General features: G+C 38.8%; 5 protein-coding genes across 5 annotated transcripts; 4 read left to right on the top strand and 1 right to left on the bottom strand.

The window, feature by feature from the left end:
* Positions 1-5,733: 5,733 nt before the first annotated feature.
* On the bottom strand, positions 5,734-9,236 carry LOC124261228 (39S ribosomal protein L20, mitochondrial-like). Its single transcript, XM_046695552.1, has 5 exons — positions 9,039-9,236; positions 7,591-7,701; positions 7,029-7,106; positions 6,351-6,416; positions 5,734-5,929 (listed from the first exon to the last, which is right to left on the bottom strand). Exons 1-5 carry the CDS (start codon positions 9,120-9,122, stop codon positions 5,831-5,833), a joined length of 438 nt encoding a protein of 145 aa, XP_046551508.1. The 5' UTR covers positions 9,123-9,236; the 3' UTR covers positions 5,734-5,830.
* A 608-nt stretch (positions 9,237-9,844) lies between these two features.
* LOC124261223 (6-phosphogluconate dehydrogenase, decarboxylating-like) lies at positions 9,845-46,927 on the top strand. Its single transcript, XM_046695548.1, is given in 15 exon segments — positions 9,845-9,990; positions 20,426-20,501; positions 29,570-29,728; positions 29,730-29,750; positions 33,249-33,314; positions 34,181-34,299; positions 35,332-35,398; positions 36,889-37,023; positions 38,468-38,593; positions 39,989-40,052; positions 40,884-41,014; positions 41,963-42,096; positions 42,385-42,484; positions 43,239-43,361; positions 44,840-46,927. Coding segments are annotated over 15 exon segments (1,455 nt in total). The 5' UTR covers positions 9,845-9,976; the 3' UTR covers positions 44,960-46,927.
* Positions 46,928-55,617: 8,690 nt separating this feature from the next.
* LOC124261212 (putative polypeptide N-acetylgalactosaminyltransferase 9) lies at positions 55,618-56,722 on the top strand. The gene is made up of 2 exons (XM_046695536.1): positions 55,618-56,035; positions 56,199-56,722. The coding sequence occupies exons 1-2, from the start codon at positions 55,618-55,620 to the stop codon at positions 56,720-56,722; spliced, it is 942 nt and encodes a 313-aa protein (XP_046551492.1).
* Positions 56,723-60,306: 3,584 nt separating this feature from the next.
* LOC124261211 (polypeptide N-acetylgalactosaminyltransferase 1-like) lies at positions 60,307-61,032 on the top strand. The gene has a single exon (XM_046695535.1). The coding sequence runs from the start codon at positions 60,307-60,309 to the stop codon at positions 61,030-61,032; it is 726 nt and encodes a 241-aa protein (XP_046551491.1).
* A 19-nt stretch (positions 61,033-61,051) lies between these two features.
* On the top strand, positions 61,052-61,843 carry LOC124261210 (polypeptide N-acetylgalactosaminyltransferase 5-like). The gene has a single exon (XM_046695534.1). It carries the CDS (start codon positions 61,052-61,054, stop codon positions 61,841-61,843), a length of 792 nt encoding a protein of 263 aa, XP_046551490.1.
* Positions 61,844-64,231: the final 2,388 nt, after the last annotated feature.

Raw genomic sequence — 64,231 nt, 5'->3', positions numbered from 1 at the left:
CACTATGATATAACTGAAATGTGTTCCAAGCTGCAAACCCAACTCACGTTATGCCAAGGAATTTGACTGCATTACCTCCATTATACAATCTGCTTATTGTTTGCAGCAATCAATTTGTGTTCTTTGTTATGATTGGCTGTTCAGGTCACAAGAAAAATGAAAGCTGGCATTTCATTGGATACTAGTATATGATCTCTTGTTCCATGAGCTTGCAAGCTGTACTCATTGCTTAATTTTCATTCACCATTTCAGATGTAACATTCCATGGTGTGTTCAACTCTCAATTATTCAATGCTTTCACTAAAATTTCACGTACTTATATCATAGTAATATGAGGCACTTAAAACAAAATTAATTGGGGAATCTTTAAAATCATGATCAAATTATTTTCAGATATTGAGGGACTGTGAGCAAATAGTTCAAACATCAATGATGTAAATGTTTTTGATATTTGTTTTGCAAGTGTATACACCATTTATGCTGCCATTTTATGCAAAAGATATCAAAATACTGTTGGGAAAATTAGGACTTGCTCAAATGTTTGGGCCTTGTAGAGGACACTTGTAAAATTTACTTGCTGATAAGTTTTGAAGTTGTTTGGGGTGCCTTTTGTAATGGGGCCTAATACAATATATGTGATTTTAACTGACAGAAATCCATTACTTCGAATATCAAGAAATGTATGTAACAACATCACAATGTAATATATATACTTCATATGATTCATATTTCTTGGAGTTATGATGGAAGAAGTTGCTTTAGTTATAGGATGCAGAATAGGCATCAAGCTTCTTTGCATCCATGGTGAGTCGTTTTGGGCTCTTCTAAAGTTTTTGACACTATTAACACGGTAACCTAATAGTATTCATAAAGTAAATACTGTAGGCCTTGTCCCAGTTTCATGGATGCTAAATGAGTACTTGATTGGTTTGACACAACAGAACAGAGATTAAAACCTTTGATTGAGGAAATGATATGGGACAATTAGTATCTACATGTATTAATATTAGTTTTCATTAATAGAACATAACTAATTTAGACTCAGATTTTGTATGATTTTTGGACACACGGTGTTCACCTCATGTTGATTCTGGAATACATGGAAAATTAGTTGTATATTGAACATTATAAATATTCAGCTGTTAATGGCTTGTTTCACATATTTTAACTACAGTAATTCAATGTAGAAGCTTTGAACATACCAGCTGGATAAGAAATATCAGTAAGTGGTGTGTGTTTTAATGTTACAATTTATCGTGTTTGGTGGAATTTGGTATCAATGATACATGTGGGCTCAATTTGTAAAACAAATGATTTCAAATGAACAGTTTAACACTCTGTATTAGATAGAAAGGTGATTATTGATGTATATTACTACCGTGTTTCTTCTGAAGCATTTTCTGCTGAGTGGACAGATTTACAATCTTTGTTGCATGTTGGACCAGTATGTTTGTATGTGAAGCATTTTGTAAATCTGAACTGACTAATACATGTAATAAAGCCTAACTGCTTGAATCTGTAGTTTACAATCATGTTATGTTATTACCTTTGTTGTCAAATAACCTGTATTTGATGAAATGTCTCTACTGATATCAGAATACATTTGTGGGCTATTTGAATAATTACAGCTCTTTGTGGATGCTCTTGATTCTCTTCTTCCTTTTGAAGAAAAATGAATATCAAGAAATAAATCAATTTCTACCTAAATTTCAGTTGTATGCGAATGAGTGTGACTTCTCCCAAGTTGTGGTGCACAACATATTAATTGTACTGTGACATGAGAAATGGGAATCAATTTATTATTACAAATATCATATCAAAAGTACTTTTAACATTATACTTTTTCCACAGAAATTCATTGATGTGAACTTCACACTGAAAAGCAATCTTTATAAAAGGAAAATTAAAGATGTAAACATTAGGAATGTTCATATATTACTATAATAGTGTTGATATGGCATTGTGGTAATAAAATTCTTAGTTTCTCCTATTAATACAAACATTTAATATACCTGAGAAATTACTGGCCTTACTGAATCAATTTTGTTAGTTGTTAGGTCCTCTGCCTTTGCAGTTAGTAAACTATTATTATAAAAAATATAGCATCAGTGATCTCAGAATGTCGTCGTCACTCGATGCATGTCAACAGGAAATTGTTCAATCGGTTGGGTCTATCTTTGCCACCACCGTGTAGACCAGCCATGTTTTGATCAAAATCAAACACTGTCAATGACAAAGGAGAGGCAGCTCAGCAGTGGTGTACAAACATTCAACCTGCTTTTCAAGTGTGCAGATAACGGCAGAGCCAGGTCATGGGTGTCTTGACTGTACATGTGTACACTGATGTATGCTCACTGCAAGGTTATGACTTGCCTACCTGTACACTAGGATGACTGTACAGTTTCTCATTGTCCTGGGGGAACCAGGTGTGGAATAAATCATTTTCAGTATGTATGAGCTTGTTTATTTTTGGACTCTGGTTGCCCAGCTGCTGCGGTTAGCTTTGCAGTTACTTCTATTAGGATTTATCAAGACTTGCTCAGAGGCCAACCTAAGGCAGTAAAATTTCCCAAATTGGAATTTAAAAAATGTTGAAAACATGTGATTATTATGATTACAGAGACCAATGAAGATCCGGGTTAGAATTGATCTTCAGTAACCCATGCTCGACGAAAGAGGCAACTAATGGGATCAGGTGGTCAGGCTCGCTGACATGTCATAGTATCCCAATTGCATAGATCGATGCTCATGCTCATGATCACTGGATTGTCTGGTCCAGACTCAAAATATTGATAGATCACCATCATATAGCTGGAATATTGCTGAATGCGGCATAAAACTGAACTCACTCACTCACTATGATTATAGAACTGATGTGATTGTTTTGCATTTCACGGATAAAATTAAACAGTAACCAGATGAGGCTGAAGTGCTTAGATGCACCCAGATTACTATTGTTTTTCAACCCTATAATTGCCCTGTGGTCTAGCAGACAGAACATTTGCCAGGTTATTGGTCAGATATTCTGTCCCCTGATATCTCATTAATTGCCTTTTACAACAAGCATGATTTGCTGAAGACCAATTCTAAGACGGATCTTCACGGTACCTTCCTAAACGGGCTTATGATGTAGCCTAGTGGTAAAAGCATCATAACGTCACATCGAAAACTTGGGTTCAAATCCCCACATGGGTACGATGTGTGAAGCCAATTTCTGGTGTCCTCCATCATGATATTGCAGGAATATTGCTAAAATCATACTCACTCCTTCCTAAAGACTATGAAAGGAGGTTTTCTTACTCTGCCCGGAGTATTACTAAAGACAGAGATGCCAAACCCAAAGTGTTGCATATAGTACGTTCAAGTTAGTACAGCTCCACGTAAGAATCATGCAAAATCGAGAATAAGTCGAAAATCATGAATGTGGTTTAAAATTTCAGAATTTGATCACATCACTATATTAAAACATCACTGTGAATCATGAACTTTGAGAAAGATAATATGACACTAATCAAGAGTGAAGCTTTAATTTCACATACCTCCAACAGCAGATTTCCAAATTATCAGCATCACGTCTCATCTTGACGTCTCTTTTTGGCGAAAATGTATGTTTTTGTCAATATATCCAAATTTTAATGAATTTTCTTCAAATTTCGTAGAAATTCTAGTGCAATCATGTTGGTGTGGTTTGAGGCTAAAATTCATAGTGACTACGATAAGATCGTAGAGGTTGGCATCTCTGTAAAGACACATGACCACAGAATTCCACTTGTGTATGAATGGAATTCTTGGGATACATAAACGTGAAATGAAAAACAACCAAATACAATTCCCAATTCTTGAAAAAACAATTTCTATAAAATCTTAATCTTTCATATTTTGTTTTATTTCAAATTATACAAACAACATTTTGGCAGTGACTAAAACCAGAAGCAACCTAAAGTAAAGCTGCACCACACACTCTCTTGACACCTTGTACACACTTGCAGGTGTCTGCTACAACGTTCTGTCCTGACACACTATGTATAAATACACATGCAGGTGTCTTGACCAACAGGACTTCTAATCAGACTTCTAAATGGAACCTCCATACACCTGAAGAACTGATCCTCAAAACACCACGCCAGGCTAATCGAACATAACCAAAGGAAATCTTGCTCTACTGGCCCTATACAGATCATATTGTGACCACTGATAATGCAAGCTCTTACTCCAGTATTATACCTCTCCGTTTCAAAATCTGAGGACACCTTTGGAAGTTCCAATCGTCTAATTTCTCTGTTCGAGGCAAAGAGGCATAGGATATATATATTTTTATTATAGGATATTTATATAGCGCACATATCCACGCACTAGTGCATGCTCAAGGCGCTGGTATTTTTTCCATCGATCATTGGATGTCAATCTCAACGTCACATTGCATTTTCAATCTTAACTCCCTGGGGAGTATACAACTCTTGCAGCCACTAGGCACACCGAGTTATTGTGGCTTTCTCATCCTAACGAGGTTAGGCATTCTCGTAAGTACAACTGATTTCAAGGAAACCAACTAATCAGGGACTTCTAATGTCAAACAGTGAAGCCTCACCACTTCATTGTTGTGAATATAGTGTTCACACTTTGCTAGGGATCAAATCATTGATCAACAGAAAACTGATGTGGGGTGAAATTTGGTTTAAATATCTAAGCTTATTGTAAGCATGGATCCTAGGTTTCAGTATGCCACTGCATCTTGTGGATCCCATACCTGCTATTGACAGGTGTTGTATACTTGTCAATGACCCGTGCCATGATTTGCAAAATGGTTGGTTGGTGCCATGAAAACCATTTTTATGGTTATTCGTGTATCAAGTGCCTACGATTAGCTTAAAGTGGCTGTTTTCCTAAAGATGTGTTACCATATCATTATTTATCCACTTTTAAATGGATACAATTTTAAATCATAAATCTACGTTTAAGTAAAGTTACGAATTGCTGTGATCCTTAACAAATATATTACACATCTGTAACTTGTTAGTTCTGGGGTATATACATCTTAAAGGAAATGCCACCATGGAACATCTGTGTTGTGTGGGTTTCAATCAAGGTTTTATTAAGTTATTTGAAAGGTGATACTTGTCCTATGAATCCACACAACCTCCAGTTTTCTGATCTTCACACAGAGAGGTATGATTGAGTAATTTATTTAATACTAAATAAGTCTTTCACATGTCAAAGGGCATGATTCCTGTGATTGTGAACCCAGTCCACTACAGCATACATCTATCATCACATTCAATATTTTCTCTGACAAAGATCATTCACCATTCTTTACAATAACCCTTACTACGGTTGGTTAACTGCTACTTCTCAAGTTCACACAATAAACCCATCACACTCCAAACATAATTCATTCACAATATACAAGTTAAATGTGTTATAAATACTGTAAAGCATGGCGCCATCACGTACCAATTCACAAAAGCCTTGAAGATCTTTGGAATAACATGTTACACAAGTGGTATAAAGACACCTTGCACCAGGTCTGGAAGCCTTGATTTCAAATATGGCCTTCAAAACACGAGGAATGATAACTTACAGCAATTCAGTCACAGTATACAATGGTGGAAATGCTGAAAGGCATAGGCAAGCACTTGCATACATAACAGTTAAACAAAATGCTCAGTCAGGTCCTTAGACTGATGTTAATTGACCTTGATCACAATACATAATTCAAAGCTATCCTTGTATTCATTTGGCTTTGTTTGTTTGGCTGTCCATGCATTCTGTATCGGCCATACATTCAGATCAGTCAAAACCTGCTCGTCATCATGGTCATACAGCCATGTGGCTAGAGCATGCCTCTTGTAATGACACCACTTGGCGCTGATAGTGTTGCCGCACCAAGACCGATTTCACTTGACCTTTGTTTGCAAAATTCACACAAGCTCTGTGGAGAAATAGATTGAAATTGGTGAGTGATGATGTAAAAATCAGGACAAGATGTCACATACACAGCAACAACTTTGGAGTGAGTGAGTTTAGTTTTACATCGCACTCAGCAATATTCCAGCTATATGGCGGCGGTCTGTAAATAATCGAGTCTGGACCAGACAATCCAGTGATCAACAGCATGAGCATCGATCTGCACAATTGGGAACCGATGAAATCAACAACTTTGGAAATGAAATGCCAAATTACTGTTTAGAATATTTTTCAAACCAACACAATGCAACTGACTATTTGTATATTAGCTCAATAATGAAAGCTGAAAAAACACATGGACACAATAGATGTTGATCATGTATCTGCTATTAGCATGATTAACCTATTGAAAGGCATTTATCTAAAACAATCATTGACATGATTACCTGAAATGTCCTTGGCTCATAAATGGCAATATCAGCCAACACCTTTCTGTTAAGGGCAATGTTGGACTGAAACAGGATACAGACAACAAAATCTTACAGTAAATAACTGTATATTTGTTTCGTATACAGCATGTAATTAGGTCCACAGTTCAGGTAGGCCAGACCAAATAAATTTCCTTTGTGTGTTCATAGTAAGTGAAGAAAGGGGTAGACACAACAGTGTAATCTGGATTGATTTGGGGTTAATGTCTTTAGAAAATAAAGGAAACAATTTCTGAACAAGAAATATGAACATGGATGTTAAAAAACAGTTTGTCTACCACATTTCACAATGTTTCATAACCATGATACAAGCATGGCTGCTGTTGCTTTGTTTGGTATCATTACAAACAAGACATTGTGTGGCCCAGATTAAAGTTAGATAGAAGGTAAAATTTAAATTAATTCCATAATGGAACCATTAAGCAGGTCAAGTATTAAAGTACATGTCTCAGAGGGATGGGAATGGATGATTAGGCTGCTGGATATGTGAAGGGGATGCAAGTGAATGATTGTTATGTGACATGATCTATGCTTTTGGGCCTGTGATGTTCCAATCGGAATAAGGCTCACATTTGAACATAATCATTATGACAAAGTATGAACCTAATCCAACTGACATGTCTCCACGTCCCCTACCTCTGCCAGAGACGTCATAAACTGGGACAGTCCAATGCCATGCTCCCCACATGCTGCTGATATTCTTGTCTCCCACAGCTGAAATTAGAGTTACCATGGTTGAATCCCAAAATACAAATGTGACATCTGATACTGTAACAAGATTAGGTTATTGGTGGACATGAATTCAAATATTTCAAAGCAATGCGCTTTCCTGGATCTTTTAAGTAGCCTTTGACAGGTATGAGATTGCCTTCTTTTCAATGGCAGAGTTGGATAAAAAATGTTTTAGTTAAATGATAGCATGAAAACTTAATGTGGAATGAACAAGATAAATGCCCAATTGCTGCACAGGTCATACATATTTCAGGAAATTAAGTGAAACACATGAAAGTATGGTGTCACAAACACATGAATTATAATCAGGGTGATTCAGACATTGAACACATGACCTTGTGTGACAAAGGGTCGCAGTTAACTGTACCTATATAAAGTACACCTGCCTAGCATAATGAAGATTCAGACAGTAATATCAGCCGACAGAAATGATCAAAATTTCAGTGTTTCTGACAATGTGACATACCTGTTTCATGCTCTTCTTTTTCTGAGAACGTGCTCTGTTTGAATGTTGGAGTGCTCGTCTCACTGAGCGAATTGAGATACCATAACAATTCCGTTTTCGGCGCAGGAAATTCTGTAAATATGTCATGAATATTGAAACATCAAATTAAGAAAATGTAAAAACTAGTTTATAAAAAATAACCATGAATTATGTTCATGGAAGGTACTTCCTTTCACTGGGTGTTTTTTTATGTTGCCAGATAGGCCTGACCAATTTTATTTCTTGTTGTACGGATCCATCGGTCATATTTTTTCATGAATAAAAAAATAATTAATTAATTTTCCCCACTCAAAATCCTAATGTTTGTTTTGGCAAAAAATGTAAACAAGAACATTTTTTTAGATTAAATTTTGCCCCATATACACTTGATAAATTGCCAAAAGTAAAATATTTTTATTGTTTAGAAGGAATATTACTTTGACTGATGATTTTTTTTCCCCTCCTGCCTTCAGGTTTTCTGAGGACAAAAATCTGTAAAACAAGAAAAAAGAAATAAAATTGGTCTGGCCTTAGCATGACAAGCATCAAATGAGTAGGGCATCAAACACATACTGCCAGCTCCGCTGACCCAGTCATTTAATCAACACCTAAGTACTGCTGTCGAAAACACAGAGATCATTTTGGATTTTTGGATGAGGGCCCATACTATAATTTAAGTATAAATATGAGAGGACCCAATATCCCGTGGTACAACAACAATGTTATCTGGGGAGGGTATGGGAGAGAGCACTCTTCCATCGGTGGGGGATTTGTGGGTCCTCACACAGGAAAATTTGGAACTTTTTCAATGAAATGCTGACATCTGAAGCTGTGAATATATATCCAGTCCTTTTCTGGAGTTTTTGTGGCTGTACAGTAATGCTCAATGTTCTTTGTCAGGTTTCATGAATATTAGCTATCATCGTCAACACCAACACCTATGGTGCTCATTAATACAGTGGACACACTAGTGTCTTATCTTATTTCTGAAACTATTTCCTCAAAACTCTTGAAGATCACACAGAACTGAGATAGCAGGATGTTACAAACAACCCATATTCTAAGAAGAGTCCTGAAGGATGGTTTGACCAACGAGCTGATTCCACGCTAACATGCATATCTTGGCCCATTGATCGAGAGAATGGACATTACAGCTGAGCCTGGTAAACTGAGTTCTTGACTACTGACACATGGTTGAGGTCTCAGGTCACATTAGAAATAAGGTTCCTGAGATTAACTTTGAGGCTTATCACTGCATTTGACAGATGTTTATGGACATTTTGAACTTACAGTCTGGACATTTTGCTAAATGTAAATAGCAGTGACTATCGAAATCTATTCGAATGTCATGCAAATTAATCTTCTTCTGGGGTTTATGCAGAAGTATGACGCAATTTATTGATCTTTAAGTTGAAAGCACGAAATATTACCCATGACATTCTCCTCAGCATAGCCCTCTTAAAGTATCGTTGGGGTCCCCTGGACCTCGTCATACAACAGACAGTCAAATACATGATGTCAGTATGATGTCAACAATAGTTTCTCCAGGATATCCTTCTAGATTTCGCAAGCGGATCGGCTGTATCCGTGAACATGTGTTTCCAGAATTATCTCCTCCTGTCAGGTGCCCGTTTCCGGATTTCACTGTAGAATATTCAATACAACTGTTTACAATTACCAACATTTAATGGTGACTTCTGTCGAAAATTACTCGTAATTTGAGTTGTACTTCGATGAAAACATTTCATCATAATTGTTAATGAACATATTATATGTAAAAATTCTTTGTTTTTTATTTCAAGTGGATAAACAATATAAAGCACAGCCATAATTTCAAACAGTTCTTTGAACCATTTCGCGTTCATATTAGCCCAGTAAACAGGCATTCGAAATGGGGACATTGAAATTTATGCTTGGTCAGATGACTAATAAACTAATAATAACATTCAAAATATAATACAAAAAATTGAAGGTTTCTTTTCAAGGTACTCAAATCACGGTCTCTTCACATTCATACCAGCTGATCGCTTGGTCAGAACAATTCTATGTGTAAAACTAAAATATAATTGTTGGTAAGTATTCCAATATTTAACACGACATTCTTCTCCAACGATCAGACATAATTTTCATTTTTTATTTTATTCACACCAATATTGACTGAGCTGACATTTTCATTTTTGTTTTTGAAAATAACTAGTCGTTCTGCAAGACGTATATTGCAATTTTTCGACCCCCGCCAACCTTGACCTTGGAGTTCACGTCGGTCAGTCAAAAAGCCGTAAACTTTCCGGATCACACCATTCTCTGAACGTGTGGCGTGGAAGACAGTTGATAGCTATTCATTCATTAACCAAAATCATCAGACACAATGGCTCAAGCAAAGTGAGTATCCATATCATATTCGAAAAACGTTTTAGCTGCCCTCTAAGCGTCTCCCATGAGGAAGTTTAGTTCACTGTTCACGGGGCATTGGGCTGCAGCCGGCGAGTGAATTTGCAGTGTCATCCTGCTATATGCATGGGTGTTGTTTCAAACAAGTTCATGATAGCGTTCAGAATTATTTTCGTGTGTCAAATATCATTTTGCACACTGACAACTTTACAACATGTGATGACATTTTGATTTGAGTAAATCTATAACCATGAAAACAGTCATGCCTATAACACTAACAGCTGATTTAGAAACCAAGCTTGACATGAGCATGCTATACCAGAGGTGACATTTACAATGTGAATTTTATCTTTAATTAGAAATTTACATTCAAGATTCTTTCATACATTTGTCAGTTAAGGCAATTTTATTTTGGTTCAGATCTAGATGTATATTTCTTGTATTTTTCAGAAGCATTGTATGTTAGTTCCACCATTATAAAATAACATGCATTCTCTTTAGAATCAGCATCAGTAATTTTTATGTTCATAGAAAAGCAGAAGTTTATAAACATATTTTCTTGGCTGAACAGTTATACCACAAGCCTCCAAATGTTGGAAATTCTAGCCTCCTTCAGGATAACTTTGGTATTAACAAAACTGGCCAGGGCTTGTGCTAAATTCTGAATTGTGCTAAGTAAGATATTGTGTACATAATTATGACAAAGCTCATTGATGCTCTAAGGCTCCATTCTATTTTCATGCTTGTAGTGATTAGTAAACTGATGTTACTATAACATGATATAGCTGTGAGTGTGAGTGACATCTTTCAAGTAACTGAAAAATGTATGGTAAATGTAGTTGTCACTTTCAGATCCCACTTGTCTGAGAGTTCATATATTTTTTAACAATATACTGGCTAAAATGTCCCCAAGTGGGTTTGCTTAAAGCAGTAGTGCCAAAATGGGGTGTTAAAAGTGGACACAAATGGACTTTCCTAGTCAAGATTAACTTGCCAGTAGCTGCAGTTCTCATTCATAATGGGGAAGATTTCTTCCAAGCTAGCTTTGTAGTTATATCCCCTTGAGAAGGCATGTTGAAATTCTTGTTTTATAGATTGGTTAATGTTATTCTAGAGGAGGAATAGTCGAAGGGATGAGTCAGCCTTTTCAGGAATGACAAACTATTTTCGAAGTCAGACACTTGTTCTTCCTTTGGAACCACGTTTTCAAGCCTGTCTAAACTCTGACTTTAGAAACCTGAGTTCTTGATAGCAGTTGCTCATGCATGCATTATGATGGACGATGACAGGTTTTACTTTGAGTCGTATGACTCTGAGTTCTTCATGGTATTTTCCTTCAAAATGTCCTCTCCTTGTGAACATATCCTTGTACTCTTCCATTAGCCCTTGCTTTGATTTGACAATAACATTTCTTTGCATCAGTAATCAATTACTTGGTCTTTGAATGACATTTAGAAGTGTTACACATAAGAGAATTTTTATGGATGTCCACTTCTTCATCATGAGGAACACAACGTTTCGGAGTATGTCCATACTCCTTCATCAGCAACTGCTATCAAGAACTCAGGTGATGAAGGAGTAAGAATATACTCCGAAACGTGTTCCTCATAATAAAGAAGTTGACATCCATAAATATTCTCTTCCTATAGAAATACTTGCTGCTAGACACAGAAATGTGAACTTGTTATCTCATACCATGATGGCTCACAAATGTAAAGACGAAAGTAAACATGGTTATCAGAATTTTGTAATTAGTCATTTTCTTTGCATTTTTTTATTTGTTACTGACTCCTAAACAGTGCATGAAAATCAAAACCTCGAGTTCTCGCTAGCAGTGTTTTGACTATTTTTTTAAGGGTTTTCAGAAATCTCAAAACAAACAATTTCTTAACCTCTTTTACCAGTCACTTAAACACATGAATAATCTCAAATTATTAAACGATTTTCATGTCTAAAATCACATGATTCATCATACTTTCTAGGTCTGTGATGAGATGGTCTAACGACCCTGTACCTTTGCTCAATCCCCCAGAACAGATAACATTCAATAACCATGTTATTTCTTGTGTTACAACACTGCTCTTCTCTTGAGCCTATGAACTGTCGAACTTGAGAAACATTAATGTACATGTTAATATTCTACAGTGAAGCAGCATAGCAAATGTGTCAGGTAGTCATTTTAGTGATGTGTGTCATTACAGCTGAAATTTCAACATCATCCTTCAAAGGAAAGCTGGTCAGATATATTTTGAACCAATCCAGGACTGACTGTGTATTGTTTTTAGTTCATTGAGGTATGAATTAAAAATTGTTGTGCAAACTGTATGAATCCACGTATAAATGGATCTAGTATCTACATCACTTTAATCTGTGTAAATCAGAGCAAACAGAATTGCCGAAATTGACAAATATTCCAGGTAGGCATGCAGCTGTATGCTATGAATCAGGATATTGTTTAATTTATGCTGATGCCCTGACACACCCAAAAGTAAAACAACTGGAACAATTATCTCAAGGATAAAACAGATGTTCTAACATTGTTTAATTGACATAATCAGAAATGACGATCTTGATCATGATTGCCATGTTGCTCTCACACCTGAACCCTCCCTTGGGGAAGGTGGGGAAGCTCCATCCAGAGGTCTTCATTTGGATACACCAGCAGTTGGGCTCTCTCCAGGTCGAATATTGAGTTAGCCAGGTCCATGTCACTGATCCTGAATGCAAGAGCATGTGATCTTGATCATGCGACCTTGATCATGCTGATTCTCCACCCATCTCATTGGAAGATCTTAGAATGGAGGTTTTCTCAGCTACAGTCTATTTTTCTTTGGGTACTCCAGCAGATCAAAGCCCCCAACAAAGTATGTCAAGCCTTGATCACACCCTTTTGGCCATTGGTTATACATTGCCGGTCAGGACTATGGAGCTTCCATAATGGAAGAATACATGACCTTCTGGCAAAGCCTCACTCTCAAGATGCTCTTGGGCATCATACAGGTTCTTTAGTAGCCAAAAGCTATGTTGACGATGTTTGAAAGCTATTGTTCAGCCATGAAACTTCAATTTCCCAGTGAAGCTTCACAACGTCAACATGCCATCAGTACTGTCGTCCCTCCTGGAAGTAGCATCAAGATCTCAATGGGGAAAGGTGTCTTGGTCTATGTTAATCCTGATGAGTGTGATAATGGACGCAATGTAATTTATTAGCACATCCACAGGGACGCAGAAAAAGTCCAAATTATTTTTGTAAAACTTCCAATTGAGTAACAATAAGTTATCACTGAGTTTGCAACTAGCTGGGTTATGGAATCATTTGCAATTTAATTACTGTAACAATGTGATGATCATGATACACAATACAATAACAGTATTAATAATAATATTTAAGTGTCTGGGACCCCCATTTTGTAGTCCAGGACCCCTGAAAATTAAGAATATGAGTCCCAGGGACCCTCAAATACAGGGCTCGAGGTAAATCCCTGATTGGGCTATAAGCAGCATTGTCATAATGTATTTTTTGCTTTAGAATAAAAAATTGAAATGTTTCAACCAAAGCAGTTACATGGCATGTTTGTTATTTTAGTTTCTTAAAGTTAAATATAAATGATTTATGAATAATTTTGTGATTTTGTTACCCTATGTTCATGAAATATATCTTATTCACCTTGTTGTGTATGTGTCACAGCCCTAGTTTTTATGTGATATCATACATTGGATATTTAAAATGCCTTTTAACAAGCGCAATAAGCATGTATTAACTGAAACATGTATCTGTATCCACATTAAATAAAGTAATTTAAAGGTTACAAACCACAATTTTATGTTAAAGTCTTTGGTGTCATGCTGCTTTCATTCTTTGTATCCTTACTTTCTTTCTTGTCCAATACATACCAAGATGCATGTTCACAGCATTTAACCCTGTTTCAAGGACATCATGAGGCAGATCCTGTTATAGTTCTTTGTGAAATCCATGGTCTGATTCACACAGGTTCAGTTTGACAGAAAACGGTGATTTATGACCAGCTGATTACCTTGTTTTGGGGATGGCTGTTAGTGTGGGAACTGTTATGCTCTGGTTGATAGAGTGAGGGATTTATTGGAGGGGTACAGATGACCTTCTGTCTGAAGCATCCATGATTTGACAGAGGGATTTATTGGAGGGGTACAGATGACCTTCTGTCTGAAGCATCCATGATTTGATGGAGGGATTTATTGGAGGGGTACAGATGACCTTCAGTCTGAAGCATCCATGATTTGATAGAGGGATTTATTGGAGGGGTACAGATGACCTTCTGTCTGAAGCATCCATGATTTGATAGAGGGATTTATTGGAGGGGTACAGATGACCTTCTGTCTGAAGCATCCATGATTTGATGAGGGATTTATTGGAGGGGTACAGATGACCTTCAGTCTGAAGCATCCATGATTTGATAGAGGGATTTATTGGAGGGGTACAGATGACCTTCTGTCTGAAGCATCCATGATTTGATAGAGGGATTTATTGGAGGGGTACAGATGACCTTCAGTCTGAAGCATCCATGATTTGATAGAGGGGATTTATTGGAGGGTACAGATACAGATGACCTTCAGCCTGAAGCATCCATGATTTGATAGAGGGATTTATTGGAGGGGTACAGATGACCTTCAGTCTGAAGCATCCATGATTTGATAGAGGGATTTATTGGAGGGGTACAGATGACCTTCTGTCTGAAGCATCCATGATTTGATAGAGGGATTTATTGGAGGGGTACAGATGACCTTCAGTCTGAAGCATCCATGATTTGTCCAGGTTTCCATGTCCTCATGGGGGGCAATGTGTAAATGATGATTCAGCTCAGCTTAGTCCGTGACATACATATCAACTATTTAAAGCAATAACAAGAGTTATTACTGTAAATGAGACCATGTGGTCAGGCTTGGTTGACAGATGTTTTTGTATCCCTATAGTGTAGAGCAATGCTGATAATGTCGACCACTGCGTTGTCTGGTCCATACTCGATTATTTATTTTATAGACGGCCGCCATATAGTAGGAATATTGTATAACATATCAGTTATTGATACAATTGCAGGCTTGTGCCATCCATGATTTTATAGGGGATTTATTGGAGGGTAAATCCATCAGTCAGAAGCATCCACACAATTATCCACACACCTTCCAGCTCCATACAGTTGGAATATTGCTGAGTGCTGCATTAAATAACAAACAAACAATATTACTGTGTAGCATGAATTACTGTCAAATTATCTGAACATGTGCTCAGTTGCTTGGTTGATACAGATGTTTTGTATTCAATCCAAGATTTGCCTTGATTATTATGCTTGGTTTGTCTGCACCGTACCCATTCTCTTGAGTTAAAGTTTAACTGAAGAACAAAACGGCCGTGCTGTGGACTCATGAAAATAAATTGACCATATTTTGTCTGTCTTCAAGCTCAGTCTGTGAGAATATTTTTAGTCTGAAACTTGATCTAAAGTACTGATCACATTAAGAGTTCCTTCCACATTGAGAAGACTTATTCAAGTAAGTGAGTTAGGTTTTACACCACTTTTACAACATTGCAGCTACAGACTTGTGCAAAAAGTATTCAGACACTTGATGTAATTTCCATAGACTTTCACGAGAATAACACGAGTTATTACTGTAAATGCGATCATGTGGTCAGGCTTGGTTGACAGATGTTTTTGTATCCCTATAGTGTAGAGCAATGCTGATAATGTCGACCACTACGTTGTCTGGTCCATACTCGATTATTTATAGACGGCCGCCATATAGTAGGAATATTGTATAACATATCAGTTATTGATACAATCGCAGGCTTGTGCTGTGTTTTCCTTGGAAATCCATCAAGTCTAGACACAATTATCTACACACAGCCGTTATACAGTTGGAATATTGCTGAGTGCTGCATTAAATAACAAACAAACAATATTACTGTGTAGCATGAATTGGGTGTCACAATTATCTGAACAGAGCTGCAGTTGAATTTTTTTAAAGCAATGTCATGATGGTGGGTTCGAATCCAAGATTTGCCATGATTATTGTGCTTGGTTTGTCTGCACCGTACCCATTCTCTTGAGTTTAACTGAAGAACAAAACGGTCGTGCTATGGGCTCAGACAAAATATGGTCAATTTATTTTTATGTCTTCAATCTCAGTCTGTGAGAATATTTTTAGTCTGAAACTAAAGTACTGATCACATAACAAGTTCCTTCCACCTTTAGAAGACTTTTTCAAGTAAGTGAGTTAGGTTGTACACCGCTTTTAGCAACTTTGCAGCTATATCATGATGGGGACACCAGATATCACTGCAGTGTTCAACATGGGCAAAGTGGGGGTGTCATGAAACAACTTTTACCTGTATAATGGCAGTGTATTGAATCCGACATATCGCGTCACGATACATTGATTGTAAATAAGGTTATTATTTTATTATGTCTGGAGGTAAAAATAAACCATGAAGATCTGCAAGTACTCAACTTAATGATAATAAGATCTCGGCCAATCTGATAAATATTGTATTTTGAATTTTCTACCTTCACATTGTCCAATTTAACCATGGTAATGTCAATACATGTATATGTTCCTGTGACAATGAATTATATTTTACGGATTGAATATAGCACTGTGAAAATATTGTGTGTTCTTTAACTTCACTTGAATGGAACATTGAAAGTTAGAGTTCTAGAACATTGATCATGTTGATGATATTGCTACCTTATAACTGCTTTGCAAACACCCATTTGAATTTGTTCAAAGTGTTTGGAATGCCTTGGGAGTCTTGCTCCAGTATGGGTGTACAATCCCTTTCAGTAAGCATTTGGTAAGTGGTCAAATGTAACAAATGTTATATTTAGGATAACACTTTCTCAGTGAAGTAGAAATTCTCAGACTCAGAGTTAGTGGTGGTCCGACTAATTGAAATAATCAAAGATTGGTGGCAGTGACTAAACAATCAAGCAATAGAACATGTTTTCTCATGATCGAACACAAACAATATTTAGAACACTTGTTTGCATCAACAATATTTTTCACAAGGTTAGTTTTTTGTGTGTCATTACATTTACATTTCATAAGCACTATAAGCTCGTTCCAAATCACGAGGAGAGCGGAAGGTCGCGGGTTCGATCCCCGGCCGCGTCATACCAAAAGACGTTAAAATATGGTACTTGTTGGTCCCTGCCTGGCGCTCGGCATTAATGGGTACAACAAGGACTGGTCGGCTCGGAGTCAGTATAATGTGTCTGAGTGGGGTATTCATGCTTCACTGCGGCATGGTATCTCAGTGGGCTAGCACTATAAAACCAGCTTAAGTCTGGGCTAGTACAAGCAGCCGCAATTACACATACACACGCATGCACGTCGTCATATGAGCGAAATATTCTCAAGCACGACGTTAAACCCAATTTCACCTCACCTCACCAAATCATGATTGAATTCCATGACATGCATAAGTTCGCTGGACTGCCCTATGAATGCACAATTCCTTTTAGAAAGTAGTCAAATGTAACAAGATTGGGATCATACTCTCAAATGGAATTATCTAGGTCCCCTAACCTGGACCCTTTAAACATGGGTTAGGCAAGGATCCCATAATAAAGAGTCAAAGTATCGAATTCCAGTGAAACATTGTCATGATTGTTTTATCTTTTGACAGAATATTATTATGACAAGTTTTGAAGGGAATCTTTCAAATATTCTGAAAAAGACATGTCAGAATTTGAACCAGCAATCTACCCTGTTTACACATAGGAAGTAGTGGTGTTTCTTATTACATGCATCAGCATGACAAGACATATTGTCTATTCCACCTACCGTAGCATGTCCACCCCCGCACAACTATAAATGTCGACTTGTACACATAAGAATATGAAAGGTGATGGGTCTTAAAATAACACAGCGGACATTGTTATGTACACAGTAGTCATTGCCTTGTTCTGTATTGACATTTACTAGACTATTCCCGGATTTGAGTTATTTTGCAATTCATTGTTTGCAGACAAATGGTCTGAAAGTACCTTGACTTTTTTCCAAGGCTGGATACAGCAATTGGCTGATAAGAGATTGTGGGGTAATTTCCCTGAGAGCAAATAAATGTTGAAAGCACTTCTCGTGTGCTGAACACTCTGTAGTTTTATTTCACTCTACATTATTTGAATGTTTAGTTTGGTCTGTATGGGTGGAAGTGAATGTCATTATGACTTGTGTTAAAACATGCATGTCATTATGACTTAGCATTATGGGGAAGGTAACTACTCCTGAGGTGTTTGTTTTGCTAGTTTGTTGTTTAATGCTCACTCAGCAATATTTCAGCTGTATGACGTCGGTCTGTAAATAATCCAGTCTGGATCAGACAATTCAGTGATCTACATCATGAGCATCACTCTACGCAACTGGGATATGATGACATGTGTCAACCAAGTCAGCGAGCCTGACCACCAGATCTCGTTATTCGTCTCTTATGACAAGCTTGGGTTGCTGAAGACCAATTCTAATCCATATCTTACCTGGCCTCTGTGGTGTAGTGGAAAGAGCCTGAACTGAGATCAGTGGTTTGATCTCTGGATGCATCATGCAAAAGGATGTTATCCTTACTCTTTTGGGGGTGGTGGTAGGGTAGCCTAGTGGTTAAAGCGTTTGCTCAGCACATTGAAGACATGGGTTTGATTCCCCACATGGGTACAATGTGTGAAGCCCATTTATGGTGTCCCTCATCATGATATTGCTGGAATAATTCAAAAAGTGGTGATAAACTCGCTCACTATTTTTGAATTTCTATTATAATTTTAGCTTTTGAGTCTCTTTTATTTTATTTGTCTTCTTTGTCAGAATTTTTGTTTTTGTCTGTAGTTTTTAACTGGTGACTTGAGCCGAATGTAAAACACAGAAACCACCACACTCAAGTGTTTATTGTAGTGAAAAGGACAGCATGTACTCATGAGTACCAAAATGGAGACTTTATTGCAGCCATGAAGAGCTCTAATTTAATCATGTCAATTAACGCCGGCCTTGTCTGACGGTTTGATCAATACCTTGATGTCGCTACCACCATGATATGATTACAAATGAAGCAATTTCGGTTACTTGGGTATTGACACACACTGTGTCCATCATTTCTGCAACAGCCTGTTAACTCGGCAGACATTGATTTTGGAATTGTTTTACTATTTCCAACCTTGTTTTTGAAATCATCATTTACATGCTTCTAATTGAAATATGACAACGCGAAAGAGCTTCACTTTTAATGAAAGACATAGCCAACAGTTTCATTAGTCTGAGACCAATAAAAAGACTATCTGAAGGAACTGTTTCTTTCTCTATCCTAAAATCTATATTTATTTCACAAGATTTGCTGGTCATATCCAACATGGATGTGCTGGATATAAATAATAGTGTCCACTATATACTGATGATCTTTACTGGTTCTGGGTTTTTAGTGGATCTCCTAAATTGTGGTTCTTATGATGTGTTAAATTCCTTGAAGAATGTTTAATTCTTAAAATTATGTCAACTTTCAACAATTAATGTGTGACTCATCGGCCACATAAGGGAATCATATAAAATTACATATTTTCATAAATGTATGAGTAGTCTTCTTAAAACATAACAATGAAATGTTTGTAATACATATATCTGTAACAGTTAAAGGCTACTTTGATAAAAGAACAGATTTTTGGCTCAACCGAGTTTCTAGTTCAAGTAGCATCTGTTTTCTGTCTGTCCTCATCTGTGACCTATATATACACTCATCTGATTGTCTGCTGGGGGCGGTGTGGTAGCCTAGTGGTTAAAGCATCCACTTGTCACGCCAAAGACCTGGGTTCAATTCCCCACATGGGTACAATGTGTGAAGCCCATTTCTGATGTGGTATTGCTGGAATATTGCTGAAAGCGGGGTAAATCTAAACTCACTCACTCATTGTCTGGTAAGATGAGCTTATTATTTCAATTCAGTGAATCTTCAAAACAATGGTAAATTCAAATCATCAAAGACAGTGTATCATGAATGTATCAAAATGCTTGACATTGATGCCACCTTTAAAAGAGTCAGAAGTTCTGCTTGACCTACAGGTACATGTTTAACATCACACAAAGGACTTTCAATATGTGCTCACCAAAGACTCGCATAATACAATTTTTACTCCAAGTGTGTATCATTTATTGCTTATTGATCTCTGTGTTTGTAAAATGATGTTATACAACATTTGGGAAACCATGAGGAAATGGCAAAATACCCAGTAATCATTGATGTGATATCATTTCAACAAACAATGGACCTACAGTGTTTCAGTAATGTTGAATATTTGTGTTTCAGTTATCACTTTAATTACGTATGAATATTTCTGTTACAGTCATGGTAATGTTTGTGTTTCAGTAACAGTAATTATTCATGTCTCAATGATGTTGAATATGTTTGTTTCAGAGGAGACATTGCCCTGATTGGGTTGGCTGTGATGGGCCAGAATCTCATCCTGAACATGAATGACCATGGATTTACAGTAAGTATGCCTGTGTGTACAACACTGCAAGGATGCCAGAGGAGATAAGACCCAAGTGCCACCTGCTTGTCTTTCCTTACAGTTTTGAGGCAGGCAGTGTAGATGACACTGTCTAATGGTTGTATCCAAGTAGTGATTTTCTGGTAGTGCAGGCTGATTGAGGCAGTGTAGACCATGCTTCAGTAACCCATGCTTGTCTTAAGAGGCGACTAACAGGATCAGATGGTCTGGATCGCTGACTTGGTTGACACATGTCATCATATCCCAATTGTGTAGATTGATGCTCATGATGTTGATCACAGGATTGTCTGGTCCAGACTTGATTATTTACAGACTGCCACTATATATAGGTAGCTGGAATATTGCTGAGTGTAGTGTTAAACAACCAAACCAAATCTTCCCATGGTGTCTAATTCTTGTCTTGCTATATGGGTTATAAAGGCAGGGGACCTTCAGTCCTTTGTTTGAAGGTAGGGGTTCTTGGTCAGTGTTGACTATTGTCTGGATGTCTGTTTCTCAACAGCATTATTTCCCCTTATCTGACCATGGGGATTCTGCCCTTTTGGCAAGTGCAAAATCCCAAAGGGGTTCTTGAAGGCCCCAGTGTAATCTTGATTTATTTCCTCCGCCCTTCTGAAAATCTGAAGCAACTCTTGATTTTCCTCCGGCTCTGACTCTTCTATCGCACTTGGGCTCCTTGTTAATTTAAATAGAGATCTTATTTTTCTGTCCAAATTACATATTTTCAGAGCCAAGTTGCCTTTGGTGCCACAACTCCTTTTGCAAAGCTGCATCCCATGGGCATGCAGGGGTGGAAATAACTTTAAAATTGCTAGTGTACAGTGTGATATACAAATTTGCTTGCCCTACAGAAAAAAACCCTGACACGGGCACCGGGCAATGGGTTATTTCCACCCCTGGGCATGCCAAATAATTGTGATAATTTATTAAACTTTTCATACAAAATAATTGGAAATGATTGAATTTGACTTTTATAGCTATGTATTCACAATGTCCCTAATGTTCACCATGCGCCATGTCCCCAAGGTTCACCATGTCCCTAATGTTCACCATGTCCCTAATGTACACCATTAATGTCACCATGTACCTAATGTTCACCATGTCAATGTTCACCATTAATGTTCACCATGTCCCTAAGGTTCACCATGTCCCTAATGTTCACCATGTCCCTAGTGTACACCATTAATGTCACCATGTACCTAATGTTCACCATGTCCCTAAGCTTCACCATGTCCCTAAGCTTCACCATGTCCCTAAGCTTCACCATGTACCTAAGCTTCACCATGTACCTAAGGTTCACATTACAAGTATGGTCAATATGAAATACAGGGAACATGAAATGTTTTCACAGTACTCGTCAACATTTGAGTGGATTGAAAATTGCGAATGCTGCTATTCTTGCACTGGTTAGTGATCTACAGGCAGCAAGGGGGAAGTAAATTGACAGTGTGGACAAGGTTGTTGTGATAATGTATCAGGCTATATCTACATGTCCACACAATAAGTGAAGGAGGTACATCCGTGTCAAATTTCACTTCCTGGTTCACTTTAAATTCATCACCATGGCAACTTTTTCAACAGCAACACAAAATCTTTATTACATTCCGCTTATCTTTTTTCCAAAACATTGTTGTGCCATGAAGATCCGGGTTAGAATTCGTCTGCTTGTCATAAGATGTGACTAATATGATCGGGTGGTGAGGCTCATTGACTTGGTTGACACATGGCATTATGTCCCAAATGTGTAGATCAATGCTCATCCATGATGATCACTGGATTATCTGATCCGGACCTGATTGTTTACAGACCATGACCACATATCGAATATTGCTGATTGCAGAGAGTAATACAACAAGCAAAACAAACAAACTTTAATAGTTAGGATAGTTAGTTGGCTTAAGTCATGTGTAAACAGAGAGCAGTCACTCCTAGATTCCAGATCAAACATTCACGATTTCAAAGGCAAATTTAAGTCAATTCTGCATCCCATTTTACAAAACTCTTAAAAACCTTCTTCAGTTAAAAAACTTGAAAACCCCCAAATTTCTTCAAAAGATCGATGTGAACATAATTGCAGTCTTAGATATTCAAATAATATTATTGTAGGGTGCTTAAGAAAACGGTTCTAGTTCTGGTTCAGGTTCTGGTTCAAGGTTCTGGATTCTGGATTCAGGTTCTGGTTCAGGTTCTGGTTCAGGTTCTGGTTCTGGTTCTGGTTCCCTGTATCTGGTTCTGGTTCTGGTTCTGGTTCAGGTTCTGAGTTCTGGTTCTGGTTCCTGTATCTGGTTCAAAGTTCGTTCTGTATCTGGTTCAAGTTCAGGTTCTTGGTTCAGGTTCAGGTTCTGGTTCAGGTTCTGGTTCAGGTTCTGGTTCTGGTTCAGGTTCAGGTTCTGGTTCTGGTTCAGGTTCTGGTTCTGGTTCAGGTTCTGGTTCCTGTATCTGGTTCAAGTTCAGGTTCTGGTTCAGGTTCAGGTTCAGGTTCTGGTTCAGGTTCTGGTTCTGGTTCCTGGTTCTGGTTCTGGTTCAGGTTCTGGTTCTGGTTCTGGTTCTGGTTCTGGTTCCTGTATCTGGTTCAGGTTCAGGTTCTGGTTCAGGTTCTGGTTCTGGTTCAGGTTCTGGTTCTGGTTCAGGTTCTGGTTCTGGTTCTGGTTCTGGGTTCAGGTTCAGGTTCTGGTTCTGGTTCCTGTATCTGGTTCAAGTTCAGGTTCAGGTTCTGGTTCTGGTTCTGGTTCTGGTTCTGGTTCTGGTTCTGGTTCAGGTTCAGGTTCTGGTTCTGGTTCTGGTTCTGGTTCTGGTTCAGGTTCAGGTTCAGGTTCTGGTCAGTTCTGGTTCAAGTTCAGGTTCAGGTTCTGGTTCTGGTTCAGGTTCAGGTTCTGGTTCAGGTTCAGGTTCAGGTTCCCTGTATCTGGTTCAGAGTTCAGGTTCTGGTTCAGGTTCAGGTTCAGGTTCTGGTTCAGGTTCAGGTTCTGGTTCTGGTTCTGGTTCAGGTTCAGGTTCAGGTTCTGGTTCAGGTTCAGGTTCTGGTTCAGGTTCAGGTTCTGGTTCAGGTTCAGGTTCTGGTTCTGGTTCCTGTATCTGGTGCTGGTTCCTGTATCTGGTGCTGGATCCTGTATCTGGTTCTGGTTCCTGTATCTGGTTCTGGTTCAAGTTCCTGGTTCTGGTTCAAGTTCCTGGTTCTGGTTCCTGTATCTGGTTCTGGTTCCTGTATCTGGTTCAGGTTCTGGCTCAAGTTCCTGGTTCTGGTTCCTGTATCTGGTTCAAGTTCCTGTATCTGGTTCAGGTTCTGGTTCAAGTTCCTGGTTCTGGTTCCTGTATCTGGTTCAAGTTCCTGTATCTGGTTCAGGTTCTGGTTCAAGTTCCTGGTTCTGGTTCCTGTATCTGGTTCTGGTTCCTGTATCTGGTTCTTGTTCCTGTATCTGGTTCAGGTTCTGGTTCAAGTTCCTGGTTCTGGTTCAAGTTCCTGGTTCTGGTTCCTGTATCTGGTTCTGGTTCCTGTATCTGGTTCAGGTTCTGGTTCAAGTTCCTGGTTCTGGTTCCTGTATCTGGTTCAAAGTTCCTGTATCTGGTTCAGGTTCTGGTTCAAGTTCCTGGTTCTGGTTCCTGTATCTGGTTCAAGTTCCTGTATCTGGTTCAGGTTCTGGTTCAAGTTCCTGGTTCTGGTTCCTGTATCTGGTTCAGGTTCTGGTTCAAGGTTCCTGGTTCTGGTTCCTGTATCTGGTTCTGGTTCCTGTATCTGGTTCAGGTTCTGGTTCAAGTTCCTGGTTCTGGTTCCTGTATCTGGTTCTGGTTCCTGTATCTGGTTCAGGTTCTGGTTCAAGTTCCTGGTTCTGGTTCAAGTTCCTGGTTCTGGTTCCTGTATCTGGTTCAGGTTCTGGTTCTGATCTCCCATCACACGGGCTCCTTTTTCTTCAAATGGGATTATAATTTCTAAGTTAATTATAATTTGTATGTATAGATTGTAAGCATTATTCCAATAGGAGCTTAGTATCCCATGAATGTATGACATTCAAATTCTGGTCATGTATGCTAATAGTACTGCTGTCGGTCAGCATGTTACAGGGTCACTACAGACTGTAGTTGGATGTCCAGAGGTGTATGTCATTCAGAATAGGTTTGAACATGTTGAAGTTTTGGATGTCATTTATTGTCAAAACAAGTTAATGTTCATGCTGGGTTGCCATGAACTAAGTGCACATTGGTGGGAATTTGGTCATTTTAACACATGAATTTGTGTTTTGGAAATGAAGGTTTTTATGATGGATACAGGGTGGTGGGGTAGCCTTGTGGTTAAGGCGTTGGCTCGTCATGCCAAAGACCCGGGTTCGATTCCCCACCTCGGCACAATGTTCATTCAGATGAAAGATTTAGGGGTTACTGCGCCACATGGGTACAATGTGTGAAGACCATTTCTGTGATGTTGCTGGAATATTGCTAAAAGCGGCTTAACAGACACACAATTAAAATATAATTATAAAGTTTGTGTGGTCAGGATATATTAAAAACATCTTGTACAGTACTATGTTAAGTCAAGTTCGAAGATGAAATTTATTAAACAGTTCATACAAAATAATAGGAAATGATTGAATTTGACTTTTATAGCTATGTATTCTCTATGTCCCTAATGTTCACCATGCCCCATGTCCCTAAGGTTCACCATGTCCCTAATGTACACCATGTCCCTAATGTACACCATTAATGTTCACCATGCCCCTAATGTTCACTATGTCCCTAAGGTTCACTACCATGTCCCTAAGGTTCACCATGCCCCTAATGTTCACCATGCCCCATGTCCCTAATGTTCACCATGTCCCTAATGTACACCATTAATGTTCACTAATGTCCCTAAGGTTCACCATGTCCCTAAGGTTCACCATGTCCCTAAGGTTCACTAATGTTCACCATGTCCCTAAGGTTCACCATGTCCCTAATGTACTCCATGTCCCTTATGTTCACACCATGTCCCTAATGTTCTGCCCCATGTCCCTAAGGTTCACCATGTCCCTAATGTACACCATGTCCCTAATGTTCACCATGCCCCATGTCCCTAAGGTTCACCATGTCCCTAATGTACACTATGTCCCTAATGTACACCATTAATGTTCACCATGCCCCTAACCATGTAATGTTCACCATGTCCCTTGGGTTCACTCCATGTCCCTTGGAGTTCACCATGTCCTAATGTACACCATTAATGTTCACCATGTCCCTAATGTTCACCATGTCCCCATGTTCACTACATGTCCCTAAGGTTCACCATGTCCCTAATGTACACCATTAATGTTCACCATGTACCCAATGTTCACCATGTGTCTCTTCACCATGTCCCTAATGTTCACCATGTCCCTAAGGTTCACCATGTCCCTAATGTTCACCATGTCCCTAATGTTCACCATTAATGTCACCATGTCCCTAATGTTCACCATGTCCCTAAGCTACACCATTAATGCTTCACCATGTCCCTAATGTTCACCATGTCCCTAAGGTTCACCATGTCCCTAAGGTTCACATTACAAATATGGTCAATATGAAATACAGGGAACACGAAATGTTTTCACAGTACTCGTCAACATTTGAGTGGATTGAAAATTGCGAATGCTGCTATTCTTGCACTGGTTAGTGATCTACAGGCAGCAAGGGGGAAGTAAATTGACAGTGTGGACAAGGTTGTTGTGATAATGTATCAGGCTATATCTACATGTCCACACAATAAGTGAAGGAGGTACATCCTTGTCAAATTTCACTTCCTGGTTCACTTTAAATTCATCACCATGGCAACTTTTTCAACAGCAACACAAAATCTTTATTACATTCCACTTATCTTTTTTCCAAAACATTGTTGTGCCATGAAGATCCGGGTTAGAATTCGTCTGCTTGTCATAAGATGTGACTAACATGATCGGGTGGTGAGGCTCGCTGACTTGGTTGACATGGCATTATGTCCCAAATGTGTAGATCAATGCTCATGATGATGATCACTGGATTATCTGATCCAGACCTGATTGTTTACAGACCATGACCACATATCCGGAATATTGCTGATTGCAGGAGTAATACAACAAGCAAACAAACAAACTTTAATAGTTAGGATAGTTAGTTGGCTTAAGTCATGTGTAAACAGAGAGCAGTCACTCCTAGATTCCGCATCAAACATTTACGATTTCAAAGGCAAATTTAAGTAAATTCTGCATCCCATTTTACAAAACTCTTAAAAAACCTTCTTCAGTTAAAAACTTGAAAAAACCCCAAATTTCTTCAAAAAGATCGATGTGAACATAATTGCAGTCTTAGATATTCAAATAATATTATTGTAGGGTGCTTAAGAAAAGATTACTTTATGAATAAATCATCTTTATTTGTGATTATTTTAAAAATATCCTTATAACAAATGTCTCAGTTCATTTTTGTATAACCAATCATATGTTTGAAATTTACCCCTACTTTTCGGTTGATAGTCAATCTTAATTCAACCTTCAAAATAAGTAAATTCTGCATCAGAACATGGCAAGTTCTGCAGGTATTCGGCATGGAAATGCGTTTTCCGCGCACCAGACATTTTTCTGCATCAAAAGGTAATTTCCTTGATTTTTTCTGCAACCGTGAAATCCAGGAGGGACTAAGAGAGCATTCAACCATATTCAGTTCAGGTTTGGTGTCATGGTTATTGTAGTGTGAAGTTTCAGGCTTAAAATGGCCTTGAATTTTAGGTCATTTGGAAAATGGCATGTATCCAGACCAGGCAGTATATAGTAGCCAACACTCTCATGAATTTAACTTGACAGTACTCTGGCCACAGGTCATCGTCATGATAAATTAACTGTTAATAGTGTTATTATGTTCAAAACATGTCAAAGTGAGGAAGACAGCTTGCTGGCATTTCATATTTACGAGATGCATGTTTGAGAACTAGCCTTGAAACTGTGATGCGATCCCTCTTCAAATGAAGTGTGCCAAGTGTAATATTGTAGTGACTGTGTCGATGTGCTGAGGTGGCAGTATTACATCCTGTATTGTGTTGTAGGTGGCAGCCTTCAACATGTTTAATGGGACTGTGCCCAGAGTGGAACTACAGAGATGCCAACCACTCGAGTGGAGGAGTTATTCCGATTTATAAAATACAAAATCTACTGTCCGTTTTGTCTATTAAAAAACTCAGATTTTTTAGAAAGTACAAATATAATAATAAATGTTTGAAAGAATTTTAGTAAATAGCCATTTAAATATGTTCATTTGAGTTAAGTATCATCTGGTTAAATATGGCCAGAAATTGCATATTTCCAGGCTAAATCTAAAGATTTTCATAAGGGAGGCCCTCCAGATCCCCACCGTCAAAAGGGACCCGAGCCCCCCAACTCGCACCTTGCGGGAATTGCTTCTAACAAGGCATGACTCCGCTTTCATTCGATTCAGGGTTGGCATCTCTGGTTAAACTAGTGGAATATTGTAGTGGCCATATTGATGTCACATTGTGTTCAGGTGGTAGCCATCCGATTTACTGCACCATTGAGAATGTGCATCACAAACAAACCTCAATCTTGGGACAGCAATATCAGCAACATATCAGCCATTCCCACTGATTATGATCAAGTTTGCGAAAAATTCTGAATTGAAAACCATTAAGAGTTGCAGTGGCTTTGGTTGCTAGCTATGCCAGTTACCTGCTGACCCTAACTCTATGTCAACATTTAAATGGTTGGTGAAATGTTCAAGAAAACAAGTGGCAGGTTCTGTAAATCTTGAAATTAATGTTTCCAAGTTAATGTAACTGATGGCCCCAAGCCAAATGCGACTTTCCTCCAACCACAGAGTAATTGTGTGTAGATATAAAATAGCCTCTAATATATTTAAGCCTTACATTAACCCATTTTACATTAGTCATATCAGACAGTGAATAGCAGTGACTATAAAAGTACTTCTGGAGGGAACTGTTAAATCCGTCATAAAACAACATTACATTGATTGGAATGTGGAAAAGGTGTAAACCAAATTGAACATGTTGAAGGCAGACAACAAGACAAAGGCTGTAGAAAAGAGAATAAGTATGATACAGTCTATCCATGCACACTGGGTCATGTCAGCCTTTGATGCAGTCACCGAGAACAAGGAAACTGTATTCGCATGCTTGAGTGCTCAGTGACGCTTAGTTCGACACTAGTGAGCAGGGCTCTTGACCACAACAATGACACCTCACTGGATGTCCATTATGCAATTTCTAGTGTTTGAATGAGAAATTGCTACAGGTCCATACTTGTTAAAACCGCTCCTCAATAAACGGTGATGTGGATAAGAGTTTTCATACTTCACTTGGTATTATCACTATCCAAAATATTATGTCATTTTTTAAACGTATTTGCAAAGTTTGTTTAATGCGAGGAAAGACCATTCCAATTGTTTGCATATAATTTCAAACTGAATTACTCACGGAGTGAGTGAGCTTAGTTTTACGCCGCAGCCAGCTATATTCCAGCTATATGGCCGTGGTCTGTAAATAATCGAGTTTGGACCAGACAATCCAGTGATCAACAGCATGAGCATCGATCAGCGCAATTGGGAACCGATTACATGTGTCAACCAAGTCGGCAACCATGACCACCCGATCTCGTTAGTGGCCTCTTACGACAAGCATGGGTTACTGAAGGTCAATATCTAACCCAGATCTTCACGAGTGAATTAATTACGATTAAGATTAATTAAGATTTTTTGTCATTTGTGACCACAACTAATTTGGAATGGATTTAGGGGTTAGTGTAAGTTCACTGAAATGCAAGCACTGGTCATATGGAGGATATAAGATGGATTGAGTGTAATTTTGTAATGACTGTGTTGATGGGTTGAAGTGACTGTATTACATCCTGGGGGCAGTGGGGTAGCCTAGTGGTTAAAGCGTTCACTCGTCACGCCGAAGATCCAGGTTCTATTCCCCACATGGGTACAATGTGTGAAGCCCATTTCTGGTGTTCCCCACCGTGATATTGCTGGAATATTGCTAAAAGCGGTGTAAAATCCAACTCGCTCACTTACTCAATATTATATCCTGTATTGTGTTGTAGGTGGTTGCCTTCAACCGGACTGTATCCAAGGTGGAAGATTTCTTGGCAAAGGAGGCCAAGGGCACGAAGGTGATTGGTGCCAAGTCTCTGGAGGACATGGTGAAATTGCTGAAGAAGCCACGACGTGTCATGATGCTGGTCAAGGCTGGACAGGCCGTAAGACGCCTTCATCGATAAACTGGTCAGATTTCAGAATAGCTTTCTACGTTATTTACACATACCTTTTGCAAGCAACTTATTGCACATACCGTATCATGTTTACATCACTTTCTGGTACCAGAGTGGCATTGGGGAAACCTAGTGGTTAAAGTGTCCGCTCGTCAAGCTAATGACCCAGGTTCATTTCCCCACCTGGGTACAATGTGTGAAACCAATTTCTGGTGTCCCCCGCCGTGATATTGCTGGAATATTGCTAAAAGCGGCGTAAAACTAAACTCACTCAGTCAGTCTATGCAATGCAGGTCACTACAGTCTTATACAGCATGGTACACCATCTCATCCTATTTGTTTTATCTAAAGTAAATTTTCTGTAGTCACCTTAATGACCACACACACACTTGATGATTGAGTTAATAATTACTTAGCTACTACAATTTCCTTCTTGCTGTTTTCTATGGAAATCTTTATCATCCAATGTTGGATGTGTTGTTGACAGTATTTACAGATTGGTTTAGAACTTAGCCAGAGGGCAACTCACTGGAGCAGTGTACTTGACATAGCAATTACACTTTGTCAAAGTAGGTGTATTAAAATCAAACTATTGAGATGGTGACTGTATCCCCTGAAAGTTGACCAAGCACGGCGGTTATGTCAGGGTGAAAGAGCGGGCATGTTTAGAGAGTAGCTTACAGATAGGTCACACCTGATTGAAATCTGTGATTGAGGTTGAACATGTTAAAAGTACTTCAGAGCATTAATTGTCCTTGACCAGATAGACATCAGCAGGAGTCATCATCAAAGCCCACCATTATCACTGACATATTACATTTCCATTTCTTATTGAAGCTGTGTGATTTGTTTAGTATAAATGTCATAAATGTCATTTATTGTGTATTGCAAAAATCATGCTGCTTTAACGTTTCCATTACTGGAATGGAGTCTGCTGGAACTAGCCATGCATTTGTTCATGACCTGAGAGATTAATACTTTATTGCAGGCTGACATATCAGTGGTTGCCATCGATAGCACACAGGAGAGTTGTGTTGATAGTCAGATAGACATGGCTACCATAGTTGTTGTATTAATCACTCTGTCCCCTCTCTCCCAAATTCAAGCCTAGCCATGCATTTGTTCATGACCTGATCGATAGAGATTAATACCTTATTAAGGAGCCCACAGGAGCATCATGTGTAGAGTCTGATAGAAATGGTTACCATATTTGTTGTATTAACCACCCCCACCCCCACTCCCCCTTTCCCATATTCAACTTAACAAGCTGAAATCACCTCAACTGAGACCAGTACTTTACATGAAAGTTTGTTGTGTTGATTTTACAGAAAACTGTCTCATAAAAAGGGTATACAATTAGTTTTTCGATTTTCATCAATTTTTTAACTTAGTTTCTTCACCACCACTTGATCTCTGAAGACAATATTCTTGTGTATGGTTTCAAAAAACGTACTCTGTTGTCAAGTTTTTTTTACACCAATGGCCCTTATTACAGTGAATATGGTGAATTAAAACATCCTCATGGGATCAACATGATCATGAGCTCTTCAATTAAAGTACGATCCTTGCATGGTTAGGAGCATGTGTTGAATGTAATTAATTTGAATGTGCACATGAGTAAACCTACATTCATTAAGTACAGGTTGCACACTTACCATGTTATTTCAGGGGGGATTATGGTCACACTTTTTGTTTTGGTTTTTGGTTAAATGTTTCATAAAATAATTGAATGTGTTTTTATTTGACTGTCCACTCAATTTTGTATGGCTTAGAAAAAATATGAATAAATGTTGGCAACTATTTATTTATTAACTAGGTGAATTAATTTTGCCTGTTTAACACCTGTTGAACATATTGTAAGAAGCACATCTCAGCCCTGACGGATACGTTCCTATGTTTATCAATTGATGCCATTAAATAACACTGTATGGCAGATCTTAAAATACACTTACTTAAACTAAACATTAATTCTTAAAACTATCAGGTATATAAAAACAATGTCAGAAAACAATATTGTGCTGGTTCTCCAATAAATATGTCACAATACATTATTAGAACTTGTAACATATTTATCAATTAGAGTTCACACGTGTCACAATCTCATTCAGCTCATAAATTCTTGTACTTCCTGCGACAGATGTAACTGACGATATCTGGATATTGTCTGATGGTTCCATTATCATAATATTGAGTCTTCAGTGTTTTGTCTGCTGTGTTGATGAAAAAGTCAAATTGAACAGATGTATAACGTAGTTAGTTTCAAACAGCAGCATGTGGAAACATTGTGCAAAATAGTTTCAAAATTTTGCTAGCCACTGGCAACCACTAGCTATGCCGAAAGTTACTAGCCCACAAAACAATTTACTAGCCCAAACTTTGAATGTAGAAACTAAGCAAAAGATTACCAAAATAGATGAGAATAAGATATTGTCGGCATGACACAGGTTTCATCATCTTGCAAGATTTTAAAGTAATTTATAACTGTGTGGAAAGGATGTTTTCACCCACCATGAAAGATTCAACATAATGGTACCCCGTATATTGGTACTTCCGGTAGAATTTGGCGGTTGTACTTCTTCTGGTAATAGATTTAGAAATGACATGCTCTAGACAGACATTGCCATACATGCAACATAGTCAGTGTTTTTGTAGCCTGCCATAGTATTTTTAGTCACACAGCGTGTGAGTATGATTAGCCAGGACATGCCCCGTGTTGCCATGCCCCGTGTCAGAGTGTTTGTCACAGGAAGTACTGAAGTCTCGCAAGGTGCCATGACCTACTGGGGGCCCTATTCTGGATGGTCTCAGCTAATGGTGTCATTGTACATGAATCAGTGCTTATGCTATCAACCACTAGTTTGACCCGTTGATTGTCCCAGATATGATCGATGAAGGGCTGCAGTGGTAGAGCTGGAATAAAGCTGCATGCTGCAAAAACAAGCTTAATATGCATGCATCCATTCACTCTCATGTTTGCATTCTAAGTTTAAACTGCAAAAGTTGTATAAGTTCCTAGTAAGTTGTTTGCAAAATTATTCCAAGGATTATCCCACATTATTCTGTGATGTATACTTTGTTATTCCATGAAGGATTCTATGTTTTTCCAAAGCTTTTAACAAATTATTCTAATCTGTATACCATGTTATTCCATTATGCATTTCACATTATTCCAAGGTATATACCATGTTATTCCAAGGTGTATACCATGTTATTCCATGATGCATATCACATTATTCCAATGTATATACCATGTTATTCCAAGGTGTATACTGATAAATATACTATGCTATTCCATGATGCATATCACATTATTCCAATGTATATACCATGTTATTCCAAGGTGTATGCTAATATACTATGCTATTCTATGACGCATACCACATTATTCCAAGGTGTTTACCATGTTATTCAAAGTACAACATGTTACTTATTATCATGTTGATCTAATCTGTTTATAATGTAATTCCATTTTGTGTACAACATTCTTATACCATGTTCTCTGTGTCATCAGGTTCCTCTGCTGGAAAAAGGAGACATAATCATTGATGGCGGCAACTCAGAATACCGAGACTCCAATGTAAGTAAACACTCCCACGTCCTGACATCCTGGTTTAATTAATGGGACCGCCTCCGTGGTGTGGTGGTAAGAGAGAGAGCGGAAGATCACAGGTTTGATCCCCAGCCGTGTCATTCCAAAAGATGTTAAAATGTGGTACTTGTTGGTTCCTGCTTTGCGCTCAGCATTAATGGGTACTGGTCGGCTTGGACTCAGTATGATGTGTCTGAGTGGGGTATTCATGCTTCACTGCAGCATGGTATCTCAGTGAGATAGCACTATAAAACCAGCGTCAGTCTGGGCTAGTACAAGCAGCCGCACATACACATTCACACGCGTGCACGTCGTCATATGAGGGAAATATTCTTAAGTACAACGTTAAACCCCATGCCACCCCACCACCTCACCTAATATTTAACGTCACAATGGCAATATTTCACCATACCGTGACAGCTTTCCCTTGATCTGCAGCAGTTATCAATTTACATTCAAAATAAATGGATTAAAATAAACTCCTGCTTAGTTTTTATCTAATGTGATGACTGTGATGGTAAAAGTGACTTGATAACAGGACTGATGAAAGAAAAGATGTTTTCGATTACAGAATTGTATTGAATGCAATATGTTAATACAGGTTTTTATAAACTTGAAAAAGAGGAATTTTTTAAGTTCTCAAGTTTAATCTGCAGAACAATTTTTTTGTCAATTTGCCTCCAAAGGGCTCTTAGTTTAGAGTTCAAGATAAACATCAGTGTTAATTCTTTCTATGGTTGAAGATTTTCACAGGAGAGACTTGTAATGGTAGCCATGACCTCTTTAATGCTATGTGTTTATAAACATACATGAAAATAATGCTATTTTCTAGTTGTTCAATTTCACATTTTCAGAGGAGAGCCAAATCCCTGGAAGAAAAGGGACTACTTTTTGTTGGTAGTGGTGTAAGTGGTGGTGAAGATGGTGCGCTCTACGGCCCATCCCTCATGCCTGGAGGGTCACCAGCAGCGTGGTATGTGAACTTCTTCTCTCTGCTGTAAATATTACCACACAGCAATTATTTGGAGAATATATCTACATCTGAGGAGCTAGGTTACTTGTAGACTTAGCTGAATAAAATCTGGAACTGAACCTGTCAGCTTTCAAGTATTCTGAAGCCCCTAAAACTTTTCAGTTTGCCAAACTGTTTTTTGAATATTGTAGGTACATCATCTCTGCATTTTATTACCCATAAGTGAACCCATAACTGTTTCAAAATGTGATGGTTTGTTTCAATTGGAGAGAGATTTTCGTATTCATGGAAGAATATTTTGCTATAGAAATTTTGTGATTATTTGCATCCTCATTTAGACCGAAAATAATGGCAATTTCAAAATTCATGGGTAGGATCATCTCGATAATCTCCAGGGTATACGTTCCGATAAATCTCCACTATACCCTGGATGCATCTATGGCTCGGACCCATGATTTTATTACCTCCCTTGGCTGGCTTTTTATCCAATCAGGTGTCTATGCTGGGAAGTTGAACGTACCAATCACAACTCACTTTCGCTTCTTTTATCTAACCGGTTAAACTTGGCAACATAATTGTTGCAGAATTACTCAGAAAGAGGTAGAAGGAGTTCTTGCATATATTTTTAAGGTTTCAGACCTGTTAATTTGTCTGTACGATATCCCCCAAACCTTCGCGGCTGATATCGCAATCTTTGTTGACACTGGCAAGCTCGGTTGTAATGACGGCTTAGCTGATAGTGTACTGTGAGAATGTGGAGCCAGCAAAGGGAGGTAATAAAATTATCAAATCATACATGCATCCAGGGTACTAGTGGAGATTTATCGTAACGTATATCCTAGAGCTTATCGCGGATGGGGTAGGATTACACACCATAGATTATCCGTAGGGTATTGTACCATCATGTGGATTGAAAATAGTGGTTTTAATATTCATTTTAGGACCACTGTTGTTAGATAATTCATAATTTGTCTTTCAATCATTTAGACCAAAAATTGTTCTCTCACACGATGCTCTGACCTGTGTTTGCAGGCCGCACATTAAGGACATCTTCCAGGGCATATCAGCCAAGGTGGGCTCGGAGCCCTGCTGTGACTGGGTAGGTGTAATACGGATGGAGAAAACTGTATTCAGAGACATCATCATCATAATAATAATAGTGCATATTTATAACGCGCACGTATCCACGCTCAGAAGCATGCTCTTGGCGCTACATAAGTACCTTAAAATAAATACATTATATGTACAAAGCAAGAAAACTACAACGAATAGGTGCATAATACAATAAAGGCTATTGAGGATAATATTTAGCAAAGAGGTAGGTTTTGAGATTTGATTTAAAAGAGGCCAGAGATTCAGAGTGTTTGAGGTCAAAGGGGATAGAGTTCCACAAGACAGGGGAAGTGTTGGAGAAAGTTCTGTATCCAAAGGTTTTAAGTTTGTAGTTCGGCACTGTCAGAAGGTTTTGCTGCTGTGAGCGAAGTTCGCGCGATGGACTGTAGGGGTTGATCAGATCTGCAATGTAGGGTGGAGCCTGGCCGTGAAGGGACTTGTATGTGAGGCAGAGTGTATTGAATTGAATCCTGGCTCTCACAGGTAACCAGTGGAGCTGCTTTAGAACTGGGGTAATGTGACTGTGTTTGGAAGTACGGCTGATGAGTCGGGCGGCTGTTTTGTGGACTTTTTGTAGTCTGTCAAGTAGAGTGTCAGGGAGGCCAATATAGAGACTGTTACAATAATCTAGTCTGCTGAGAATTAGAGCACGGACAAGGGAATGAGCAGATTCTGTGGTAATTGGAGGACGTATACTGCCAAACACTCTTAGATGAGAGTAACATACTTTATATTATACCCTTATTTGATTCCCCAAGTTTGGTAGCTGTAAATTAATTGATCATCAATTAGTTATTTTGATATGTACACTTGTAAGAAAGGATTGTTGAGATGCAAGCTTGTTATATTCAGTTATATGATTTCAAGATGCAGGCTTGTCATTTGCACGTGAAAAAGTGATTGTTGAGGTTCAAGTTGTTATTTGCACTGGTGAAAAAAGATTATCAAGATGCAAGTTTGTTGTGTTCAATTATAGGATTGTCAAGATGTGATGTTGAGATGTGAGCTTGTTATTTTCACTTGTAATGTAGGAAATTTCGAGATGCAAACATATTGTTTTCACTTGTAGGAGATGCAGTTAAACAGTTCATAAAAAATTAAATACAATTTGTAAGAGTCTGAAGATTCATTTGATGAAAGTTGTCTAGTTTTGTAGATTGCCAGAAGAACTTAGAATTACAACTTTAGCAGAAATAATATGTCTGTATCTCTTTTTATTCATTGCAGTGTTGGAATTGGGTTTGTTTTAATGTAGTTTAGCTCCAACTCCAAACTGTACCTTGTTTGTTACAGTTTTGATTTGTATCTTCTGAATACGGGCAGTGGGGTAGCATAGTGGTTAAAGCATTCGCTTCGTCACATCAAAGACCCGGGTTCCATTCCATGCAATGTGTCAAGCCCATTTCTGGTTTTGTCATTGCTAGAATATTGCTAAAAGCGGCATAAAACCATACTCACTCACTCTTCTGTGTACAGGTGGGCCCTGATGGAGCAGGCCACTTCGTCAAGATGGTACACAACGGGATCGAGTACGGTGACATGCAGCTCATCTGTGAGGCCTACCACCTCATGAAAACAGGACTCAGTCTGTCACACCAGGAAATGGCAGATGTATGTGTACATTTGATTATCTTCAATTTCAATTTGGGATTTATGAAAGATGCAAATAAATGAAATAGGATCAGCATAATATTAGGGTTGAAACTGTGCTCTTGCCACGGCACGGTATGTATTGTGGTACAAAGCCTTTGGTTTGGTCCGTTTTGGTTCAGTATAAGAAATGATCATAATGCAGAAAATTGACAAGAGTCAAACCTTACATTGTTTAATAACATGGAAAAAAAATAGCCATTATCTTTGTTATTCTGAATGAACAAAACTGTCATGTTATGACTAAACAGAAATGAAGGTACGAAATACGAAAATACGGTTTACCGGACAAAGGCAAAATGCAGCTGTTCTACTAATACTGCGGTATACTGTTTCGCCCCTACATAACTGAAGGAGACACTTCATTGTATTGTTCTTTATGTTTAAAGTTGATGATAGCTCAGGATTCTGATACAGGCTAAATTCATACCTTGTCAAAGACGAGGCTTGTTGACAGGTTTGGTTCAAACTCCTCACTCCTTCCAAATTCAAATGGTGGCCTAGAAATTACCGAGACAATCTTGTGACTTATAAAGTAAAATTATAAACTTGACACTTGTTAATTTGAATCTTACAATGGAAGTAGTGTGTGCATTTTAATGAAAATAAATGTGTATCATACTGCTATCATTGAGTTAACAATACAGGCAATGAAACTTGGCTTACAGTAGTATAATTTTTAACTTACCTTACCTCATGGTAATGTGCATATTACCTTTGCTCATCCGATACAAAGATTGGAAACATGATCGATAAGTATCCTTGTTGAATGCTATCATGAAACTGATGACGTGTCGATCTCGTCCTTACCTTACCTCATGGTGTCTTGCACCCTGCCTACGATGGATCACCTCCTCCCCACTTTGGACTCCGCTCGGACTTCAGGATTCGGATAAAGTGACGTGTTCTCGTCACATGACGAGATTGGGGGGCGTGCTTCCGCTCGCCGGACAAGATCGACACGTCACCAGTTTCATGATAGCATTCAACAAGGATACTTATCGATCACGTTTCCTATCTTTGTATCGGATGAGCAAAGGTAATATGCACATTACCATGAGGTAAGGTAAGTATTTAAATATCTAAAATATTTAGATTTTAATAATTCTTTGAAGAAATTCCCACATGACATTCCCTTCCACCCCCGAATCAAAATTCACACTAATAAAAGCAGAAGTCAGTAACATGTGTGACCTCCCAGGGCACACACACATGTTCACACACACATAAACACACGTTTGCACACCTTGCAATGAGCTGGGTATGAGACATGTAAGTTGAAGCCACCCTGTGTTGAACATTTATTATCACTCTATTCTGAATTATTATGTTGAACAAAAACTGTATTTACAGATAAATAATATTTCCTGGTGCAAATCATTGACAGTCCTGTGAATATTTGCAGGTATTTGATGATTGGAACAAAGGCGAGCTTAAATCCTTCTTGATTGAGATCACGAGAGACATCATGAAGTTCAAGGACGATAAGGGGGATTACCTTGTCGAGAAAATCAGGGACTCTGCTGGCCAGGTAAGCAACACTGGTGAATGAAAAGGAATTGAAAGAGAAATTTCTTTTTCACTCTTACTCACAACCCTGAAGATGCAGATTAGAACAGGTATTTAACAACCTTGTTGAAAGAGGCGACTATTTGGATCGGGTTGTCAGCCTTGCAGACATAGTTTGACACGTCATTGTATCCCAGTTGATCGATGTTCTCCTGTTGATCACTGGTTTGATTGTTTACAGCCTACCATCATACGGCGGGAATGTTGCTGAGTGTAAAGCAACAAACAAACAAACAAACACTCTTCCTCATAAAAAATTAACATTTGATGGATCATCAGGTTGTTGATATTTATGAGGCAACTGAATTATGTGTGGTGTCATTTGTTTATGTCCCTTTAAGGGGCGGTGGGGTAGCCTAGTGGTTAAAGCATTCGCTCGTTACGCCGAAGACCCGGGTTCGATTCCCCACATGGGTACAATGTGTGAAGCCCATTTCTGGTGTCCCCCGCCGTGATATTGCTGGAATATTGCTAAAAGCGGCGTAAAATCATACTCACTCACTCACTCACTTATGTCCCTTTACATGAAGACTGATTATAAATATACCTACTCAGTTTGGTGCATCGAGAATTGAGTTTGAACAAACTTATTATCCACTTTATTTTAATTGGCTAATCCATTGTTGAACCTGGGATGGTGAGTGACTGAAGTACGGTTGACATATGTTACTGTGCGAGTTGGATTCTTTACCATGATCCACTCAACATATGTACATATAGTTGCTCCATGATCTATCCGAGTGGTGGGGTAGCCTAATGGTTAAAGCGTCCGCTGTTCACGCTGAAGACCCAGGTTTGATTCCCCACATGGGTACAAGGTGTGAAGTCCATTTCTGCTGTTCCCCGTCGTGATATTGCTGGAATTTTGCTAAAAGCGGTGTACAACTAAACTTGCTCGCTCACTCACAAATGATGTGTCAGCATCTTTTCATGCTTTCACCCAGTAGTAACTGAAATTTTGTGGTATAACTGAAATCAGCTGTAAGCCGAGCATATTCTGTATCTATTGTAATAAATGCTCTGTTCCGAGAATAACCCGTTGACCAACTGGAAGTTATCTATATAAGTCTTCCCTACTAAAACTGAAGATGTACTTGAGAGGTTGACGTTTTACAAAGCGAACGTTGCGCTAAGCTGATCGTAACTGGCATACCTAAACATAAACTAATGAAGGTGGTGGCAATACAGGGTATTTTTGTACAATGGCACCATTTGCTTATGGTAACTCAATTCATATGTTTAATAAGTGGTCACTTTGACTCCTTTGTAAGTGCTTGGGGCTCTTATTGTGATGATTTAGTTTTCTTGTATTACTTTGTAATGAAATCTTTATAGTGTTCAATTTTGTTGATTTCAGAAAGGCACAGGGAAATGGACTGCTATTTCATCTCTGGAGTATGGAGTTCCTGTCACACTTATAGGTAGTAGAGTCTTTTCAGCTGACATCTTCCCAATGTGTAGCTTGTTGTGGGTGTCAACTTCTGTCTCTACTTAAATGGCACCTTCATGTGTTGAAGTTAGTGGGCGGTGGGGTAGCCTTGTGGTTAATGTGTTGGCTTGTCACGCTGAAGACCCAGGGTTGATTCCCCATATGGGTACAATGTATGAAGCCCATTTCTGGTGTCTTTCAACGTGATATTGCTGGAATATTGCTAAAAGTATAAAACCCAACTCACTCACTCACTCAGGAAGTTAGAAGGGCATGAGTGGCCCAGTGGTGGAAGATGATGCAATTCCCTGTGTAGAGTTGTTTCCCTTGGGCACACCAGAAATTTACTTTTGTGGGTTCTAATCCAACTCCACCCCAGTTTCGACCCTAAGTTTGTTAACATTATAATGATGATGAGGACAAACTTTATGGATGTACAACTTTTTTCGGATGATGTGACGTTTCGATATAGATTCTTGTCAAGCAAGTTGTCTAAACATTTCAAAGAAGGAAATCATACTCGGGTTTGTGGGTTCTGTTACATTCCAACTTTAAGCTGACTCACGTTGATATAACTGGAATACTGTAACATTGTATAAAAAGTAATAAATGTCGGTATATTTTTAGTTTTTGCTGACCTTGATTTGACATGGATTGTTGCACATTCTAATTACAATCTGACCTTGAGTCAGTTCTGATGCTGGAATATGCAGTGTAAAACAACATTCACTCACAGACAAAGCAGTTTCAGTTTTGTAGGAATATAGGACAGGTTCATTCGAAGACAAAATTGTAACTGAGCAAAAAAATCTTTTGTGTCCAGGTGAAGCTGTGTTTGCCCGGTGCCTGTCATCATTACAAGCCGAGAGAGTGGAGGCCAGCAAGCAGATCTCTGGTCCAAAAACTAGCAAGTACACTGGGGACAAGAAGAAATTCATTGAGGCCATCCGACAGGTAAAATAGCCTGAATAAGCAGGCAAGCATTGTTGTTTATATGACAGATGCAAGTCAGTTAAGATGTATTAAAACTATACCTAAGGCATATAGACTGTTAAGAGTGTCATTATGTTTTCATCAATTGCCTAATGAAAAGGGGTAGTCGGGTAGCCAAATGGTTATGGTGTTTGCTTGTCACACTAAAGACCCAGGTTCAATTCCCCAAATGGGTACAATGTGTGAAGTCCATTTCTGGTGTTCCCTGGCGTGACATTGCTGGAAGTTTGCTAAAAGTGTCATGAACTAAACACTGTCAGTCAGGTTAAACATTATGCCAAAACATCCAAAAGTTTTAAGAAAGTCCTTATGTCATCGCCAATTGCTTCTTGAAAACTTTACTGTTTCAACATTATCATAGTTGGAAAAGAAGTTAAATTTTCACTTTCACTGCTTAACAGTTCTTTTCAACGTGGATAAACACACGAATGAATATACTGCTAAGTGGCACCCATTATTTTGATATTACTGTATGTCATGCCATGTATGAATGTGGCGTTAAACAACTAACACACCTCCAACCAGTGTTTTGTGTTAACTTTTTGTGTGTTCGACAAGGAATCCTTTTCATTCTCAAAGAAGGTCTTTGTTAGAGAATTCATTAAAGTTTCAAGATTGATCCATCTTTTGATGTAGCAGTTGATGATCAATTATGAATGAAAATAGACTAATCATCATGCTAAATGCTTGTCTCCTTCTTCTTGCGAATGATAGTGGAACACCTGAAATCCATTGAAGTTCCCTTCTAAAAAGCGGACGTATAATCATCACTCACCCACGAGTAGTCTCCCTTGCCTCCTTTGGCGCCCTTTTTGGTCACATGACCAGCCATGGTTTATGGTTTATCTTTAATACATGTCACACTTAATGTTGTTTTTCAAACAAAGTAAGTAAAATTGTATTCCCCAGGCACTGTACGCCAGCAAGATTGTGTCCTACGCCCAGGGATTTATGTTGATGCGGGAAACAGCCAAGGAACTGAACTGGAAACTCAACTTTGGTGCAGTCGCACTCATGTGGAGAGGAGGCTGCATTATCAGAAGGTATTGTGTCCAAACATAACCTTGCTTGTGTTTCAGTCTGTTCCAGCAGGTGTATTGGATTGAGAGTAGCATCAGAGAGGGGAAGGTGGATGTATAATAGATGACATAAATAGATGGTACTTGTTATTCAGCCTTTTGTCTTGGATTAAGGAGATAAACAAACAATCTTGTTAAACAGCATTACAGGTCACTTTCTGTTTTTGTTATCTTCTCTGAATGATGAAGGCGTGACCTTCAGTGTCACATGAAACAGTGAGAGATTTGTCACTGGTAAACCCTGTGTTTCAGCGTGTTCCTTGGGAACATCAAGGAGGCATTTGACAAGAACCCAGATCTGAAAAATCTCCTCTTGGACGACTTCTTCAAGAAGGCAATTCAGAATTGTCAGGTCAGTGACACAAGTTCCCTTAGAAACTGATTTACCTTTAAGAGGCTTTGTGTGTGAAATTAGGATTGTTGATTCTTTGGTAGTGGACCAACAGTTGCAAATGTTTAAATTCTGAATTGATTTTGTAATCTCTTTATTGAAGAGTGGAAGTTTAGATCATCTAAGCACTAAGATCTGTATGGAATGAAATCATTATTTTAAATCTCAAGGGGAGGTACGGTAGCCAAATGGTTAAAGAGTCACTCATCAAGCTGAAGACCAGGGTTCGATTTCCCACGTGGTGCAACGTGTGAAGCCCATTTCTGTAGTCACTCATTGGACTATTTCTAAAAGTGGCATAAAACCATACTCACTCACTCAAATCTTAATGGGAATTACTCTAAGCAGTAAGATATGGAATGTTGTTATTCCAGAAGTCTATGTTAAAGCATGTGAGTTGTGCATTTGTAGTGATTTTAAGTCACATGTTTCGTTCCAGTGAGCCTATAATATGACTGAACTATGATTAAACTATGATTGAACTAGGATTAAGCTATAACTTAACTAGGGTTGAGCTATGGCTGAATAATTAAACAATGACTGAACAAGGATTAAGCTTTAACTGAACTATGATTGAGCTATGGTTGAATGAGTAAACTATAATTGAACTAGGATTAAGCTACATGGATAACTGAACTAGGGTTGAGCTATGGCTGAATGAGTTAACTATAATTGAACTAGGATTAAGCTATAACTGAACTATGAACTATAACAGGAAGCCTGGAGACAAGTGGTGTCGACAGCAGTGTTGTTGGGAATCCCGACACCGGCGTTCAGTACAGCTCTAGCATTCTTCGATGGGTATCGCAGCGAAAGACTGCCAGCCAACCTCATCCAGGTACAGTAATGACAGATTGACAGCATTTGTAGTGATCTCCCCTATTTGGGTGCAGGATCAGAAAAGGTTTCCAGTATTCAGTGTTAGTTGTGAGATCTGACTAAAGAGGATCAAATGGTCAGACTTGGTGACTTGCCTGATTTGATGTTATCTCGCCCAGTAGGTTCCCAACACCTCATTACTTTATTTTGTTTACACCTTGAACATTGCTAACCCGTGAAGATCTGGGTTAGAATTGATCTTCAGTAACCCGGGATCGGGAGGTCAGGCTCGCTGACTTGGTTGACACATGTCATCGTATCCAAGTTGTGTAGATCGATGCTTATGCTGTTGATCACTGAATTGTCTGGTCCAGATTCAATTATTACAGACCGCTGCCATATAGCTGGAATATTGCAGAGTGCGGCATGAAACTACTCATTCACTCATTGAATATTGCTGACTGCAGTATTTCACAACATTTTCTCATTTTGTAATGGTATTTGCCAAATAATTCCTTCTAAGGATATGAAATAGCTGTGTTGTAAACCAACAAGTACCCTTCAGTTGTCAGTGTCATATATTTGGGGATAAAGTGTTCCTCTGTTAGATGATTGGCCCCTGGTCATATGTCTTGTAAAAAATATACTAGACAAAAATAGTTAGGGATATATGTAAATTTTGAAATTATGAATAATGATCTATTTATTCATTGACACACTGATGAAAATCAATCATAAAAATACCAATATCCCTAACTTATTTTGTCCAGTATAGAAGGAGGGTCCATGATTTAACTGACGGCATGTAATGATTGCTGTTTACTGTCAGTATCTCCCTGTGTCTTTGGAAACAGCAGTTGGACTTAGGTAGGAGTAAGGGACAAGGGTGGGCTTATTTGTTGAAGGGGCTGCAATTTTCTGTCCGAGTTGAGCCGCCTCTGTGGCGTAGTGTGGTTAGAGCATCCACCCGAGAGTGGAAGGTCGTGGGTTCGATCCCCAGCCACGTCATACCAAAAGATGTTAAAATATGGTACTTGTTGGTCCCTGTCAGGCACACAGCATTAATGGGTACAACAAGGACTGGTCGGCTTGGAGTCAGTATAATGTGTCTGAGTGGGGTATTCATGCTTAACTGCGGCATGGTATCTCAGTGAGCTAGCTCTATAAAACCAGCTTAAGTCTGGGTACAAGCAGCCACACATACACACGCATGCACGTCATCAAATGAGCAAAAGATTCTTAAGTACGATGTTAAACCCCATTTCAACTCACCTCAACTCACCTCTGTCAGAGTTGTGTCCCTTGGGCATGCCAGAAACCTATCATTGTGAGTTCCAATCTCATTTTGCCTCAGTTATGTTGCCAGGTTTTCAGCACGTTATCCCCGCTGGTGGCTTTGATAAATGTCTGAGATAAAGCTGATCCAACTTAATATTAAATGCAACAAATCTTAGCTTAATGTTTATTCATTAAAAAGTAAAAATCAATCTGTTTCAGGCACAAAGAGATTATTTCGGAGCCCACACATATGAACTTCTCGCAAAGCCTGGCACCTTTGTTCACACCAACTGGACAGGCCACGGAGGGAGTGTCTCATCATCCACATACGATGCTTGATTTGACAAGATCATAGACCGCTCAACATCCACAACACAATCACACTCTTCTGTAGAGTATTTTGACCTTATAAAGAGCAATTGATCATATTTTCAGATAACATCCTTCTTGAGGCTTATTACAAATGGCTTCAGATGCCAAAAACATAGTCTGAACTGATTTTAGAGTGACCGACACTTCAGTCAGGTCCTGATGTTTTGTTTTAGGTATAAGTTTTGTTTTCAGTTGCAAAATGTCCAGCTAGTTGGCCCCTTATATATTTTAAATTTTTCATAAGTTCTTTCATTTCAAGAATTTTGTTTTGGCTGAAATTTCAGGATTTGAAAAGAAATATACATACAGTGATCTTCATGAGGGGAAAATGTGTTCATAATTCTTTATGTGAAGCTTGTTTTTTTCTGCAACTTACCAGTAGATTTACACTTTTAAACTTACATCTTGACATTGTTATGATTATTTAATCTACACTTGTTTCATGCTTATTGGTTATTGTTACCCATTATGTATAAACAGGAACTGTTCAGGAGGAAGATCCAATAAACAAAAGTTTGTTTTTACCTGTCTATATGTATTATGTATTATGTATCAAATAGTGACCAATATCTAGTGTAGCTCCATTTTCTCAAGATATATACTCTGGACTAAATCACCACCATAGCTCTTGATTGTTTTGGAAGCAATGTCATAATCCCTCACAACAGAGCACTTGATTATGAGCTTGAAATCAGCAATTAATCAAATGTGTTTTTTCTAAACGAGTTATACGTGAAGCCCATTTCTGATGTCTCCTGCCGTGATATTGCTGGAATATTGCTAAAAGTGTCATAAAACCATACTCATTAACTCACTCACTCTAAATGGGTTAAGCCCAGAAAATCAAAATTTGAAAAACTGTTTTAACTGTATTACCCTAACTTTATGAATGTGGAAAGATGATCCCTGGAGTATTAAGTCAAAAAAGAAATAGTGCTATTTGCGCTTGAAACAGAACTCAAGAAGGTGAAAGGTTATGGCAACAAATAACTGACCATCTGTGAAGAATTGTGACATTCAGGGGGCATTCAGGTTTTGCATTACATCATCAAATCAAAGCTGGTATTTTTCCAGGGTATTAGTCATTACAGAATGAGTATGTAGTTCCATGTGTTATCGAGGATGGTCTGTAAACAGTTTGTGCTCTGTATCAATCTCTGATCCAACATCACAACTGTTTATCAAATTAACCATGTCAATATCTAAATATTTGTAATGTGCCTTTTCCAATTGTTTAGTAATATATTATATGTTTGTGTTATTTTGTTATGGCAAGTGTTCCTTGTAAGTGTAGGTTTGAAGTCATTATCGCATGTTATTTGTGAATTTTATAGATATAGAAACTTGCAGTACAACCCTCTTTGCTGGTGTATGGCTTAAGCTTAGATGGATCACAAGAGAATTTATGTTGCATTTTGAGTGGAAGTGAAATTCTGAAGGCTCGATATTTTTAACATTTATTGATTGCTTGTTTTGTTAGAGAAAAGTAGTGAACCATATTTATGATGTGTAAAATAACAGTTGCCATTTTGATGTGAGAAAAATTACCTAAACTTGTCATTCTACATGTTTGGATAATTACCCAAGTTTGAAAATAAATACTGGACTGTAAGATAAAAGATTGGTTTTAGTTTGGAGATACTGACACATTTGGAGATCTAATTTAAGATCTTATTCTTTATAAGTAGTATCTTTCATATTTTACCTGTCATCAGTAAGTTCTTCTTAGCTTTCAAGCAAGTGAACTTATGTGTACATTTGTATTTCGAAGCAAAAAGAATCTTTTCTGCAGAAACTTGCAAGGTAAAGTGACATCTGTTATTTTCAATTGTTGTTTAAAGGCGCTATTTCACACCACACTTCTCTAAAAATACATAATGCATTTCTCTCAATAATACTAGCAGCCATCAGCGAAGCTACCATATAATATATTCCCCCAAAAACTTACGTATTTAGATTACAATATTGAATTAAAAAGTTCAAAGAATTAAATTGAGTCTCGGGGCCCTCTACTGCCCGAATGTTATTTCAAGCGAAGCCTAAAGTGTTATGTCCCTTGAAGCGCTCTTTATAAATACCCTATAACTCCTTGGTAGACAGAACTCAGTCCTAGACAAAAACACTCACAACTTGTGATTGAAACCAGTTTGGCAAACACTGACAACACATCGTGGGACAGTTTTCGATGTACATTGTTTACATTCAATATATGGCAAGTGTTCACTGTTTGGAAGCTGTTCGCCTCGAAGTTTCAATTATGGGTTTCAGGCAAGTTGTAAGGAATAATGAGTCTTTTATTACATCAATAGGAAGCTAAAGTGAGTGCATATGCCCCCAATATATATATACAGCTTGTTCAGCTTGACCTGATCAAGTGAATACTAATGCATTGCGTGACCGTGTCACAACTGGTTGGGTCTATTATTGTGAATAGGTGCACCTTTGTCAGTTGATTGTCAACATGTCCGAACAGCCGAGTCAAGGTCGCCGTTTGACATCTCAGTGTCGAGAAATGTCCTAACTGCCTTTAAAAAAAGAAGCTACAGATGGTTTAATGTCCCGATTCATGAAATAGAAAAAGTAATAATTGAACTGGGTGCAGAGGGTGACAGCAAGAGTGAATCGGATTGTGAAAGCAACTGACGTCTGTACGTTGTGAAGTTAGTAAACCAAGCTAGACTATAAACAATTCAATTAAAACATGAAATGATTATTTTTTCAGAAGTGTTGTTTTCGGACAGGATCTGTAACGAATCCATATATGCATGCTTTGCACAATGCAACATTAATTATATTCTCTGCTCCCCTATTTAATGAAGTTAACTTGACCTGCCGTTTTTGCCATTTGACCTCCCGGGTCATGCATATGTAGAGTAGCTCAGGTCAAGCTGAACAAGTTGTAATATAGACCAAGATATTGTCGAAAATGTGTGAAATTGTGCCTTTAACCATGTCTGGTGTATGTTGTGTGTGTCTTCAAATATCAACATGTTCGCTTCCTCATTGTTAATGTTATATATTATTTGAAAAACTTTTCAGTAATATCAGTCTTTTATGTATTTTGTTCTGCATAATGAATAAGTGAAAGTAAGATTTACAGCAGTGCTTTTTATTTTTCTACAGTGACAATTGTAGATATCAGGGGGAAATAAAGAAATTTATTTAAGAAATTTATTGTTACCTGATTTTTTGTGTTGTTGCTCTATTTCAGTGACTGCCTTACACTATTTGTTGTGTACACTTGAAAAACACTATTGGCTGCGGAACAGTTATCTTATCACGCGTGCACAGTTCCGGTCAATTACACTTTTGGTATTTTTTCACACAGTATTTTGACAACAAAGTACAGCAAAAAAAAAATCTTCTGGGGGTGGGATGAGGGGGAGAGGGAGGGGGAACATCATAAATTGTTTCACTCCCTACCTATCAACTGTAAAAAAAGCACTCAACTAGTCACACAATCAATTGTTCGAGGTTACTTTATGATATAAATATGTATAATTTTTTCATAGGTCACATGATGAATTCTGAAATGGCTGATAACTGTTAAAGTTATTTATGAGGAAACATGTATTTGTACTGATGGCTGTGGTGGAGGGGGCAGGAAGATAGATGATTTTCATGGAGAAGCATGTACAATGTGAATGACACCCCCTAAAATTTATGTTCAAAGAAAGTGACCCCCTTGCATGTCATGTATAAAATCAATAACAACCCTTCCTCCTAATTTTTAGCATTATTATCCCCACGCAGGGGTTATAGAAACGAGAAATGTCCGCCCGTGCATCCATCACACTTTGTCCGAAGCATATCTCCTAAACTATTGGTGATGGCTTAACCAAACTTGGTACACATGTTAACCATAATCCCTAGATGTGCCTTTTGGGGATTAGACCCAGATATGAATTTTATTTGATACGGTTTCCATGGAAACGTGACTTGGGCTGTGGCTATGAGGATGCCATCTTGTCTGGAGCAGATGTCCTAAACTATACATGCTAGCTTCATCAAACTTGGTACACATATCAAGCATGATCCATAGATGTACCATTTGATGGTTAGCCGAAGATACAAATATATTTTTTGTGGTTTCCATGGAAACGTGACTGAGGCTGTGACTATGAAGATGTCATCTTGTTGCATTTCCATGGCAACAAGTTAGGCTTCAACTGAATTTGGTGGTAGTCATCCTTTCTGGAGCAGATCATAAAAATCTTTCAATACTCTCCTTCCACTTTGCTATATACACTCCAAAACATTTCACATAATCATAACTAGTAGACATATTCGTAAAGAGTATTTTGCCATTGCGGGGATATTGATGACTTTGTCTTCTTGTTTTTAAATATTTTATGTACAAAATTGCTTCTTATTTCAGAATCTAAAAAGGAGTCAGTTGTCCCTGTAAGGATACTGATAAATAGGAAAGCATAAACAGCATAATTTTGAAACTAGATATGATGCCGTCCATAGTGCCAGACAAGGCAGAGAAAATGCTGATATTATGTGATATATTTCCTTACTAGATTTGCTTGTACTTTCATTTTCATTATATCTGTATCCTCTTTGGAAGTTTTCTGAGCAATCCCTATATGTATCCTCCGTAAACTAGAAGCCCGAGACATAATGATTGCAATGTTTGTGCAAGTGATTTTTATGAGATACATGTGCATGTATATGTTAATTAGCATATATTGGCCCATTCTCCTGTGTTTTCATTGCAAATTAAGCAAAAACTTCATATCAGGAAATGTGTAAAAAATCAGGCCCTCAAATCAGGAAATTTGTAAGTTTTCTGAAAATTTCAGGAAATGTGTACATTTACTGAGTGAATCGGAAATGTACACATTTCCTAAATATTCCAGGATATTTACACATTTCCTGATTTGACACATTCACTGTAACATATACATGTGATACATTCTTTTAAGAATATTCAAACTATAATTTTAATATGTTCACTGAGTACATGTCTCATGTGAAACACATTCCTTTGTACACTTGTTACATACATCCTTGTTTTGAAGAGTGAAGGGGAATACCAAGAGGTTTTTTGTCCATGTTGGGGTGGTAGGGTAGCCCAGTGGTGAAAGCGTTTGCTCATGACGGAGAAGGCAAACTCCAACGCTGTTAGGAGAATGGTTGAAGGGTTGAGGTCAATCAAGATTTAACATGGAGGCAAAACTTCACAGTATTGACTAACTCCCATGCTTGTCGTAAGAGGCTAACGGGATCAGGTGGTCAGGCCCCAGTTGTGTAGATCGATGCTCATGCTGTTGATCACTGGCTTGTCTGGTCCAGATTCGATTATTTACAGACCGCTGCCATTTTCAGACACATGCCAGTTATATTCGGACACTTGACGTCATATCCATAGACTTACATGTTATTTAAGTGTAGCATGAATAATTTTCATCTCTGCTCTGCGCACATAATTTCAGTTCAATTTTCCGACCACTATTTAACTAATGACATCACATTTATGAACTTACTATAGTTCCACAATGCACAATCCCATAGGCCGCCATGTTAAAGGAGTTCACGGCACTGTACATATGTTGATTAAATTGTTGCCATTCGATAAATAAGCAACGGACAATTAAACAGAAATTACGTGATTGTTAGGTAAGTTGATTCCTCACAAATGTGCAAAATTTGACTTGGATCATACGAAAATTAAATTTATGAAAATTATTTATGCTACACTAAATTAACATGTAAGTCGATGGAAGTTACGTCAAGTATCCAAATATAACTGGCACGGGTCTGTAGCTGGAGTATTGCTGAGTGCAGTGTCAAACTAAACTCACTCACTCCATACACAACCGTCATATACATCGCGCAGTACCCTTTTCTCACTTGATCTTCTCAAATGACGTGTCACAAGTGCGTAGAAGTCTGGTCGAAGTGTAAAGACTATCAAGTCTGTATACCTGTATACCTTAAACGAGGAGTGATTCCATGAACCGTTGTCTAAGCATGATTACTTTTAGAAGTGGGTGGCCGCACTATGTGGACGATTGGGAAAATTATTTAATTGACAGAGTCCGGATATGTTTCTTCCGTACGTGTGTTATAAACAATCATCATATTCAGGTATATGGTGTTGCAGATAGAGCAGGCTACATACACAAACGTGTCTTAGAGGGATCCGCAAGATTGCCTAAAAGAGTGAACTACCTTCAACCGTTTTCAAGTGTACTTTTAAATATACATACAATACAACCAGAAATTATTGAGAATTTAAAGATTGTAATGTTTTTTAACTCATTACTCACGTATTTAATGTGAATATTAGCAGAACATAACTCCAGATTCAAAGACAGGTGAACAGTTAGTATTTTGTCAAGTCACCATGGGCAGTAATGCAGACTTCAATGCGGCGGGGCATACTACTGATCAAAGAAGTTAGAAAGTCGTGGTCCATGCTGTCCCAATATCGGACCACCTCTTCTTTCATTTCAGCAATATTTGTCAGATTTTGCTTATTGACACTTTCTTTGAGAAGTCGCCAAACATGTTCTGTTGGATTTAGGTCAGGGCTATAGCTTGGCCAATCTAATAATGTCACATATTGGGTCCGAAACCAGGCCTGTGAATGTTTTGAACGATGTTTTGGGTCGTTGTCCTGCAGGAAAATCCAAAACTTTCCATAGAACACGTGAGCAGATGGCAGTAAATGTCCCTCGAGAATATCTGTGTACCGCTCACTGTTCATATCCCTTCAAATACACAGAGGGGCGTTGCCCCTAACACAGATAGGCCACCCCCACACGTGAAATTTCGGACTGTACTTTGGGCGCTAATACAAAGGTTTTTCAGTTTGTTTGGTCCAGAATTTCAGTGTATTAGGAAACAGCCACACAGAACTTTCATTTGAGAAAATCACACTGTCCCAGTTAAAACTTCTGTGCTGTAAGCACCAGTTCAACCTTCGCTCCTTTTTTTCAGGTTTCATGATCGGTGATGGAATTCCTCGACTTTTCTGCCAACCGATTGCATGCAGCTCAGTTCTAATTGTCTCCTTACAGACAGCCACAGTTCCTCTATCAATCATATCCAGCCTTAACTTTTCAACACTCCTTCGTTTGTTTTAAGAAACAAGAATACAAAGCCGCCTCCTGTCACCGACAGTCAATTTTCTTGGCCTACCTGCGCCTCCCTGGTGCTCAATGCCATATCCATTTGCAATATTTTTCAAAACACGATAAACAGTACGTGGACAAAGGGATGCCTGTTCTACTTGAAATCACTTTAGCTGATCTGATGTCCTTGTTATAATACTCTAAAATCAACTTCCTCTTCTCTAAAGCATCCATACTGAGGATCACGGAAAATGTCATCTGCTAGCAAGTAAACAAAGGGGGATAACCCTTCACAAACTAATGAAAAAGGATTAACGGAGTTTTCTCTCTTGAATGAAACCAAGCACTTGATAGCTGGTCAATGTAGTTTATACTAGAAATCCAATTAAACATATTCCTAAAATTCTCAATAATTTCTGGTCATACTATATATATATAAACACAAAACACCCCTGTACCCCACATCTGAACCCTTTGGAGCATATCTGGGACATGATTGGTTTGTACATAGGAGCAAAAGGTAGGGAGTTTCCGGTGTTAAATGACCCATTTTCACCGTTACCTTTCCAAGATCCCATCCCCTCCCAAAATGGGCACAATGTGTGAAGCCTATTTCTGGTGTCCCCTGCCGTGATATTGCTGGAATATTGCTAAAAGCGGTGTAAGATCATACTCACTCACTCACTCACTCTTTTAGCTCAAACAGTGGAATATTGCTAAAAGCGGTGTAAGATCACACTCACTCACTCACTCACTCACTCACTCACTCACTCTTTTAGCTCAAACAGGTGAATGGTTGGTGGGGTTATATTCTGAATCCAAAGATTCCAACCTAACAGTATTTGATGGAAATTATACCTTTTCATTCAAAACATTGAATTGGTGAAGCATGTATCGTCATGTTTTTTGTCTGTTGATCATATGCTGAGAGGAAAGTCACCAAAGATGAAGGTAACCATGGACATGTGGGGACAGTGGTCTCTGTCCAGATTATGTCCCTTTGTCTTGGCAGGATACTCTCATGATGGGTTTGAACCCAAGATTTAAAAATCATCTTTCTGTCAGCACCTTACAAATGATTTACATGAAAATGGAAAGTGACCTTGACCTCCATCATTTCAAGCTAAATATGGATGTTAATATGGTCAGAACGCAAACTCATAAGGTGAGGTTTTGTCAGTCTTTGGTGACCCTTTGAGGGCAATCTGGAATGTTAAAAGATGATAAATTTGAGGTTCTTTACAAAGATTTTCAGCCGGTGGCGTAGCCTAGTGGTTAAAGCGTCGCTCGCCACGCCGAAGACCCGGGTTCAATTCCCCATGTGTACACCACCGTGATATTGTTGGAACTTTGCTAAAAGTAGTGTAAACTAAACTCACTCACTACAAAGAGTTTAAGCTCACCAGTGGATAACTACAGGAACAGATTTCTTCAGGAGATGTCTCTATATCTATATATACTGACCGAAGAATATAATAAAACGTTGTCAATTTGACAACTAAAAGTGCCTTAGATAACAACTTGAGTTGTCAATTTGACAATGGGTAACTTTTTGACAATGCATTTGGGTTGTCATTCACATGGTTGTATATTTAAATTGTTGTCCAGAAATATTCAATTTGAATATATTATATATTCAAAATTGGCAATGGAAAAGATGTCAATTTTAATGTATTTCGATTGTCACAATGACAATGGCATGATATAAACACACAACCAGTGGCAAACAATATAAGTAGCATACGGTAAGTATGACTACAAATACAAAATACAATTCATGCATTTAGGAATAAGCATTATCTAGTGAAAATAAACATGAACACTTGTGTGGAGAACAATATCTTTTATTTCTGAACAATGTGTACTGTATTTCATTAGTATATGAACAACGAGTGTATATGGTTTTAACCCACATATATAGAGGTGTGTGTGTGTGTGTGTGTGTGTGTGTGTGTGTGTGTGTGTGCATGTATGCGTGCGTGCGTGCGTGTGTGTGTTAACCACGTCAGCGAGCCTGACCTCTCAATACCGTTAGTCGCCTCCTTCGACAAGCATGGGTTATTGATTATCAATTCAAATTGTTGTATATTATACCTGTATAGCCGTGTTAATGGTTGAATAGCAAAGAATGTACATGTAAATGGGATAATAACATGCCATCTGCTGCCTGAATAACAACAATGTACACGCTGCTGCCTCAATAGCAATGTACTACAGGGGCGGATACAGCTTTTTATCCCCCGCCGCGCGTTTAGCGCGAAGCGGGGGATATAGTATTAGGCTCCGTCCGTCCGTCCGTCCGTACGCACGAATTGGAATATCCTAAGAACGGTTGACTGGATTCTTTTCATATTTGGTACCCACGTTTATCACAGTAAAAGAAAGGTCCCAGTCAGGTTTGGTGACCTTGACCTTCATTTCAAGGTCACAAGGGGACTTTAACGTGTTACCCTTGTCAGCAAGATATCTCAAGAACCGTTCTCTAGATTTTCTTCATATTCAACACCAAGCTTTATCTAGGGAAGGCGCAGGGTCCAGTCGATTTTGGTGACCTTCACTTAATTTTCAAGGTCACGGCGACACTTTGAAGATTTCAGCATGTTAAACTGCATGTTAAGATTGTGAACGAGATATCTCAAGAACAGTCCGCTGGATTTTCTTCATAGACTTTCAAGACTTCCCTTGAATGTTATTCAATAAGCAGTTTCTTTATTACTATTTTTGCATATTTCATTGCTTATGTACTAGCTAGTATTCCAGAAACGGAGCTGTTGTGTAAATTTATATTAGTTTCGCCAATATCATTGCCCGAACTTCCAGCTTACAACTTATTCAGATATTTCGTTTACGAATAGTGTCAAGTCTGATAATGCAACGTAACGTTTCACAAACTTTATGCCTAACATTTGTATGGCTTGAGGTTGTCAAATTTGTCTGTTTGATAATTAAAATATTTCCTCATTTATTCTTTTCTGACAGCACCCAACCCCACAAACACATCCACTTACAAGCCAACTGTTGACCTGAAGGACAACAGTATACATACTTGGAGAGATAGCAAATATTTATCACGATCTGTTATCATAAGTGAAAGTTATTTCTTATTCTCACAGTCATTGACGGACGGTGGACAATTTGTTGAGAAAGCTGTCCATGCATACTACAATGATTATACAGCGCAAAACGTGTAAAATGCCCCTTACCTACAAACGTTGCTTCGTGGAGACACTTCAGACCGAACTATTGAATATTCATGACTGTTCGATATCCCAGGCGTGTGTCGAATCAACCTGCGAACTTTGATCGATACTGTCTTTCATGTTGAACGTTCATGTTGTGTTGAAATTATACACGATGGCCTCACCATGCAGACAGCTAAGGAAACGACGAATGGTCTTTATTTGTTTATTAATAAGCGTCATTGTCACTCTGATGTATAGTATAAGGGCGAATCCCAATGACTTGTCTCGTGAATTGCCAGATCCCTTGTTAAGTCTTCACCATCCCGACGATCCCAATGTGAAACTCGTGTTTGCTCAAATGAATCTGACGCATCCAGGAGTCGGTGGGACAGGTCTATTGTTAGATGTGTCGAAACTACCCAAAGAAGAAGCCGAGAAGTTCCAGAGGAGTTTGGAGCAGAGGGAGTACTCCAGTTATACCAGTAGTCTCATACCTCTCCAGAGATCTCTGCCTGATATCCGTCTTAAAGGATGTCACTCGTTGTACACAGACCTCAATCTCCCTGAAACCAGTGTGATCATTATCTTCTACAACGAGCACTGGTCAGTCGTGTTACGGACTATCCACAGCATCATGGACAACACTCCACCTCATCTCATCAAGGAGGTCATCTTAGTGGACGATGCGTCCACAGACGAGGTTCTGAAGGAACCGTTAGAGGAATATGTCTCCCGATTCAGGAAAGTACAGCTACTGCGAGCTGAGTCCCGGCAGGGTTTGATAAGAGCGCGGATGATGGGATTTGTACAGTCTACGGCTCCTGTAGCAGTGTTCATGGACGCACATTGTGAATGTTTTCCTGGCTGGCTGGAACCACTGGTGACAAGGATTGCCGAAAATCAGAGTATAATAACTACCCCCTACCCTTCACTCATTAGATTCTAGAAGCTTCAAAATCGTCAAAATCCACGAATGGGGGAAGCGAAAGAGTCTTTTAATACCCACTCTTACCTTCCCCAATCTTTTCTTCACCTGGTCCTCCATGTCAGAAGAAGAGTGGAAGAAGAGAACACGGGAGACTGATCCAGTTCGGTCTCCAGCCATGGTTGGATGTGTCATTGCCGTCAGCAGGAGTTGGTTCAAGAAACTTGGAATGTTTGATCCTGGTTTGGAAATCTGGGGTGGGGAGAATACCGAGTTATCTATCAAGACGTGGCTATGTGGAGGTGGACTGGAGATCATTCCCTGTTCGAATGTAGCGCACATGTACCATCCTCATCGACCATCAGAAGAAAGTGACATCAGGTACAAAAGAAACATAGCTCGAGTGTCCAACGTATGGTTGGACAAGTACAAACATTACACTGACAATTGTGACGGTAGCATTGCGGATTATGGTGACATTTCGGATAGGATAGCACTCAGAGATTCACTGAAATGTCATCCATTTGAGTTTATTTGACACACGTTTATCCAGATCAATTCATCCCAGGGAACGGTATTTACAGAGGTCCAATACGAAATGTTGAGTTTTCTACACTCTGTCTATATTTGGAAGGCGGAAAGAATGGGGATAAAGTCAATGTTTTGTTGTACTCTTGTCATGGGAAAGGAAATCAACTATGGGTTTTCACAGAACGTCGTGAGATTAGAATTGGAGGACAATGTTTAGATTCAGGATATGGAGAGAACGTTGTGATGCGGAACTGCCACGGTCTGAGACGTAACCAGGAGTGGGAGGTGAACAGTCTGGAAGGTCACGTGTTGCTCAAATCTCACGGATATTGTGTTGGTGTTACCAAAAGTGAATCTGCTCTTGTCTTGGGGAAATGCCACAATTCGGCACTTCAGCAATGGATCTGGAAGCAAAACAGGAAACCTAGGATTTCATAAACATATATTTTATATTCAGTTCCCAGTGCACAGAGAAAGCAGGTTTTCTATCATTCTTATCAGTATTCTATTGTTGATGAAGACATTTGCTATGACAAATCAAAAAGACGTGAGGATTGGAGTGAGTGAGTTTAGTTTCACACCGTACTCAACAATATTCCAGATAAATGGCGGCGGTCTGTAAATAATCGGGTTTGGACCAGACAATCCAGTGATCAACAGCATGAGCATCGATGTGCGCAATTGGGAACTGATGACATGTGTCAACCAAGTCAGCGAGCCTAACCACCCGATCCCGTTAGTCGCCTCTTACGACAAGCATGGGTTACTGAAGGTTCATTCTAACCCGGACCTTCACGGGTGTGAGGATTGGATGGTTGAGTATGGTAAAGTATGTGCATGAAATAATCAGTCCGTGATGACCTGTAAACGTCCACCTCGTGTCCAAGTTTGTTATTGTACGTAGATGCTACAGGTATGAAAGAGAGAAATATATGTTATAGATTGATTTCAAGAACTGCTATTCTTTGTCTCATTGAACATGATCAAAAGGTGATGGAAATATTAACATGTTTTTCTTCTTAGTTGAACTTAGAGATATGGATGATGAGACAAAGGGGCAGACAACTCCTTTTCAGTGTAAATGTATTTTTGTTTTTTAACCCGTAATGGAATTTAAAGATAGTAAAGTCACTATTGTTGTGTCAGCGTTAAATGGAATGTATTAGTATCGTTGACAAAGATAAAATATTTGCTCCTGTCAGTTAGAAGGAGTATGGTTATCTCGTACTTTTTCTCCATTTGGACAAATATTGTTCAGTACATGATTAATTATGGAGGTCATTGAATGACCAATGATTCCAGGGATAGACACATCAATCTGGGTACACACATGCCACTAGTCTTAAGATGAGGGACTAGTTTTCTGCCAAATCTTATTATTTTACATTAACACCTAGTTAGAAAAGATCTGCAGACTTGCTGGATTTGACCCCTGATCGAACACTTACAACATAATATTCAGATTTGTAGTCTGTTTGCCAGGTGAATTTTTCAGCAGAAAGCGATGTGAGTATTGCTGTAGTAAATATTGCAGTAGTAAATTGATAACCGAGGCAAATCATTAGAAACTGGAGGATTTGCGTAATCCAAAATGGCTGCCCTTGTTGCCTATGTCTGGAAGTGTTGTTCCCATCATGCGTATCGACAACTGTGTGAAGACTTACTGTTACTGGGTGACTCTGGTCGTCTCCTGTTGATTGTAGTCTCCTGACTCACTATGTGTGATGTGGAATTTATCACGTAGTGAGGCAGGGATGACCTTTTGTAAATAAAAGATATTATCCTGTGAACTGATTGTTACTATTATATTTGTCTTGTGGCAATTGTAATTCCTATTAAAGGATGTTTAGTTTTTTTTCTGAATTAAAGAAAAGGCCAAGTTCAGGCCAAGTTCAGATCAGCTCAGACATCAGGACCCGGTTTCACAAAGCTATCTTAGAGCTACGACTGTCCTAAGTCTATGTTACAGAATAGGAGTGAGTGAGTGTGTGTGTTTGGTTTTACGCCGCTTTTAGCCATATTCCAGTTATATCACAGTGGGGGACACCAGAAATGGGCTTCACATATTGTACCGATGTGGGGAATCGAACCCGGGTCTTTGGCGTGACGAGCGAACGCTTTAACCACTAGGCTACCCCACCATCCCAACAGTATAGGAGGTACGACAGTCGCTGCGCTGTGAAACGGGGCCCAGGTGAACACATCGTATGTGAATGGAGGGAGCAACACCGGATTAGCGTTGGCGACACTTTCAAAAGAGCACAGCTGTTTATTTGATGGTATGTTGCATGTGTTAAATGTATGGTGGAAGGAAATTCAATTTCAAATGTAGAAGTAATGTGGAATTGATTATGTTAACGGCATGAATTCTGTCAATGTTAGTTGTAAGGTTTGCGATTTTAGTTTTTTTCTTATTACATCGAACGACAGTATTCAAGAAACTATACAAGTTTCAAACGTAAAGATGCTTCCACTGCCAGCCCTACAAGGCGACAAATATTAATACATGAGTGCGGCGTAAAACTTAATGGTTAATGGTTGAATAGCAAAGAATGTACATGTAAATGGGATAATAACATGCCATCTGCTGCCTGAATAACAATAATGTACTCGCTGCTGCCTCAATAGCAGCCAATGTACATGTACAATGTACAACGAGATATCTCAAGAACAGTCCGCTGGATTTTCTTCATAGACTTTCAAGACTTCCCTTGAATATTATTCAATAAGCAGTTTCTTTATTACTATTTTTGCATATTTCATTGCATATGTACTAGCTAGTATTCCAGAAACGGAGCTGGTATGTAAATTTATATTAGTTTCGCCAATATCATTGCCCGAACTTCCAGCTTACAACTTATTCAGATATTTCGTTTACGAATATGGTCAAGTCTGATAATCCAACGTAACGTTTCACAAACTTTATGCCTAACATTTGTATGGCTTGAGGTTGTCAAATTTGTCTGTTTGATAATTAAAATATTTCCTCATTTATTCTTTTCTGACAGCACCCAACCCCACAAACACATCCAATTACAAGCCAACTGTTGACCTGAAGGACAACAGTACATACTGGGAGAGATAGCAAGATATATCTTTTTGTGTAAATATTTGCAATATTTATAACGATCTGTTATCATATGTGAAAGTTATTTCTTATTCTCACAGTCATTGACGGCGGACAATTTGTTGAGAAAGCTGTCCATGCATACTACAATGATTATACAGAGCGAAACGTGTAAAATGCCCCATACCTACAAACGTTGCTTCGTGGAGACACTTCAGACCGAACTATTGAATATTCATGACTGTTCGATATCCCAGGCGTGTGTCGAATCAACCTGCGAACTTTGATCGATACTGTGTTTCATATTGAACGTTCATGTTGTGTTGAAATTATACACGATGGCCTCACCATGCAGACAGCTAAGGAAACGACGAATGGTCTTTATTTGTTTATTAATAAGCGTCATTGTCACTCTGATGTATAGTATAAGGGCGAATCCCAATGACTTGTCTCGTGAATTGCCAGATCCCTTGTTAAGTCTTCACCATCCCGACGATCCCAATGTGAAACTCGTGTTTGCTCAAATGAATCTGAAGCATCCAGGAGTCGGTGATACAGGACTATTGTTAGATGTGTCGAAACTACCCAAAGAAGAAGCCGAGAAGTTCCAGAGGAGTTTGGAGCAGAGGGAGTACTCCAGTTATACCAGTAGTCTCATACCTCTCCAGAGATCTCTGCCTGATATCCGTCTTAAAGGATGTCACTCGTTGTACACAGACCTCAGTCTCCCTGAAACCAGTGTGATCATTATCTTCTACAACGAGCACTGGTCAGTCGTGTTACGGACTATCCACAGCATCATGGACAACACTCCACCTCATCTCATCAAGGAGGTCATCTTAGTGGACGATGCGTCCACAGACAAGGTTCTGAAGGAACCGTTAGAGGAATATGTCTCCCGATTCAGGAAAGTGCAGCTACTGCGAGCTGAGTCCAGGCAGGGTTTGATAAGAGCCCGGATGATAGGCTTTCAACAGTCTACTGCTCCAGTAGCAGTGTTCATGGACGCACACTGTGAATGTTTTCCTGGCTGGCTGGAACCACTGGTGACAAGGATTGCCGAAAATCAGAGTATAATAACTACCCCTACCCTTCACTCATTAGATTCTAGAAGCTTCAAAATCGTCAAAATCCACGAATGGGGGAAGCGAAAGAGTCTTTTAATACCCACTCTAACCTTCCCAAATCTTTTCTTCGCCTGGTCCTCCATGTCAGAAGAGGAGTGGAAGAAGAGAAACACGGGAGACTGATCCAGTTCGGTCTCCAGCCATGGTTGGATGTGTCATTGCCGTCAGCAGGAGTTGGTTCAAGAAACTTGGAATGTTTGATCCTGGTTTGGAAATCTGGGGCGGGGAGAATACCGAGTTATCTATCAAGACGTGGCTCTGTGGAGGTGGACTGGAGATCATTCCCTGTTCGAATGTAGCGCACTTGTACCATCCTCATCGACCATCAGAAAAACGTAGGATCGCGTACAACAGAAACATAGCCCGTGTATCCAATGTGTGGTTGGACAAGTACAAACACTTTAGTGACAATTATGACGGTAGCATTGCGGATTTTGGTGACATTTCTGATAGGATAGCTCTCAGAGATTCACTAAAATGTCATCCATTTGAGTTTTACTTGACAAATGTTAATCCATATCAGTTCATCCCAGGGAACGGTATTTACACAGGTCTAATACGTAATGTTGAGCTTGGTATCGACTGTCTCGACTCGGGGGGCAGAAAGAATGGGGATAAAGTCAATGTTTTGTTGTACTCTTGTCATGGGAAAGGAAATCAACTATGGGTTTTCACAGAACGTCGTGAGATTAGAATTGGAGGACAATGTTTAGATTCAGGATATGGAGAGAACGTTGTGATGCGGAACTGCCACGGTCTGAGACTGAACCAGGAGTGGGAGGTGATCAGTCTGGAAGGTCACGTGTTGCTCAAATCTCACGGATATTGTGTTGGTGTTACCAAAAGTGAATCTGCTCTTGTCTTGGGGAAATGCCACAATTCGGCACTTCAGCAATGGATCTGGAAGCAAAACAGGAAACCTAGGATTTCATAAACATATATTTTATATTCAGTTCCCAGTACACAGAGAAAGCAGGTTTTCTATCATTCTTATCAGTATTCTATTGTTGATGAAGACATTTGCTATGACAAATCAAAAAGACGTGAGGATTGGAGTGAGTGAGTGAGTGAGTTTAGTTTTACACCGCACTCAGCAATATTCCAGATAAATGGCGGCGGTCTGTAAATAATCGGGTTTGGACCAGACAATCCAGTGATCAACAGCATGAGCATCGATGTGCGCAATTGGGAACTGATGACATGTGTCAACCAAGTCAGCGAGCCTAACCACCCGATCCCGTTAGTCGCCTCTTACGACAAGCATGGGTTACTGAAGGTTCATTCTAACCCGGACCTTCACGGGTGTGAGGATTGGATGGTTGAGTATGGTAAAGTATGTGCATGAAATAATCAGTCCGTGATGACCTGTAAACGTCGCCCTCGTGTCCAAGTTTGTTATTGTACGTAGATGCTACAGGTATGAAAGAGAGAAATATATGTTATAGATTGATTTCAAGAACTGCTATTCTTTGTCTCATTGAACATGATCAAAAGGTGATGGAAATATTAACATGTTTTTTTCTTCTTAGTTGAACTTAGAGATATGGATGATGAGACAAGGGGCAGACAACTCCTTTTCAGTGTAAATGTATTTTTTAACCCGTAATGGAATTTAAAGATAGTAAAGTCACTATTGTTGTGTCAGCGTTAAATGGAATGTATTAGTATCGTTGACAAAGATAAAATATTTGCTCCTGTCAGTTAGAAGGAGTATGGTTATCTCGTACTTTTTCTCCATTTGGACAAATATTGTTCAGTACATGATTAATTATGGAGGTCATTGAATGACCAATGATTCCAGGGATAGACACATCAATCTGGGTACACACATGCCACTAGTCTTAAGATGAGGGACTAGTTTTCTGCCAAATCTTATTATTTTACATTAACACCTAGTTAGAAAAGATCTGCAGACTTGCTGGATTTGACCCCTGATCGAACACTTACAACATAATATTCAGATTTGTAGTCTGTTTGCCAGGTGAATTTTTCAGCAGAAAGCGATGTGAGTATTGCTGTAGTAAATATTGTAGTAGTAAATTGATAACCGAGGCAAATCATTAGAAACTGGAGGATTTGCGTAATCCAAAATGGCTGCCCTTGTTGCCTGTGTCTGGAAGTGTTGTTCCCATCATGCGTATCGACAACTGTGTGAAGACTTACTGTTATTTTGTAGAAAGTATGTTTCTCGAGTGGGTGACTCTGGTCGTCTCCTGTTGATTGTAGTCTCCAGACTCACTATGTGTGGTGTGGAATATATCACGTAGTGAGGCAGGGATGACCTTTTGTAAATAAAAGATATTATCCTGTGAACTTTGTTACTATTATATTTGTCTTGTGGCAATTGTAATTCCTATTAAAGGATGTTTAGTTTTTTTTCTGAATTAAAGAAAAGGCCAAGTTCAGATCAGCTCAGACATCAGGACCCGGTTTCACAAAGCTATCTTAGAGCTACGACTGTCCTAAGTCTATGTTACAGTATAGGAGTGAGTGAGTGTGTGTGTTTGGTTTTACGCCGCTTTTAGCCATATTCCAGTTATATCACGGCGGGGGACACCAGAAATGGGCTTCACATATTGTACCGATGTGGGGAATCGAACCCGGGTCTTTGGCGTGACGAGCGAACGCTTTAACCACTAGGCTACCCCACCATCCCAACAGTATAGGAGGTACGACAGTCGCTGCGCTGTGAAACGGGGCCCAGGTGAACACATCGTATGTGAATGGAGGGAGCAACACCGGATTAGCGTTGGCGACACTTTCAAAAGAGCACAGCTGTTTATTTGATGGTATGTTGCATGTGTTAAACGTATGGTGGAAGGAAATTCAATTTCAAATGTAGAAGTAATGTGGAATTGATTATGTTAACGGCTTGAATTCTGTCAATGTTAGTTGTAAGGTTTGCGATTTTAGTTTTCTCTTATTACATCGAACGACAGTATTCAAGAAACTATACAAGTTTCAAACGTAAAGATGCTTCCACTGCCAGCCCTACAAGGCGACAAATATTAATACATGAGTGCGGCGTAAAACTTAATGGTTAATGGTTGAATAGCAAAGAATGTACATGTAAATGGGATAATAACATGCCATCTGCTGCCTGAATAACAACAATGTACACGCTGCTGCCTCAATAGCAGCCAATGTACATGTACAATGTACAACGAGATATCTCAAGAACAGTCCGCTGGATTTTCTTCATAGACTTTCAAGACTTCCCTTGAATATTATTCAATAAGCATTTTCTTTATTACTATTTTTGCATATTTCATTGCATATGTACTAGCTAGTATTCCAGAAACGGAGCTGGTATGTAAATTTA

Source organism: Haliotis rubra, unplaced genomic scaffold (assembly GCF_003918875.1).
Source record: "Haliotis rubra isolate DU_JTF1 unplaced genomic scaffold, ASM391887v1 Scf791, whole genome shotgun sequence".
NCBI classification, from domain to species: Eukaryota; Metazoa; Mollusca; class Gastropoda; order Lepetellida; family Haliotidae; genus Haliotis; species Haliotis rubra.
The sequence above is the reverse complement of the archived record's forward strand: the minus strand, read 5'-3'. Positions and strand labels throughout refer to the sequence as shown.

What these genes read in the sequence shown, in the direction of transcription:
- LOC124261228 (XM_046695552.1), bottom strand. Translation starts at nt 9,122, where the DNA reads ATGTATTTGACTGTCTGTTGTATGACGAGGTCCAGGGGACCCCAACGA. An exon ending in AAAAGAAGAGCATGAAACAG is followed by an intron (nt 7,107 to 7,590) that starts GTATGTCACATT and finishes CTCTAATTTCAG; the next exon opens with CTGTGGGAGACAAGAATATC. An exon ending in ATGAGCCAAGGACATTTCAG is followed by an intron (nt 5,930 to 6,350) that starts GTAATCATGTCA and finishes ATTTCTCCACAG; the next exon opens with AGCTTGTGTGAATTTTGCAA.
- LOC124261212 (XM_046695536.1), top strand. Translation starts at nt 55,618, where the DNA reads ATGAATCTGACGCATCCAGGAGTCGGTGGGACAGGTCTATTGTTAGAT. An exon ending in GCGAGCTGAGTCCCGGCAGG is followed by an intron (nt 56,036 to 56,198) that starts GTTTGATAAGAG and finishes TTCACTCATTAG; the next exon opens with ATTCTAGAAGCTTCAAAATC.
- LOC124261211 (XM_046695535.1), top strand. Translation starts at nt 60,307, where the DNA reads ATGAATCTGAAGCATCCAGGAGTCGGTGATACAGGACTATTGTTAGAT.
- LOC124261210 (XM_046695534.1), top strand. Translation starts at nt 61,052, where the DNA reads ATGGTTGGATGTGTCATTGCCGTCAGCAGGAGTTGGTTCAAGAAACTT.